Source organism: Saccoglossus kowalevskii, chromosome 12, assembly GCF_978046115.1.
Source record: "Saccoglossus kowalevskii chromosome 12, keSacKowa6.1, whole genome shotgun sequence".
In the NCBI taxonomy this organism is placed as follows: domain Eukaryota; kingdom Metazoa; phylum Hemichordata; class Enteropneusta; family Harrimaniidae; genus Saccoglossus; species Saccoglossus kowalevskii.
This window is the reverse complement of record NC_140652.1, coordinates 15,133,699-15,205,787: the sequence shown is the minus strand read 5'-3', so window position 1 is coordinate 15,205,787 and position 72,089 is coordinate 15,133,699. Positions and strand designations below refer to the sequence as shown.

The 72,089-nt window shown below is 36.0% G+C and overlaps 3 protein-coding genes across 3 annotated transcripts; 2 read left to right on the top strand and 1 right to left on the bottom strand.

The window, feature by feature from the left end:
• Positions 1 to 762: 762 nt before the first annotated feature.
• Positions 763 to 3,082, top strand: LOC146735558 (uncharacterized). Its single transcript, XM_085505918.1, has 5 exons — positions 763 to 776; positions 951 to 1,116; positions 2,095 to 2,274; positions 2,390 to 2,500; positions 2,906 to 3,082. The coding sequence occupies exons 1-5, from the start codon at positions 763 to 765 to the stop codon at positions 3,080 to 3,082; spliced, it is 648 nt and encodes a 215-aa protein (XP_085362044.1).
• A 24,458-nt stretch (positions 3,083 to 27,540) lies between these two features.
• LOC144357725 (uncharacterized) lies at positions 27,541 to 41,652 on the top strand. The gene is made up of 17 exons (XM_085505917.1): positions 27,541 to 27,775; positions 27,931 to 28,072; positions 28,396 to 28,512; positions 28,771 to 28,893; positions 30,121 to 30,228; positions 32,785 to 32,907; positions 36,964 to 37,119; positions 37,364 to 37,664; positions 37,751 to 37,863; positions 38,168 to 38,331; positions 38,423 to 38,512; positions 39,017 to 39,122; positions 39,304 to 39,376; positions 39,513 to 39,570; positions 39,704 to 39,774; positions 40,920 to 40,995; positions 41,383 to 41,652. Exons 1-17 carry the CDS (start codon positions 27,548 to 27,550, stop codon positions 41,524 to 41,526), a joined length of 2,193 nt encoding a protein of 730 aa, XP_085362043.1. The 5' UTR covers positions 27,541 to 27,547; the 3' UTR covers positions 41,527 to 41,652.
• Positions 41,653 to 43,973: 2,321 nt separating this feature from the next.
• LOC102801553 (receptor-type tyrosine-protein phosphatase beta-like) lies at positions 43,974 to 58,568 on the bottom strand. Its single transcript, XM_085505916.1, has 22 exons — positions 58,563 to 58,568; positions 56,974 to 57,250; positions 56,376 to 56,651; positions 54,880 to 55,140; positions 54,394 to 54,675; positions 53,222 to 53,497; positions 52,631 to 52,909; positions 52,274 to 52,404; positions 51,908 to 52,021; positions 51,403 to 51,634; positions 50,314 to 50,533; positions 49,908 to 49,978; positions 49,211 to 49,298; positions 48,132 to 48,950; positions 47,112 to 47,193; positions 46,664 to 46,754; positions 46,445 to 46,533; positions 45,847 to 45,981; positions 45,586 to 45,708; positions 45,281 to 45,429; positions 44,987 to 45,128; positions 43,974 to 44,869 (listed from the first exon to the last, which is right to left on the bottom strand). Exons 1-22 carry the CDS (start codon positions 58,566 to 58,568, stop codon positions 44,780 to 44,782), a joined length of 4,233 nt encoding a protein of 1,410 aa, XP_085362042.1. The 3' UTR covers positions 43,974 to 44,779.
• Between the last annotated feature and the right edge of the window lie 13,521 nt (positions 58,569 to 72,089).

Genomic DNA, 72,089 nt, shown 5'->3' with positions numbered 1-72,089 from the left:
AAAGACATCGATCATCGGCATCGGCATCCGGAGTTTTGGTTCATACGATTCGCATATCATTAAAACATTTTAATGTGCTTATCATCAGTGAAAATACTGGTCCTTCACGTGCGCTATCTCTATTTTCGAGTAGTAATTCTGATACCATTGCCTCTTGTCTGTAAAAGAGAAGGCCGATATAATAAAAAAAAAAATTCATTATGAATACCAAAATCACAGAATGTTGAAGGATAATTATTATAAGTGTCACACCTTCAACCCATGCTCTAAAGAAGATCTTAATTCGATTTTGGTTTGGCACTAGGCAACCAACAATACCCAGAGAAAACGTTTTATTTCAGTTCTATTGGCCGATCATGCATACCAAATTCAAGACATACTGTCAATCACGTGATGTCTGCAAACACACCTTAGTCGAGTATGAAATGTTCTCTGAAATCCTGTCTTGTCAGACATCCCATGTTATTGTGTGCATATTCCTGGTGCAACTAAAATTTCCCTAAACTACGTTTTGCATATAAGTTGTTATGCATTATGGTGCTACAGTACCCTATTGCGTTATATTAGCCCACATATTAGGTGAATGGCAAAGCAACGTACATATGTGTATGTTTAACTGACCATATCTATGTAGTTATGCCAGTGTCTTTATGTAATTAACCCCTACTTAATCCTAGATTATTTGGAATGTATGACATATTTATTCATATTTCAATCAATATCATACCTACAAAAATGTTTGTGCGTCACCCATTGTGCAAAATGTCATTGGTCAAGTAAGGCTATATTTGAGTTGATTATTTTGTATTTGACATACTAACTCACTTATTTTGTATCAGGCTGTGTATAAAATTAGCAAAATGTGTATCGTTCTTATGAGAATTTGTTCGTTTATTTTCCCTGCAAATTCAATTATATTGAAATATTTGAATTGATTTATACACATGCAGATCTGACGTATTCCAATCTACCAGAGAATCGTTTCGTTATCACCCAACCATTGAAAGTGAAATTCTATTGGCTGAGTTTAAGAACGCTAATAAATCGCTGTTCAATGACATGACAGATCTGTTCAAGCGTTCATTGAAGCCGTTGGCGTTAGCCCTAAACGTTGATGTAAGTTGATAATGTCTCTGATAATTGATATGGAATCAACTAGCTTATTCAATCTATTTATGGTTTAATTGAATCTTGGGTGACTAAAGTAACAAAGGTTCATGATTATACATACTTCATATGAAAAAATCTGATTAATTTTTTTTAATAATCCTTGCTGTGCACGTTTTTAGCTTAGGAGTTAAATGAAAAGTACTGGAAAATCAATTTTTAGGCTCATTTAGTTTATCTTTTTGGACTGAGCAGACCTCAAAACCTGATATTACATGAAATAACATAAATAATCAATCAAGTTTTTATGCGTGACTATTGTTCCTTTCCGGAAACCAACAGAATATTTGCTATTATACTTAACTAAGGAGCTCGGCATAAAACACAAAGTGTACTGGTAGGATTTAGATTGAGGATTGGAAGAGTTGTAGGCAGAAATTGTCATATTATTGTAAACAACGACACGCTATGGTCGCGTGCCGCATTCGTTGGAGATGATTGCTTGATGTTAATTATTTCACACCACGAGCACCTTCTACGTGACCAACTGCTTACTAGTAATGAGTAAAAAGTATTCATTTGCTGCCTGGAAGACCCTCTATAGCGTACACAAAAGTAACTATTTAATAACAAAAAATAATAATACACTGTGTCATACAAAATAATAGCATGACGTGGTGTTAACAGAAGCGACAAAAGAAACACGTTGCTTGTCATAAAACTGTCAATTTAACAAAAGTTGTAAAATGGTCGTGACGATACGCCTAGTAATTCAGTATATATTATTTATGTACAACATATTATTTTTAATGCGAATACTAACTGTAGTGTATCTGTGATAAAGCATAAAACTGGGGTTCATAACACATACTCGGGTTGTTGACAAATTTTAATTAGAATCAGTTTCATGTGCTTTAGTTATAGTTCTACGAAATTATGGTGAGTAAAACAATTGAATGTCATCAAAAAACATTTTCTCATTAAAAGAAAAGGATCTTACTGAGAAATTCAAAGACCGTGGGAAAATCTGAGAATCACACCCAATTGTTGCATAATTGGTATCCAACATCAGACAAGAAAGATGATAATGATCCTGTGAACTTAGGGGTTCACTATGATTCCGGTATGATCACATTTCTCGTTACCTCAGATGAGCCAGGTTTGCAGGTATGGAGTGAATGTACACATCTATTAAAACTTTAAACACTTTTAGTTTTCAAAATTGACGTAATTTTCAAATATACATAGTGAATTACAAACTTTTAATTTTTTACATCACAAGTTCCAAGATAAATCCGGTGAGTGGGTGGATGTGCCACCTACAAAAGACGGTATAATAATGATAATTGGAAAGCAAATGGAAATGTGGTCAGAGGATAGATTGAAAGCCGCGGTAAGTAAACATTGTGTTCAGAGGTCATGTATTTATAATTTCGGTTATAGTTCGTATACTATACCGCTATTTCAAATGAAAGACATCCGCTATATAATATCAAAGGAACTATTTGTTTGTTTGGTTGAGCGTTGACTATAGAAGTATTGGTAGTAAGTAGTCATAGTAAGTATTCAGAGGGATACAAATGAAAAGGGTGTCCTATGCTTATCTTCATTAACCCGATTTGTGAAAATGGATATAGAATACTTTAAGTTGCAAGTATGAATCGTATATTATATTATATATAATAAATTGTTAACAATTTGTATATCTCCAGGTGATTTTACAAAAGTAATATTGTATTGTAAAGTATAATACATGTTCAAAGTAGTCAATGTTTTTTTTTTTAAATTAATTTGACAGATACACCGCGTGGTTCTACCTGCAAACCAACCGACCCACCGTCAGTCATGTGGCTTCTTCGTTTATGCTGACAGTAATGAGATCATACAAGGTATCTATGGAGGTGACAAGTACACGCCTTTTTGCAGTACCCAACTCCGCCTAGACGTAGCAAAGGCACGCTACAAAATCGCGTAAAAATTCATTGCGCTGTATAACAATCACTGGCTGGTGGTGTATTGATTACAAAACAAATAATTGCTATAGTGGAGATCGGTTTTCGGTTTTAATGACCCAAAGATACAATTATTGGCCAAGGTTCAGCAATGCAATGCAATGCAATGCAATGCAATGCAATGCAATGCAATGCAATGCAATGCAATGCAATGCAATGCAATGCAATGCAATGCAATGCAATGCAATGCAATGCAATGCAATGCAATGCAATGCAATGCAATGCAATGCAATGCAATGCAATGCAATGCAATGCAATGCAATGCAATGCAATGCAATGCAATGCAATGCAATGCAATGCAATGCAATGCAATGCAATGCAATGCAATGCAATGCAATGCAATGCAATGCAATGCAATGCAATGCAATGCAATGCAATGCAATGCAATGCAATGCAATGCAATGCAATGCAATGCAATGCAATGCAATGCAATGCAATGCAATGCAATGCAATGCAATGCAATGCAATGCAATGCAATGCAATGCAATGCAATGCAATGCAATGCAATGCAATGCAATGCAATGCAATGCAATGCAATGCAATGCAATGCAATGCAATGCAATGCAATGCAATGCAATGCAATGCAATGCAATGCAATGCAATGCAATGCAATGCAATGCAATGCAATGCAATGCAATGCAATGCAATGCAATGCAATGCAATGCAATGCAATGCAATGCAATGCAATGCAATGCAATGCAATGCAATGCAATGCAATGCAATGCAATGCAATGCAATGCAATGCAATGCAATGCAATGCAATGCAATGCAATGCAATGCAATGCAATGCAATGCAATGCAATGCAATGCAATGCAATGCAATGCAATGCAATGCAATGCAATGCAATGCAATGCAATGCAATGCAATGCAATGCAATGCAATGCAATGCAATGCAATGCAATGCAATGCAATGCAATGCAATGCAATGCAATGCAATGCAATGCAATGCAATGCAATGCAATGCAATGCAATGCAATGCAATGCAATGCAATGCAATGCAATGCAATGCAATGCAATGCAATGCAATGCAATGCAATGCAATGCAATGCAATGCAATGCAATGCAATGCAATGCAATGCAATGCAATGCAATGCAATGCAATGCAATGCAATGCAATGCAATGCAATGCAATGCAATGCAATGCAATGCAATGCAATGCAATGCAATGCAATGCAATGCAATGCAATGCAATGCAATGCAATGCAATGCAATGCAATGCAATGCAATGCAATGCAATGCAATGCAATGCAATGCAATGCAATGCAATGCAATGCAATGCAATGCAATGCAATGCAATGCAATGCAATGCAATGCAATGCAATGCAATGCAATGCAATGCAATGCAATGCAATGCAATGCAATGCAATGCAATGCAATGCAATGCAATGCAATGCAATGCAATGCAATGCAATGCAATGCAATGCAATGCAATGCAATGCAATGCAATGCAATGCAATGCAATGCAATGCAATGCAATGCAATGCAATGCAATGCAATGCAATGCAATGCAATGCAATGCAATGCAATGCAATGCAATGCAATGCAATGCAATGCAATGCAATGCAATGCAATGCAATGCAATGCAATGCAATGCAATGCAATGCAATGCAATGCAATGCAATGCAATGCAATGCAATGCAATGCAATGCAATGCAATGCAATGCAATGCAATGCAATGCAATGCAATGCAATGCAATGCAATGCAATGCAATGCAATGCAATGCAATGCAATGCAATGCAATGCAATGCAATGCAATGCAATGCAATGCAATGCAATGCAATGCAATGCAATGCAATGCAATGCAATGCAATGCAATGCAATGCAATGCAATGCAATGCAATGCAATGCAATGCAATGCAATGCAATGCAATGCAATGCAATGCAATGCAATGCAATGCAATGCAATGCAATGCAATGCAATGCAATGCAATGCAATGCAATGCAATGCAATGCAATGCAATGCAATGCAATGCAATGCAATGCAATGCAATGCAATGCAATGCAATGCAATGCAATGCAATGCAATGCAATGCAATGCAATGCAATGCAATGCAATGCAATGCAATGCAATGCAATGCAATGCAATGCAATGCAATGCAATGCAATGCAATGCAATGCAATGCAATGCAATGCAATGCAATGCAATGCAATGCAATGCAATGCAATGCAATGCAATGCAATGCAATGCAATGCAATGCAATGCAATGCAATGCAATGCAATGCAATGCAATGCAATGCAATGCAATGCAATGCAATGCAATGCAATGCAATGCAATGCAATGCAATGCAATGCAATGCAATGCAATGCAATGCAATGCAATGCAATGCAATGCAATGCAATGCAATGCAATGCAATGCAATGCAATGCAATGCAATGCAATGCAATGCAATGCAATGCAATGCAATGCAATGCAATGCAATGCAATGCAATGCAATGCAATGCAATGCAATGCAATGCAATGCAATGCAATGCAATGCAATGCAATGCAATGCAATGCAATGCAATGCAATGCAATGCAATGCAATGCAATGCAATGCAATGCAATGCAATGCAATGCAATGCAATGCAATGCAATGCAATGCAATGCAATGCAATGCAATGCAATGCAATGCAATGCAATGCAATGCAATGCAATGCAATGCAATGCAATGCAATGCAATGCAATGCAATGCAATGCAATGCAATGCAATGCAATGCAATGCAATGCAATGCAATGCAATGCAATGCAATGCAATGCAATGCAATGCAATGCAATGCAATGCAATGCAATGCAATGCAATGCAATGCAATGCAATGCAATGCAATGCAATGCAATGCAATGCAATGCAATGCAATGCAATGCAATGCAATGCAATGCAATGCAATGCAATGCAATGCAATGCAATGCAATGCAATGCAATGCAATGCAATGCAATGCAATGCAATGCAATGCAATGCAATGCAATGCAATGCAATGCAATGCAATGCAATGCAATGCAATGCAATGCAATGCAATGCAATGCAATGCAATGCAATGCAATGCAATGCAATGCAATGCAATGCAATGCAATGCAATGCAATGCAATGCAATGCAATGCAATGCAATGCAATGCAATGCAATGCAATGCAATGCAATGCAATGCAATGCAATGCAATGCAATGCAATGCAATGCAATGCAATGCAATGCAATGCAATGCAATGCAATGCAATGCAATGCAATGCAATGCAATGCAATGCAATGCAATGCAATGCAATGCAATGCAATGCAATGCAATGCAATGCAATGCAATGCAATGCAATGCAATGCAATGCAATGCAATGCAATGCAATGCAATGCAATGCAATGCAATGCAATGCAATGCAATGCAATGCAATGCAATGCAATGCAATGCAATGCAATGCAATGCAATGCAATGCAATGCAATGCAATGCAATGCAATGCAATGCAATGCAATGCAATGCAATGCAATGCAATGCAATGCAATGCAATGCAATGCAATGCAATGCAATGCAATGCAATGCAATGCAATGCAATGCAATGCAATGCAATGCAATGCAATGCAATGCAATGCAATGCAATGCAATGCAATGCAATGCAATGCAATGCAATGCAATGCAATGCAATGCAATGCAATGCAATGCAATGCAATGCAATGCAATGCAATGCAATGCAATGCAATGCAATGCAATGCAATGCAATGCAATGCAATGCAATGCAATGCAATGCAATGCAATGCAATGCAATGCAATGCAATGCAATGCAATGCAATGCAATGCAATGCAATGCAATGCAATGCAATGCAATGCAATGCAATGCAATGCAATGCAATGCAATGCAATGCAATGCAATGCAATGCAATCCAATCCAATCCAATCCAATCCAATGCAATGCAATGCAATCCAATCCAATGCAATCCAATCCAATGCAATGCAATGCAATGCAATGCAATGCAATGCAATGCAATCCAATGCAATCCAATGCAATCCAATGCAATCCAATGCAATCCAATGCAATGCAATGCAATCCAATGCAATGCAATGCAATGCAATGCAATGCAATGCAATGCAATGCAATGCAATGCAATGCAATGCAATGCAATGCAATGCAATGCAATGCAATGCAATGCAATGCAATGCAATGCAATGCAATGCAATGCAATGCAATGCAATGCAATGCAATGCAATGCAATGCAATGCAATGCAATGCAATGCAATGCAATGCAATGCAATGCAATGCAATGCAATGCAATGCAATGCAATGCAATGCAATGCAATGCAATGCAATGCAATGCAATGCAATGCAATGCAATGCAATGCAATGCAATGCAATGCAATGCAATGCAATGCAATGCAATGCAATGCAATGCAATGCAATGCAATGCAATGCAATGCAATGCAATGCAATGCAATGCAATGCAATGCAATGCAATGCAATGCAATGCAATGCAATGCAATGCAATGCAATGCAATGCAATGCAATGCAATGCAATGCAATGCAATGCAATGCAATGCAATGCAATGCAATGCAATGCAATGCAATGCAATGCAATGCAATGCAATGCAATGCAATGCAATGCAATGCAATGCAATGCAATGCAATGCAATGCAATGCAATGCAATGCAATGCAATCCAATGCAATCCAATGCAATCCAATGCAATCCAATGCAATCCAATGCAATCCAATGCAATCCAATGCAATCCAATGCAATCCAATGCAATCCAATGCAATCCAATGCAATCCAATGCAATCCAATGCAATCCAATGCAATCCAATGCAATCCAATGCAATCCAATGCAATCCAATGCAATCCAATGCAATCCAATGCAATCCAATGCAATCCAATGCAATCCAATGCAATCCAATGCAATCCAATCCAATCCAATCCAATCCAATCCAATCCAATCCAATCCAATCCAATCCAATCCAATCCAATCCAATCCAATCCAATCCAATCCAATGCAATCCAATCCAATCCAATCCAATCCAATCCAATCCAATCCAATCCAATCCAATCCAATCCAATCCAATCCAATCCAATCCAATCCAATCCAATCCAATCCAATCCAATCCAATCCAATCCAATCCAATCCAATCCAATCCAATCCAATCCAATCCAATCCAATCCAATCCAATCCAATCCAATCCAATCCAATCCAATCCAATCCAATCCAATCCAATCCAATCCAATCCAATCCAATCCAATCCAATCCAATCCAATCCAATCCAATCCAATCCAATCCAATCCAATCCAATCCAATCCAATCCAATCCAATCCAATCCAATCCAATCCAATCCAATCCAATCCAATCCAATCCAATCCAATCCAATCCAATCCAATCCAATCCAATCCAATCCAATCCAATCCAATCCAATCCAATCCAATCCAATCCAATCCAATCCAATCCAATCCAATCCAATCCAATCCAATCCAATCCAATCCAATCCAATCCAATCCAATCCAATCCAATCCAATCCAATCCAATCCAATCCAATCCAATCCAATCCAATCCAATCCAATCCAATCCAATCCAATCCAATCCAATCCAATCCAATCCAATCCAATCCAATCCAATCCAATCCAATCCAATCCAATCCAATCCAATCCAATCCAATCCAATCCAATCCAATCCAATCCAATCCAATCCAATCCAATCCAATCCAATCCAATCCAATCCAATCCAATCCAATCCAATCCAATCCAATCCAATCCAATCCAATCCAATCCAATCCAATCCAATCCAATCCAATCCAATCCAATCCAATCCAATCCAATCCAATCCAATCCAATCCAATCCAATCCAATCCAATCCAATCCAATCCAATCCAATCCAATCCAATCCAATCCAATCCAATCCAATCCAATCCAATCCAATCCAATCCAATCCAATCCAATCCAATCCAATCCAATCCAATCCAATCCAATCCAATCCAATCCAATCCAATCCAATCCAATCCAATCCAATCCAATCCAATCCAATCCAATCCAATCCAATCCAATCCAATCCAATCCAATCCAATCCAATCCAATCCAATCCAATCCAATCCAATCCAATCCAATCCAATCCAATCCAATCCAATCCAATCCAATCCAATCCAATCCAATCCAATCCAATCCAATCCAATCCAATCCAATCCAATCCAATCCAATCCAATCCAATCCAATCCAATCCAATCCAATCCAATCCAATCCAATCCAATCCAATCCAATCCAATCCAATCCAATCCAATCCAATCCAATCCAATCCAATCCAATCCAATCCAATCCAATCCAATCCAATCCAATCCAATCCAATCCAATCCAATCCAATCCAATCCAATCCAATCCAATCCAATCCAATCCAATCCAATCCAATCCAATCCAATCCAATCCAATCCAATCCAATCCAATCCAATCCAATCCAATCCAATCCAATCCAATCCAATCCAATCCAATCCAATCCAATCCAATCCAATCCAATCCAATCCAATCCAATCCAATCCAATCCAATCCAATCCAATCCAATCCAATCCAATCCAATCCAATCCAATCCAATCCAATCCAATCCAATCCAATCCAATCCAATCCAATCCAATCCAATCCAATCCAATCCAATCCAATCCAATCCAATCCAATCCAATCCAATCCAATCCAATCCAATCCAATCCAATCCAATCCAATCCAATCCAATCCAATCCAATCCAATCCAATCCAATCCATCCAATCCAATCCAATCCAATCCAATCCAATCCAATCCAATCCAATCCAATCCAATCCAATCCAATCCAATCCAATCCAATCCAATCCATCCAATCCAATCCAATCCAATCCAATCCAATCCAATCCAATCCAATCCAATCCAATCCAATCCAATCCAATCCAATCAATCCAATCCAATCCAATCCAATCCAATCCAATCCAATCCAATCCAATCCAATCCAATCCAATCCAATCCAATCCAATCCAATCCAATCCAATCCAATCCAATCCAATCCAATCCAATCCAATCCAATCCAATCCAATCCAATCCAATCCAATCCAATCCAATCCAATCCAATCCAATCCAATCCAATCCAATCCAATCCAATCCAATCCAATCCAATCCAATCCAATCCAATCCAATCCAATCCAATCAATCCAATCCAATCCAATCCAATCCAATCCAATCCAATCCAATCCAATCCAATCCAATCCAATCCAATCCAATCCAATCCAATCCAATCCAATCCAATCCAATCCAATCCAATCCAATCCAATCCAATCCAATCCAATCCAATCCAATCCAATCCAATCCAATCCAATCCAATCCAATCCAATCCAATCCAATCCAATCCAATCCAATCCAATCCAATCCAATCCAATCCAATCCAATCCAATCAATCCAATCCAATCCAATCCAATCCAATCCAATCCAATCCAATCCAATCCAATCCAATCCAATCCAATCCAATCCAATCAATCCAATCCAATCCAATCCAATCCAATCCAACATCCAATCCAATCCAATCCAATCCAATCCAATCAATCCAATCCAATCCAATCCAATCCAATCCAATCCAATCCAATCCAATCCAATCCAATCCAATCCAATCCAATCCAATCCAATCCAATCCAATCCAATCCAATCCAATCCAATCCAATCCAATCCAATCCAATCCAATCCAATCCAATCCAATCCAATCCAATCCAATCCAATCCAATCCAATCCAATCCAATCCAATCCAATCCAATCCAATCCAATCCAATCCAATCCAATCCAATCCAATCCAATCCAATCCAATCCAATCCAATCCAATCCAATCCAATCCAATCCAATCCAATCCAATCCAATCCAATCCAATCCAATCCAATCCAATCCAATCCAATCCAATCCAATCCAATCCAATCCAATCCAATCCAATCCAATCCAATCCAATCCAATCCAATCCAATCCAATCCAATCCAATCCAATCCAATCCAATCCAATCCAATCCAATCCAATCCAATCCAATCCAATCCAATCCAATCCAATCCAATCCAATCCAATCCAATCCAATCCAATCCAATCCAATCCAATCCAATCCAATCCAATCCAATCCAATCCAATCCAATCCAATCCAATCCAATCCAATCCAATCCAATCCAATCCAATCCAATCCAATCCAATCCAATCCAATCCAATCCAATCCAATCCAATCCAATCCAATCCAATCCAATCCAATCCAATCCAATCCAATCCAATCCAATCCAATCCAATCCAATCCAATCCAATCCAATCCAATCCAATCCAATCCAATCCAATCGGGTGAACGCGGTGCTTTTCAGCGCTCCCCGATTTTCTGCCTGCTTTGCGTTCGTTGTGCGCCCGTGTTTTTACTCAGTTGTATATAGTGTGTCTACCCTTTACGTGAGTAATTTATATTTGTTGTTTTTTGTTATTATTGTGGTTTTTGGAGGCTTTTTCTGCCTCGTCGGTGGTAAGATTCCGGCGACCAATATGGCGGCCGCTGAGAAGAGGCCTTCATCGTCACCAAATGTAAAACTCACCAGGAACCATGCCATAAGGTGTGAGAATATTGACGGCATTCCTGTTGAAACATATGTAGAAGCCGTTTGTGATATTGTTGGGGCAAATAACATCATAGCGGCATCCAGGATGAACCGTTCTGTTGTTGTTTTTCTTACACACGTTACATGGGTTGAAACGGTTGTTATTTCGGGTCTCGATATTGGTGACTTACACATTTCAGTTGAACCACTTGTACGCCCCTCCACTAAAATTGTTTTGTCAAATGTCCCCCAATTTTTACCTGATGAGTGTATTACTTCTATTCTTTCAAGTTATGGACGTGTGACGAGTGCGGTACGAGCGATTCCGCTGGGATGTAAGAGACCGTCTCTGAAACACGTCAAATCATTTCGACGTCAGGTTTATGTTCACTTGAAAGATGTCAGTATAAATGGTTTACTTCCAATCACTTATCAGGGTCAGATATTTAATATTTATGTTTCAACTGATGAACTGGTTTGTTTTGAGTGTAAAATGAAAGGACATACACGAAAATCATGTCCAAATTCTCAAAGCATTGTTACGCAAATGGTGATGGGGGAAAACAATGAAGGCTCCCAAAGAATTTCTACAGGTGTTCAAGGTGTTAATGAAACTCATAAAGTGAATGGTACAACTGACCCCTCTTTGCAAACAGATCTCACCGATAAACAAAATGTGACCAGTGTTGAAGTTGATAAAAACAATAGTGATCAAATTGTTAATACAAGTAATGAAAACCACATAGATACTGATGAAAATGATATAACAGATAATGTTGAAATGGTTAATCTTTCAACCAAAAAACGTGCGCGATCAAAATCCCCAGTGATTCGAGAAGGTCATAACAATGACATCTCAACAGATAGCAATATAATCAAACCAAATATTAAAAAACGAAGTGATGGTACGCTAAGCAATATAGTATGTGACATTGAACAACAACCAAACGATGAAGAGAGGGTACGATCCCCTCCTTCAACTGCCAATGAACACCCATCCACTTCATCCCCCTCACCGCTGCCATCCACTCAACCCCCACATGTGTATGCAGAGGTGACTGTACTCAAACCAGTACCCCAGCCAGAAAGTACTGATTTGTCTTCTTTCCCACCAACGCCCTCCCTTGATTTTACAGACAACTCCCCTAGTTATTCACCATTGTCAGAAATGCCAGTAGACATCAGTGATGTGAATGAACAATCCCAAGAACTTTTTGATTCTCAAAGTACATCGAGAGAAAATAATGATGATTGCCAAACTTCCAGTGATGAAAGTGACAGTGAATCTGTCATTTCAAATGTGTCTATTGGTATCATGAGTAGTGAGGAGAGTATATCAAATGCAAAATTAAATGATTTTTTATTGTCGACACGACATTCCCGCAAGTTTATTGACAGATGTTTTGAGTTCTGTCCAAATCTCAAAGTGTTGGTGTGGCATTTTATCAATTATCGTAACACTCAAAAACTAAACGCTTCTGAGAAAATACGCATGAACAGGCTTATTAAAAAGGTTAAAAAACAAATAAGGACTGGCAAATTTATAGCTGATTTTTAAACCAAAACCATATAATGGAGGGTTCAATTTCTGGGGCAACATACAATGTTAATGGATGTCGCGACTCACTTAAAAGATTCAGTGTTTTCAACTATATTAAGCGTGATCACCCCTGCAATTTTTACTTATTACAAGAAACACATACTCTTGCGTCCGACGAAAACATATGGAAGCTAGTATGGCGCGGAACGGGCATTTTTTCTCATGGCACTGCTAACCGCGCGGGTGTGGCTATATTGTTTCCTTCAACAACAGTTGTACACATTTTATCACAATGTGAAATCATGCCAGGCTATGTCCTGCACACACACGTAGAATTAAACAATAATCCTGTACACATTATAAATGTATATGCACCCATAAATGGCGCGGAACGAATGGAATGCTTTAATAAAATAAAACAATTTATCCCTACTTTAAATAACGACCCACTGATTATGGGAGGAGATTTTAATTGTACAACCGATCCTGACATGGATCGCAATAGGGGACGGGAGCCTGACATGCGTTCTGCTAACCTCCTCACTTCAGTTATTCGTCGTCACAAACTAATTGATACGTGGCGTCACCACCAAGGGAATGCTGTTAATTTTACTTGGGGGCGTAGTGGTACACTTGTTCGCCTGGACAGAATGTACATTAGCAAGAGTATGCGTGGGAAAATCAAGTCTGTTGAAATTAGTAACGGGGCGTTGGCTTATTCTGATCACTCTCTTGTTAGTATATCAATAACAATTAACAATGGTAAAAATAAAAGCCCTGTATGGTGTATGAACACACAAATTTTACAGGATGATGAATATGTTAAAGAAATTACGGATTTCTGGCTGGAATGGCAACTTTGTCGTGAAAACTATTCACATATTCAAACTTGGTGGGACGTGGGAAAGAATAAAATAAAATTAATTACTCAACAGTATTGCGCATTCAAGCAATATAAACACAAACAAGCAAAACAAACATTGGAAAGGGACATCCGAGCTATGGAGCGCGATATCACCCAGAATTCGCCGCCCACAAAATCATACATAGAAAAAAAGAGACTCCTTTCAAACATGGTTCAACATGAGAATAAAGGTCTCATCACACGAGCGCGGCACCATTTTCTAAATGAAAATGATGTGTGTAATACTTTCTTTTTCCAAATAGAGAAAAAGAATGGAAACAAAAAAGCTATTTTTCAGCTCAGGCGTCATGACAACAGTCTCACGCAAAATCAAGCTGAAATCCGCAAAATAGTACGCAACTTTTACACTAAGTTGTATACTACAGATAATATTGATATAGATGCACAGAATACCATCCTTGCGGGCCTGCCAAAGCTGAGTAATACCGACCGCGATGACCTTGATGAGCCTATTACGTATGGCGAACTTACTAACACCGTAAAGCAACTTGCGCATGGGCGAACTCCCGGCATTGACGGGATTCCGAACGAGTTTTATCAAAAATTTTGGAATCTTATTGGGAAAGACCTCTGTGACGTGTTCAGTAAAGCCACTGAAGAAAATGTGTTTCCACTTTCTTGCTCTAGAGCAGTTGTTACCCTACTCCCAAAGAAAGGTGATATTACACAACTAAAACACTGGCGACCTGTGAGTCTTCTTTGCAGTGATTATAAGATCTTCACTAAAACACTAGCAATACGTCTGCGCGGGATCATTGGTTCCATAATTCACCCAGATCAAACTTGTAGTATTCCAAACAGGCATATCCATGACAACATCAGTCTATTACGTGACAGCATTGACTGTGCTAATATGACTAACTCTCCCCTCGGCATCGTGGCTCTAGATCAAGAAAAAGCATTTGACAGAGTAAATCACGCTTATCTTTTCAACACACTTCATGCTTTTGGGTTTGGTGACAAGTTTATTTCTTACATTCATCTTATATATTCAAATGCTCAGTCCCTTATCCGTATAAATAGTGCTCTCACCCCTCCCGTCATGCTGTCATGTGGTATTAGGCAAGGTTGCTCATTGTCCACAGCCCTTTATGTTATTGCCATTGAGCCACTGCTCCATAAAATCAGAAATGATGGAAATATTAAAGGTTTAACAATACCGCATCTCAATAATGAACACTGTAAACTTACAGCTTATGCTGATGATATAGAATTTTTTATAACACATAAACAAGAATTCGCATCACTTGCTGCATGGTTGCGTATTTATGAACGCGCGTCAAATGCGAAAATCAACCTCGAAAAGTCGGAAGGTTTATGGGTTGGTAGCTGGCGCAACAACACGTTTTCTCCTCTCAATATTAAGTGGAACAACACCGGGTTAAAATTGTTGGGCGTTTTTCTCGGGAATGATAAAATGTATACCAAACAGAACTGGACTGAGTTGGTTTCAAAGATAAATAGAAAAATTGAATTCTGGAACCACTTTGTTCACAGTATGTCCTATAGGGGGCGCTCTATGGTAATTAACAACATTATGTCATCCCAACTACTATACCGCTTTACTAGCCTAGTGCCACCCACTGATGTTGTTTTGAATATACAAAGGTCGTTACTTGACTTCTTTTGGCAAGGTCGCCATTGGGTTGCTGCTAAAACACTTTATCTTCCTCTGGAAAAGGGGGGACAAAATGTTACCCATCTCCCCACACGTATCAGCGCCACGCGACTTAATTATATTCAAAGATATCTTTATGGCAATACTGATCACTTTTGCTTTAAGTTCACTGACTACTTCTTCATCCAAGCAAGCAAAATGTCTTATACTAGGCAGCTGTTGTGCACCACGAATAGCCTTCCTTTAAAACTGAAGAGCATACCACCATTCTATCGTGAACTCCTTCAATGCTGGAAGTCTGTAGATAAGGTGCGTAAATTTAATGACAATAATCCGATTGATATTTTTAATGAACCACTTTTTCACAATGCATTTATTAATCATCCTATTAGAAAGGAACCTTTTGCACTCCGTCACTTTGTGGACGCTGGTATAACCAAAGTCTGTGATCTGGTCCATGAAACAAATCGAACGTGGCTGGAAGCTTCAAACATCTCAGATAGAGTAAATATACATTCTGAACGCATTCTGCAGCTCAGTCTCAAGGTTATTCATGATTCCATGCCTACCAAATGGAAGGATACTGTGAACAATTATTTCAAACAAAAAAACAAGCGTGCTCATGCTCTCTCTCATCTCAGTTTTCAGCTACACTTTTCTGATGAGCTAAATCTAGCGCTTTATAAACTTGAAAAAGGCGCAATATATAAATATTTAATTGAAGTTCTCAGTACTAGTGGTCGTCAACAACAACCAAGAAACGTATGGTGTGACATACTTAGTCTGCCTGAAACAACTAAACCAAATTTTCAGGACTGTTATGCAGCACCAATTACGACGTATGACGGAGATATGCAGTGGCGCATATCCCATGGCGCCTTTGCAACTGGTAGTTTCCTTTTCAAAGCTCGGTTATCAAGCTCGGATAAGTGTATTTTTTGTGGCGAGGTGGATACACTTGAACACATCTTTATATAATGCCCATCTAATAACGAGCTATTACATACTTTCAGAATAATCACATCTGGTCTGCTTCAAACAGGCTTTCGTATGCCAATCTAGTGGTTTTTAATTCTGCCACCGCGTCGTTCTAAGGGTTTTCTTTCCCGACAGGCACAACAAATGTTTTGCCTATTAACGAGCATGGTGAAAGCTGCAATTCACACCAGTCGTCGAAACAAGAGGCAACAAAAAGGTGTCAGTGATTCTCTAGAAATTTTCAAAACGAGACTTATTTTGAGGATCAAAACGGAATATGAATACCACCGTTTTAAAAATCAGCTACCTAAATTTGAAACATTTTGGGCAGTGGACGGTGTGTTATGTGATATTCAGAATGATGCACTTCAAATTCATCTGCAAACCTAGGTTTTACTTGTCCACTTCGCTGTTTAGGGCTTTTGCCCTATTGAGTCATATCTAGTCTTCTTTTATCCGCTTTGGTAATTGTTGTGGTACTCCCTGGTTTCGTGACATTAGTCGTGTCAGAGGATTTTGTTCTCTTGGTGGATATCAGTCTACACACACAAACACTGATTTGCCACCCTCTTGGCTTGTCATTTTCCTCAACACACTGATCGCGCGGGTGAACGCGGTGCTTTTCAGCGCTCCCGGTTTGTTACAGGTTTGGCCTCATGGCTTAGTAGTGTCGGTTTTCAGCTTTAAAACATATTTTTTATGTCCTGGGTACGACGTTAAAATTGCATCCGGTTGCGGAGTTTTTGTACTCGGGAGAATGAGGTTACCCTTTGCCGCAACTACCTCCAGGTCACCCTTGGGCAAGGTGTAGCACCTGTGAGCCTTGGGTGCCAACTTCCCACATAACAAGTTCGGTTGACGTCAGTAAGGGCATACGGTCGTAAAACTCCTGCACAAATAGATCCGCACAGGTGGACAATTTTTCATGTAAATATGTAGATATTAGTTTCAGTTGTACTTAGCATTTGGCAGGGGGGATCGTAACCTCTTGTGGTGAGAACCAGTGTGACTGGCCTGCCAACGGGGTGCTAAGGATTTCATTGGAAAAGTTATCAGTTACATCCGTTAATGTAATTTCGTTTTACATACCCGTAAATCAAAAATCACAAGACAAGACAAGACAAGACAAGACAAGACAAGACAAGACAAGACAAGACAAGACAAGACAAGACAAGACAAGACAAGACAAGACAAGACAAGACAAGACAAGACAAGACAAGACAAGACAAGACAAGACAAGACAAGACAAGACAAGACAAGACAAGACAAGACAAGACAAGACAAGACAAGACAAGACAAGACAAGACAAGACAAGACAAGACAAGACAAGACAAGACAAGACAAGACAAGATAGGATAGGATAAGATAAGATAATCCTTAATTACAACCATATTAAAATAAATTCAATTTAGGTGAATACGAATGTAAGGTATAACAAACTATTCTAAAACTATACTTATCATAAAGATACAGTAAAGAAATATTGCTGATACTTGAAGGTAGAAACTAAAATATTACATTTCTATGAGTTTTTGTTTAACATTGATAGTATTGTTTTCTTGTCGTATATGCTGTTTATATGTATTTAATTAGTTCTTTTATCAATGGTCTGTTCTCAGCATTTAAAATGTGAACAAGTTTTTCTGTATTATATTATATATATTGCATGAATAGATTAGTATTTGCTTGGCAATATGTGTATTAATGGACATGCTTAATAATTATCATATTTGAATAAATAATTCTTATGCACGTACATGGTTTCTCCATTTGTTTGCTGTGTTTATTCCCCTGAAATGCATGATGGTGATTTAATAATATGCTTTGTTAATCTAAACGTAGAATTGAATTGAATGAATTGAATTTATCCAGTGCTAGATTGTTTGCTGTACTCAACAGCAACCAATAGCTTCGCAGATTCTCCTTAGTATTGTCGATATTCATTAACGGGTGCATTGTAGGCGAGAAATGTAAAAGCCGAGTTATACATTGGTTATTAATATGACAACTGATCGAGCAACGCACGAGGCAACGCGAAGCTTGCATACGGTATTATTATTTACACGAGGCAACTGAAAGCGCGACTCGTCGCCTGAACCACCCCTGTTGTGCATGTTTCCCATTCCTTGTGTTGTCAGTTGCCAAACTCCAGGCGCATATTGACTCTTAGTTTTATAATAACAGTAATTAAGTTATTCTGATGAGCGTTTCAACTGATTTCAAATGAATTACTACAAAATAAAGTCTATATTTTTCGAATAATACAGCTGTGAAATTTTCAGGATGTCTTCTTATTTAGAAAAAGGTGAATGAATTCAATATGACGCTGTGGGGGAACATTATTGAAACTTCAATTCTGGTATTGGTGATTTAGAACGCTCAAATAACGAAATGGTGTTCTATGCACAATTTTAACTGTGTCCCGTGTTCCGACGACAGTATTTTTTCTTGTCTGGATCTGTATGATCCGTCACGACAAGAAACTATAAGAGTTTTTTATACCAGTGATCAGTAGCATTTAGATATCTAACAAGATATTCCCAGAGTAACCCAGCATGCAGTCAGCCCTAAAAAAAACAGTCAATGAACATATAGATCACTGTAACCTGGTTGATGCCTATCATCTTGAAGAAGGATAAAATGATAATTGACAGTTAATAGATTCTTGGAATGTCCTATTTGCGCGGAACATATCAGTGAGCAGGTCACCAACTTGCATGCAATTAGTCAAAGACAGACTGGGTGGTTGGCTATAGGTAACTTACCAAGTAAATAAGGCTGGGAAAAATACCTTGGAAACTAAAAAAGGGTTAAAAACGAAAGAGCATTTAAAGAAAATAAGAAAGGTAATCTTGTGAGTTAATGAACTTTCATTGTTTAAAAAAAATCGTTTGTAAATTGGGTATTTAATAAATGATATGGCTTTAACTTTACGTAAAATAAGCATTCAAAAAATAATTAAAGGTTTGGTTTTCGTTGGGGAGCTATCAACATGCACTATTTTACTTTCTTTCATAGCAGAGTCCGTTTGATTTTTTGCGCTGCCAATGGCCAGGCTTCCGCGCCATTTTTTGTATTTGTATTGCCTATTGTTTTTTGTCGCTTGTCACTAATCGTTTTTATGTAACATGTCATTTTCTTTGTTTCGAGTTTTTTCAGTAGCTGTACGTATTCGTCAACAAAAATATCTACTATGGCTTGGGATTTCAAAATAGTATCAGTGAATGTGCCAGGTCTAATGGACTCTGTTAAAAGAAGAGACGTATTTGATTGGCTGAGGGTTAAAAATGTGTCGGTTATTTGTTTACAGGAGACCCATTGCACTGACCAGGATGTTTCCAGGTGGCGGTTGGAATGGGGGCTCCTGCTTTCTTTTGTATGGGTTCCAGTAACAGCAAAGGTGTTACCAATTTATTCAATAATGATTTTCAATATATTCTACATAAACAAAAGTTGTCATATGATGGCAGATATGTTTCACTCGGTCGTACGATTCATGAGAAGCGCTTCACATTGGTTTGTTTTTACGGGACAAATGCAGACTATTTCCACAATATAAAAATGGACGTGTTAGATTTTGGTGATGACTCAAATAATTGGGTTGGTGATTGGAAAACAGTCATGAATTTCAATTTACATACTGGTTGGTGTATTGATATTTGGCGTACGCTTCACAATCAAGGGGGGGGGGAAATACGTGGTTTAGACATCGTCCTTTATTTTCTTGTTACATCTGATCTGGCTGATATGACTGTAGCTGCAGACATCAGTGCTGGATATAAGACTGATCACTCCCTAATTTCATTAAACTCCAAATTTCTCAATTCTGTCCGAGGTAAAGCTTTCTGGAAATTCAATGTATCTCTTTTGAAAGACGAACAATATACCAGCCTTGTTAAAAGAATTATTTACGAAACCATTTTTGAGTATAAAATCGACACCCCAGCTGCCACTAATACGTTCAGTATTTCTCATCAGCTGTTTTGGGAGACTATAAAAATGACAATTCACGGTGCCACAATTTCTTATTCGGTATTATGGTAATGAAAATTGAAAATTTAGAAAAAGTCTATAGGTTAGCCCCTTCTGTTGATGAATGAACTGAAGAAAAGTAAACGTAGATTAGCTGAGATCAGAGAAAGATATATGGAGGGAGCGAGAATTCGTTCTCGTTCTCGCTGGTCGGCGGAAGGTGAACAACCGTGAAAGTACTTAGACTTAATAAAACAATAGGTAAATTAAATAACAATGGTTCAGTTATAACCAATACAATTTTACACAAACAAAAGCAGTTTTATGCGAATCTATACAGCGTTTACTGTTTATTATCTCCTGACAGCACTCAGCCAAAGCTTACTTATACTCAACGTTTAACAATGGGAGGGTTGATAACAATGACCGAGTGTGCAGCAGTGCTTACAAATATGGAAAATAATAAAAGTCCGGGGTTGGACGGTTTTAGTGCCGAGTTTTATAAGTTTTTTTGTCTGACTTTAGGCAGTTTGTTTTAAATTCATTAAACGAAGCATGTACTTCGGGGTCATTGTCAGAAACACAAGGCCGTGGTATAGTTACTTGCATCCCAAAATCTGATAAAGATATATATTTCTTAAACAACTGGCGCCCTATCTCACTGTTAAATACAGAGTATAAAATTGCATCGGGTGTTTTGGCAGGTAGAATGAGGAAAGTGTTGCCTAGTATTGTTCATAGTGATCAAAAGGGTTTTCTAAAAGGTCGGAACAGTGGTGAAAATACGCGTTTAGTTTTCGATGCATTGCGTGTGCTCATTGTAAAAGACATTCCGGGCATGCTTTTTCGGCTTGATTTTACAATAGTGTTGATACGCTTTCTTGAAATTTTATTGACAAAACGCTAGATTTTCTAAACTTTTGGGAACCATTCATAAAGTGGGTCGAAATATTTTATTCCAGTGCCTCAAATTGCGTAATTAACAATGGTCAAAAAAGAAAAAAAAAGTGTTACATTCCTCTCAATTTAGTGAATCATGCTTATTTGAATCCGTAACATAATAGGCCAATTATATCACTCCTTGATAAATTAAAACAGTCATCCATTATGAGAGAAAACATGATTCCCAACAAATGCTAGAAGGCGTTATATAGCCATACATTTATGTTATTTTACAATACTGAAACTGATATATATATATTACTTGTTTTTGATAACCAACAACTGTGTGGCTCACAAAGGCCCGTATTTGTTTTGGAGCACTGATCTTTACTACTATGTGAAAAGAATTGCTTTTTGATTTCTGTTCATTGTTGTATGGTCAAAATGGTTTCACGTTCTGACTTACATAATTCACTTTAATTAACAATGTTTTATGAAATTTCAGTCAGCATCCTTTATGTTATGTTTTTGTCATATTACCTCAAAGCTTGCAAATGGAAGTGTTCAAAGTATCATGGAAAGACACGGTGTGCATTGTGATAACTGTCATAAAGGTGATTGACAGGTCATACTTCTTTTCAGGTCTGGAAGGTCAGTTGTAATCTGCCAGGTGTGCTGTTATTTGAATAACTAAGAATGTTTATGATCAACTGAGTTGCCTACGTGACACAGCTGCTAGCAAGATCACATTATGATTGGATCATGTGGACACTGAATCAGGCCTATAATTTGGTCAGACTCAGGACAGTTGGGGTCCATCATTTCAACTTGGTATCCGGTGTTTGCTGCTACGATATTGTGTGACAAGTAATACAGGCTGCAACCATCATTCTGTGCGACTTGTATGAACTGCTCTGCGATCTCCTGCTTCCAACAGTGCCCTCCAGAATACCAGCATTCCTCTGCAAGTAAGACTCCTGTATTTCTTCGTTGTTGTGTGAAGGAACCATTGGCTGTCGTTAATTAATACATCCTGGAACTGTGAGTTATCACCAATGCACACTTCCCTAAGCAATCCCCTATTTTAGTGACTTTATTCATTGTATTTTTTTGTGCTGTATTCCTTGTACTTATTTAAGAGGTATTAAAGCTAGGAGCTTTAACTCGATATTTTGGTGTGTTTGTATTTCATTTCCAGTACTATCGTCTTGTCTACCCCATTCTAGCAGTGAAAGAACCCCCTGTCCAATGTGAGTTCTGTGGGTGGCCCTCTCAGTTGCAATAAGCAGGCCTTACATTGTGACACACTTTATGTATACGATAAGATTTTTATTCTATGATTTATTTACTAAATGTTCTTCTTGATTGTGTACGTTTTATTATTGTTATTTTGATTATGGATTTAAATCTAGCTTCTTCTGTATCACCAAATAGCGTTGTACTAACAATTGAATATTAACTCCTAATCATACAGTCTGATTAATAGAATTACCACTACAAACATGTTTTTAAAAATACGTAATATAGTGTATGTTTCCTCAGTGCGTCACGATCTTGAATTGACCCTTGACGATAATTGTAATATTTCGGTAAATTGTTCATCAAAAGATGTCATCTTGGGATTAAATGTACATGATTCTAATGGAAATTCAGACTACATACTTTGTTTAAATTACCTTTTACTGCTGATGAAAAAATATATTTTCAATTGTAGGTACAAGAATGTAAAGCCATCTTTTGTAAATTTATGTAATTATTTAGCATACCAAAAGAAAATAGATATGTACAAAATAAGGATATACAATGTAAAATCAAAGTCTTTCAGATTATATTGGAGTTTATTAGATCAGCTATTGTGAACATATGTTTTTTGTTTTGTTTTTTTCCCATTATTTTTTCTGTGTGTCTTGTATTTTTTATTATTTGGTGAACTAATAATAAATAAATAAAAACAAACAAAAAAAACTCCTAATTATGTGGAAGGGCTTCTCGACGGTCAGTCGGAGATTTGCGTTGTATATATAATTTTGGGTGATCATACATGAAAATATAATAACACACCAGAGATTGCAATTGTGGATTGATGAACCGATTCTACGTTGCTGATCTTTATTTCTCCTTCGAACCCCTAGGAACACACAAAAGATGGCAGGTGGGGTTTTTAAAATACATATCATTCATATCAAAACAAGAAAAAGTATTTGGCAACACGGCAGCCTGTACATAGCAATGGGACGATCATCAAATTTTTTTATCGATCTCAAAAGGTACAATAGAATGATCAAAAAGTTCCATAAATTACATGTCAACAACGAGTAACACATTATCGACTCATAAAAGTAGTTCAATATGTGGGATGTAACGGATTACCATCTTGATAAAACTTGATAAGGATGACAAAAATCACTCACCTAGGAACACACAAAAGATGGCAGGTGGGGTTAAAGGTCAGCACAGAGGAACCCACATGTTATAAAATGCGCCATCACAGGTGATATTGGTAAAACGTTTGTTTTTGTTAAGTACAATAATTCAAACTCGATAACAAGATTCTGTGAGCCCTTGTCACACCAGAGGTTAAAGGAACATTAAAATAATCAAACTAATGTGTTCCATGAACACTGGTCACAATTATAAAAATCAAAATTACAAATATGCGCATTAAATCACCAATGTAAAATCATTATTTGATAAATTGGAAGACATTCTGCTATGAGCAACTGTTTGAAATTTGTCTAAAACAATTTCACAGCCCGGTAGCTACACACTAATACTAATATTAAATATCGTTACAATCTAATGAGACTGAAATCTGAAATCACAATTGAAATAAAAAATAATGATAAACTGAATTGACATTTTAGTAGGAAGTTGCAATAAATTGCAGTTAGTCTTAATAGTAGACACACGAGACTAGGAACAATCAGCTATAAACGTGGATAAAAAAAATGAACTGTCTATGCTGTCATTCACAAAGGGTTGGTTCCCAATCTGAATAAAATCTGATGTAGGTATGAGACTCCAATTTTTTTTATATTTTTTTTATAACCCTTCATTTTTACAAACAATTCATATTTTAGGGAGCTGTTTCTGAGGAATAAGATTTTGCACTACGTGTTCTTGTATGAGCTACACATAGTACAACTGAATTATTCTTACGGCAAAGACCAAGTACAAGGACATGTAGTGCAACGTACATTTCATCACAAACAATACCATGGCATTAACGTGCAAATTTCAGAACCTTTGATATGGGAGAATCGGTTTTTGTGAGAAATGTTTGAAAGAGAGTCAAATGGATTACTTGATAAAAAAAGTGGCCAGTGTCTCATAAAATGATGTCAGTTTCAGTAAGAGAAAAAAGATCCCCAACAACAACAACAAAAACTGAAAGATTAACATTTTGAATGAACATTTTGGCTTGTTTATTATTCGGGCTAAGTATACCATGATTTAGGAAATCGTGTGAAATAAAATTAGAATTACAGTATATATCTATATATATATATCCATTACAATACTTGTAATACTTGTATTTTGTATATTTTACGATTGTCAATAATTCGTGTAAATGTGTGTATAGACAAATAATATACAATTTTACATATTATAACAAATATTATTAGCCAACCTCATTTTTATTGGTACCATTTTCTCAGATTAGTCAATTAAAAAATGTATTGCTAAAAAATTAAGAGGAGAGAGAGTATGCGTCCTGTGTGTACTGTAATGAAGCAGCATTATATTCACTCATGCTTTCCCAGTCTCCTTTTTCGAGAAAAAGATGAATATTATGTGTTATTTTGAATTATTGTAACGTTAATATTTTTTTTAACATTGTGTTCTATTGAGTTTCCGTAAAATTAGCAATTTGGTGTTATTATTTGTCAAATTATCTCAAAGTATAGCAGTATTTTAATAAACAAAATACCGTTAACAGTTTACTCTAACGCCATATTTGTACTTAGTAATTGAAATGAGCACTGTAATGTAGCTTAACTAACTTTCTATAGCAATGAGTGGGTTCTACTTTGTAGGAATATTGACAAATAAGGACGGAGGCAATATGTTTTCTAGATCACTTTGGACAACAATACTGGTTAGCTAGCAATAATCGTTTGCGTTTGTGTTTGCAATGACTAGTTTATGGAGGTTAGATAAAAATAGAAACATACATTGACGGGTTGTTAATTAACACTGATATACTCGCCAATCTTAAACTCGAAATCAGCACTGTGATGTAATGTCAATTGTACATTTTTTACTGAAATTCACATTGTTACATGTTATAACACAAACACTAAATTAGATGTTGCTGATTGACATGAGGGATTCACCTCAATAATCCGTAAGTGTTGATGCTTACAAAGCGCAATATAATATCAAATTTGTGTCAGATTATTTTAAAAATAGAAAGCTATCACCCATAAATTTGCATAAATATATAATTCCCTCACACGGATTACATTCAGACTCAGGTCATTTGGCATAGTTTTGCAAAGTAACCGGAACACTTGTTTTGAAAGCTAACGGTATGTATGTATTCCCTTTCTTTTGTACTAGTTACATTAATAACTGGTTATATGCATTATTAGTTACTGTAAATATACCCAGTCCACCTTTACAGTTCGGTCTTCGTGTTTTAATCTCTGTGTATAATTCATGTGATAAAATTGAAATACACCACATGCAATTCTTACGTAGGATAGATATATTATGACATTATGTAGAAAGCTATCATCCATGCATTTGCATGAATATATAATTCCCTCACAAAAATTATATTCAGACTCAGGGCGTAGTTTTGCAAAGTAACCTGAACACTTGTTTGGAAAGCCAACTGTATTTATATATGTATGTCCTTTGTTTTATGCTAATTTCATTGATAACTGGTTATAGGCATTACTAGTTACTGTAAATATTCTCATTCCCCCTTTACAGTTCGGTCTTCGTGTTTTAATCTCTGTGTATAATTCATGTGATAACATTGGTACACACCACATATATTATTCTTTTCTAATGTACAAGTGTCAAATGACGGTTAGTAAATACTAACGAGTGTCGTGTCAGCCTTTAACAAAATTCCAGTTGTAGTAAAAATACATTCGTTAGGATGAAATTAAGATAATACATTAAGATAATCACTGTCAAATCCATACCATGTTTAGGATTTTGATATTTATTTATATATATACATCATATCATAAACTTTTCTACAGGGCAATCATCCAGCAGTAAAATTACCTTTCCTTTTTGTATGACTCAGCACGTATTTATACAGAAATACAACATAAAATCCAATAGTACTGTATTTTCTCATCACTGCGAGGTTATTTATTAACTTGCAATTGTTTTCTACAATGAATGTTTATATTGCCAGCAGGAATTATTACAATGCAGTTTTACAAATTGATAAGCTGGAAGTATAGAAAAACTATTAGGACACTTATTCTAACATAACATTACCTGAAGTTCATGATAAATTGCTTTTCGATAAAAGGTATTCAAATCTGACCAAAACTAACTTATGCACAGTGTTACCTAACGTTTATTCAGGTAATTTTGGCATAACTCATAATTTTAAGACCAATAGTGCATTTCTATTAAAGACACTGACTTTATGTAATATGAAAACATCCTTCATCGGAATATAATTCACATTATTTGGTTAGGGTAAAAGAATAAGCCTGTGTGCTCGCGAGCCCCAAATTATATAAATCGTACATTGACGTGACCTAAGGATGTAACCAAGGTAACCATAGTCTGAATTCCGCGACAATAAAAACTGTTAAATATACATATGATGCTTGATGAATGAGTGTTGCTTAACGTAAATCATGACAGTGTTGACAACAACAACTTTAAAAACTAAACGTCATTTATTTATGCCGCCATCTATAATGGACAAATCCGCCGGGTTAATGTTGGCATGATAAGAAGTTGCTCGTGAATAGGTGTGCGTAGAGAGAGACTGTACGCATAGAAAATGCTTTCAATACTTCATTAGCAGAAACTACGAAGAATGGACTCAATGAACGATGTTAAAGATGCTGACAGAAAATCTCAATCGAGTATTGTTCACAACTTCATGTCAAGTACCACAGCCCATGGTCTACCAAGAGCCTTTGAAGGAAGAAGTTTATGGCTAAGTCTATTCTGGGTATTACTATTTTGTTCTGCTATTGCGGTTTCCATATGGCAAATAGGCTTGCTGGTGAAACATTTCATTGCACGTGATGTTTCTGTAAAGGTAAGTTTGTAAGGATATGTTCTGAACACAGTGATATCCTCGTACCTGGCGTACTGTCATATTACCAATACACTTTTTTTATATTGATCTAATCTGTCTAATTGTACATCCATGACGACAATCTGTCGATTATATTAAACATGTTTTGTGAACAGACTGAAATTGTGACTGCTCCACAAATGCCATTTCCAAGTGTCTCTATATGCAATACAAACAAACTACGAAAGTCTGCTGTGTCTGAGTCCGCATACAGTGAGCTTCTGACGGTTGATACTGGCATCGCTGAGCCATATTTTGGTGAGAACACATATTTTATTGTTGTATGATATTTCTGCATTTTTTGAAATGAATTATACAATTTTGCCGAAATTAATTAAAAATTAATTTTAAATGTGACGTGTCTACACTATATATGGTCCGAGAATCAGCTGCTAAACATTTTCGTCTTCGTGTATTATACCATTTTATACATTTTGGTAATAGTTTTGGAAAACAGTACAGTAACAACACATCTGCATCCCACACAATAGGTTTTTGATTGAGAATTATTTTATAGAATCTTTATAGTGCGATCATTGTTTATTATATGTGCTCTATTTTTGTTGTTGGTATCTTTTCAGGTGACTGTTTAGAGGGAGATTTTCAGTGCACAAATGGTGGTTGTGTTAAGACATATCTCAAATGTGATGGAATTGATAATTGTGGGGATAAGAGTGACGAGTCTGGCTGCGTTTATGGTACTTAGTAATTGTGTATCTATTTGACTTGTACGCTAATATATTTCCGACGTCTGTCATTGGAGTCATCATCTCCAGTGATATGTGCAATAACTAGATTATGCTGGTGTTGTTATTCTTTGGAATGTTATGTTTCATTTTATGTGTTGAATAATATTAAATTTTAAAATAACTAACAGGTGTGGCAATATCATGAATAACCTCGCAACTTTATGACGCAACGTTTTTCTGATGTTAATTGAATTGTTTTCTTTACAGGGGACTGCGATGCTGGAAAAATAAAATGCGTTTCTGGAAGCCCCACAGGCGCATGTATTGACGAAAAATTTAAATGTGATCGTGAATTCAATTGTTATGAAGGCGAAGACGAGAACGATTGTGGTATGTTGTTTTAAATACCAATTAACTGCCCGGATATTACTGGGAAATTTGTGAAAATACTCTTTTTCAATGTATCTGGTCAGTAGAACTATGATACGAAAAAGAATAATTATAGAATTACTTGGGATAATCGGAACCAATGAGACAGTGTGTGTACTAAGCTATTAATAGGTTTAACTTAGTATATTTTAGTTTGGAGACTATTTTTACAGTTAACATTATCGAATTAGATTATCGAAAACCAAAAAAAAGCTATGTTTTAATTTACTTAAGGATGCTGACAGGTATTGGCCAAATATTAATCCTGCAAGAGGAACACTATGATAAAGACTGTGTTTGTGGGTGACAATACAGTATTTTAATCTAGTAAAATACTATTTGATAAATAATATTTTTTTTATACATGAGTTACGTATTTTGTAATATGGTGCTTTCAGCTGCAATTCAAAAAAAAGAAAGAAACAAAATTCAAATTTTCAAATGCGACTTCAATTTACACATTATTTTCCACCCTATGTAACTATACTACATGCTAAATTGAAGTTACCAACATTATCCATTAAGCATTTGTTTGGCTGAACACCTATAATATTAAGAATAAGTCTGGATGACTCCCCGAGATTGTTTTTTTTTGTGGTTTGTGGATTTTTAAATGACAAATTACGACTTTTGTGTAACGTAGTATGTTATCTCCATTTTACCAAAAAGATATTTTAAAATACTATATTAAAAAATACATTCGTCTCATATTAATGTAGGAAAAATATTTTAAATTTAATTTAATTCAATTTAATTAGAATTTATTTTTCTACAATAATTGCTGAGAACAAATAAATGACGATATAATACAATGTGTTTAAAATAAACATTATAAATAGCAAATTCCAATAATTCTAATAATATGAGGGCAGCCTCATACAGTTATTGTACATATTATTAAATATTACAATTAAAATACAGTTATTGTATTTCTCCATTATTGTCTCATATATCTACAATGAAGGGGAGTTACAGTTTTCGAAATCAAGAGATATATGACAAAATATTTATATTAATCATGGGGCGATTATGCAGACATTCATGATTGTGATTATGCTAGAACACCACTTATTCGAGGGTATGCATGTACTTAAAATTGAAAAGGTTGAGTGCTTATTATATTTTCCCCGTTAATTATAATAAATATTACACAAACGTCCACTAATTTAAATAATTTTTATATCACAGTGTGCAAGAGAAAAGAATTCAAGTGTGGCGACACTGGGCGTTGTATTGATGGTACATTGCAATGTGATGAATCCATAGACTGTAATGATGGCAGTGACGAAGAGGAATGTAAGTATGTCACATTAGGATGCATGTTTTGACGAGCATATAGTCTGTAATAATACATGTGTTGTTTAAGTTCAAACGCTATAGTCTTGTGCATTTCAGTGATACGCTAATACTCACACTTTCAATTTTAAAAGGGATATCGTCTTGACATGTTTGTTTGCTGCCATGCGACTCATAAAACATATCGCTTATAAACACTTAACATGCACAATGTTGTACTGTTTCACTGGTGGCGCACTATTATTATTTTATTGCTTTGGTTATTCTAAAATTCTAAAAACACAACGCCATAATATATTGATACGACCACGAAAATCTTCAACACCATATTCGTAGTTTGAAGTGCGGCAGTCGTCGCGCTGCGCATGTGCAACATTTGTGTTGATGATCATTGATTTACCCACAATCCAATGTGCTCTTCTAATGTGTATGTTGTCTGAACTGGGTGCGCCTTGCACTAATTATCGCCGGTGACTCCTTCGATACCTTCCAATCACATAAAAATACCTAATTAAAGATTGACAACGTCTCATTTTGTACCCGTTGACCTGCGCAACAATCAAAGTCGCCATCTTTGTTTATATGAGACACATATATCTCGTGCACGCGGATATTATTTTCTACCTCGCATACAATGACATACTAGTAATATGAAGTTATTACCATATTATTATACATCTTTTCCTTTCAAGGATACATCATGGGAATGCCGAAATCCAAAACGGTCAAACCCTGTTTTTATTATTAGAGAACGCTTACGCGCGTAATCATTCCATATTTGGAATTCGCATTTACTTATATGGTAGGATGGAAATACCTCGTAAAAGACCACACAATTGCGGTACTCTACAACTTATGGCGTTACGGTGACAGATGTATAATAATATGTTGTAAATTCATGAAACCTATAATCTGGCGTTATGTTGATATTAGTGGTTTAGTATTAGCTTGTGACAGTACAGAAAACTAAAGATAACACCAATTGCCGTAAAGTATAACACAAAATGTTAAAATTATTTCGACCTTCATTGGTATCTACTGGACACTGTTTCACATATTATAATATCCGTAGGTGGCGCTGAATGTCCATCCGATCATTTAGAATGTAATGGTTTGTGCATCCCTCCAGAATGGCTATGTGATAATTTGCAAGATTGTCCGGATGGGACTGATGAAGAGGACTGCGGTGACCCAGGTGATACATAGACTATACTTTTTTTTATACGTGTGTATACTACCACACAGTACTAAATGATGTAGCCATTGTTTCCCTGCAAATAATGGGTAGCCGTGCATCACACATTCGGGCTTAGACCACGTGGCCGTATTTGATACTGTTTTTTTTTACTAATTATTAATAACAAGTAGAGTAATATAATCTAAGCACGTGACATATGAATGGTTATATAAAAGCTTCATCGAATTTAGATCAAGTTAGATATCTTCTGTCACAAATGCAGGCTCATCTACACATGCTTACTAACATTATTATGTAAATGATTCTTGACTGATGAGCAATTATGTCATGACAGAAGTCATTATACATTCACCAAATGTTCCCAGACAATGACGAGACACTTTACAATTAAATATTTGGCACTGACATTGACAGCTTCATAAAAATAGCAAGTATACATTTACAAGCTTATTTGCTAAGTACTACATTGCGTTTTTGTGCAGTTCTCGTTTTCTTAAATGTTGTTTATTTTGTGTTTTCAATCTTTTAAATCTCCCTATACGACTTTTGAATAACTATAGGCGTGTTATCCATTATTGTCAAATATGCAATCACCAGGTTGAACTAATATGACATTGAACGTAAAAACAGAACAGACAATGGTCATAGCGTTGCGGCTTTGTCAAGGCATCGTGTTCGATTCGACAAACGTGAAAGTCATATCCCCCCTAGACAGATCGGCATTTGGCATTGAGGTCCAAAAAAATTGGAATTAAAGTTCAATATCAAATCATTCACTTTCGCCACGTCTATCACTTTAAGCGAGATCTCACAGTGAACGGGACAACTCATCCATTGTATTTACTGTTACAGAGATACAGATTTGTTCTCCTTTTGAATTTGCGTGTGACCTTTATCAGTGTATTCCAATATACTGGGAATGTGATGGTGTGCCGGACTGTATCAATGGAAAAGATGAGGACAACTGTCCACTACAGGCAGCACCACAGTCTTTTGGTGAGTATACTGATATTATTCATTCAAATATATATTCAAATTAAAGAAATGTTAAAATGTGAACATTTTAAATTATAATATGAACATTGTAATTTTAAATTAACGTTGAATATTTATCACGCTTTATTTTTTTTTAAATATGCAAAAAACCACCCAGGGAATGATAAAATGCACCCTAATATTGGTAATAGACTAGATTAAACGACTTTGTTGCCAATATCCGGCGGATACCGGATCGGGTTTTAGAGATTCAAAATAACAAGGCCCTTGGAAAAAACTGTGAAGTATTTACAAATTAGTACCATTCTCTTCTCATTGAACTATCATGTTCATTTGATCTGTGGATTGTTCTGTGATTTTAGCCCTTGGGAACAATACTTCAAACTTGCTAGGGCAAACTCTACAACACAGTCTAAATTCGATACCAGTATTATCATACGTTATTTTGCTTTTTCCGGAATATATTATAGAACTTGAATGTACAGGTAATTGCATCAGGTAATTGACTTATTTAACGATGACTATATATATACAACATAAGAGGTAGTCACTAAACCATGTACTTTCACACTCAAGCAAGAGAATAGGCATGTTGGTGAACTAGCCTTGCACTGTGAATGTTTTATTGTTTACACTCTGTAAAATACCAGTTTTTTCACAAATAAAAAAATTAAAAAAAAGGAACTAAAAACCTCACTTATTTATATTTTTGAGTGGGCCAGCCAAGTTGCCACATACAAAAATATACATAATATTTCTATTTAATTTGTTTTATTTTATAATATAATATTTCCACTGAATTCTTTAAAATAAATTTAACATTTACAAATTAATGTGTTGGACACTATATAATCTTAATATTTTACAATCCATATCGTTATATTTGAATCTGTTTCAAGACATTTGAAAAACATTTTTTAGAAGCATAACAATACAACGACTTGATTTGGTGTCACAGTTTGCTCCCAATTCATACTGGAAAGTTGCCAGCAATAATTTATAAATCTTGTTCAGAAAACTATTTATTCCCGATATCATATGCAATGGCTAGTTCCCATGATCTACAACAGTAAATAAATAAACAGAAATCATTTTGATGCCATGTTTTTAGACGACACTGTCATATCGCACATATATTCTACACCGCCATATCGAATTTGGATTTGGACCATATCATTTCAAGCTGCAGGGTGTCTAAACAATGACTCAACAAACAATAAACACATCTTCCACCCACCACTCAAATGTTAGCCATAATTGAACAACCAAGAAAGCAACAAATATCAGGCTGCATCCTGAAAACAACGAGATACCGCATTACAACCAGTCATTACAAACATGAAATCCTCCACCCCTCCCAGTACACCCTACAGCATTAATGGTTCCTATACTCATTTGCATCTATGTACAGCAAGCTTAGCCAATAGAAGCACCTGACTCATCAAACTTTTGACCAACCACCCATTCTAAATATCGTTGACTGAGGGTGTTGATTGGGTTAAATGCAACTATCAAAACAATGGTAGTAATGTAATAAGAACTGAATCTTTAGAAAAACATTACGCAAAACAGCTTGTGTGTCAGCTTGAATTATGACTAAAACAGCTGAATCATAAGCCAATGTCCACTTACAACTTTTCAAAGGAGGATTTAGATTATAACACGATCTAAATTCTACTTTAATCCAATAAACTTTTATTTGTGTTTAGTGCTTAGCTATATTGTCCAGAAAGCAAACCGCCGACACACCTTTACAAGAAAAACGTGAAACCTTTACGAGTAATTTAAGTTATTACACGTAATTAGTTTTCGAGGGCTGCTGATTCGAAGAAATTACATGTACTTGACTAAAAATCACACATTAGAGACATACATATGCTGAATTTGATGTGCAAATACTTACTCTTTTTTTAAACATTGGCTGTTTATTATATAGATTTGGCTTTTGAGCTAACTGATAATAGACTGTTAACATTAATAACATTCTTTATTAGGATCGGCAATTCACAATTCCGATCCATATCAAAATTATACAAACTACTGCCTAAAACGATTTTCACAGCTTATATATGTATTTGTAGGCTGGCTACATAGGGTTATACAACCAGCAGGTTTTAGATGATGTCCTTCACAGTACCCTGTTAGTTAGACTAGCGCAGTCGGGACGATTAATTTGTTTTTGTTGTTTAAATAAACTAACAAAATTCGCGAAATGGAGGTGTTAGCGCGACATCACCCGACTGGTTGATTCTGCAGGAAATTCATTGCTATTAAATATGCATATATATTCATATATAATGAGGTGGGCGCGGAAATACGTTCATAATGAGGTCAACATGGTAAAGGTCACACTGCAGACACGTTGAAATTCGAGTTTGTCTTAGTCGTCGTTTCTAATTCATCACAATGAGTAAAAAAATAACTCGTACTAGTCGTAGAAATAAAAAAAAAATCGGCTGCTACAATCAGCCGACGTCTTCTCGGTCAGAGGTCGGTTGAAGAGACGTTGTGATTGGCTTACATGATTGTCAATTAGAACACTCATAAACATATTTAACCGTTGAAAAATCGACGGATTTCTGCAGTGTTGATAGAGGGCCATGCAGAATAAACCAGTCGGGTTGATTTGGCAGTTACAGGGGATTTCGCGCTAACACATCCACTTCGCGAATTTTTTTATTTTATTTAAACTACATAAACAAATTAGTCGCCCCGACTGAGCCAGTCTACCTGTTAGTTCACATGTGTATCTATAATAAATCTCTGGGAACTATATTTTCAAGCAATTACATAACCAGTTTCTATACTGCTGCACTAAGGCAGCATCAATCAGTTTCACACTCATCTTGGATATTAATAATACATCGTGCATCTGTCAAGACTAATTTAAATTGCTTTTACATAAGAATTTTATAGGATTAGGATTATTCAATCATAAACATATGCACGGAAATATTATGTAATGGAGGAACAGTCGAATTTAAAGTTACAAATATCTCATACGATATTCGAAACCAAGACCATCATAACGAACTTTATCACAAATACCAGTGTTTTCTTAGTGGGGTAGATTGCCTTGTATAAGAGTTCGCATTTGCGTTTTTAAACTGAGGTTCGTTGCATCTAACTTCTCACTAGACATGTTTGATTATTTTACTTAAAATGTCATGAATGAATGGCCAATGTATTGAAATATCAAAATGAATGAGGAAGGGACAAACACCACATGTTATCAAACCACACCAAAGTCACAGCGACATGGCCCATCAGCATCACTGCATTGCCATACTCAACCATTAACATAAAATATGCTAATACCGTGAGTTAATGAACATGCGTAGTGTATTCGAAACGTACACATACACACACCTTTCCACAATACAATCCAACTTTTTTTATAAATATTTATTGCAATTAATTAGAACATCTAATAGTAACACATAATACCTGGACTTTGTGACAGATACAACCAATCATCGCGTTGCTGTGGTTGCTGTGGTTGCTGTTGGTGTATATATAATATAACAAGTAGAACAAAAACAATATTTTTTAATACTACTAGCGCTGAGCCAAATGATCAATCGGCACAACGTTTTCAAACTGCAATAGCAAATATAAGAGTTATAATACTAGTGTTTCTGATGAAAAGGATTTTTTTAATTATAGTGCAAAGGGTCACGTGACCCTCTATAGTTATATTTGTGATATTGGTAGAACATATACCAATGATGCTAAAAGACCACCGAACGTAGGTCAAATAAACCACTTCCGGATTTGACTCAATCCATCATGGCCCCGAACCAAGTGACCAATCACAATTTTGAAAATCAGGCGCGCTAGTTCATTACTTCCTGATATGACCGCATTCCGCTTCCTGTTCTCTCATTCATGGTAACGAAAAAACGGCGGAAGAATAGGAATACAATAACATAGGAGAAACAATGACAACGATACAACCCGTTATATAATTGGCCTCCTAATAGTATAACAATGTTTCAGTAGTTTACATCACTCAGTAATGCATTATCGCCAAATTGTTTACAGTTATGTTGGCGAGAAACAATTTTGTATTATTATCAATAGAATCAACTTGTTATTATAACACGTTTTTTTCAGGAATGTAAACCTGCTCTATAATATGAGATTATTACGAGGATACCTAAAAGTATGCACAAAGACACAGTACAGCGAAAGTATCGATGCGACGGTGTACTGTCTGAGTGCTTACTTTGAGTTATCCTCGTAATAATCTTATTATTATACATCTCATCTTTATACATCATGGGAATGCCGAAATCCAACAAGTTTAGAACAGAATTAGCGAACTTCTTTGTGTGGAGTCCGGTCAAAACCTGGTGGCTGCCATCAGTTTTTATCATTCGAGGTCGCTTATGCGCGTAATCATTCCCTATTTGGAATTCGCATTTCCTTATATGGTAGAATGAAAATACCCCGTAAAATAACGCGCGCTGTAGCTAATGGCGATACGGTGACAGATGTGTATTAATCTAATATAATGCAATATATTGTCTTATATGTAGGATTTGTGACTTGTTCAGAAGACGAATATCAATGCGATTTATTTACCTGTATACCGTTAAACCAGAAATGTAATGGTATAGTAGACTGTGCGTTAGAGGGTGACGAGGATGACTGCCCAGAAATGACTGGATGGATGACCACCCAGGGTTCGAATAGTGAGCATCATTGTTCAATTATTCAGATTGAATACAATTCATTTCACATATTTAATCTGATTTGATAACGAGCATCTGGTTGGCTCACATCAGTCTCAGAACAGTGAACATACTACTGTGTATGAAATTACACTTGATAATTCAGTGAGTAATTGTGATTGAATATTCTACTCTGTCATTGCCTAAATCTACAAGGGTCTTTACCAGATAAGTACTGAATGGGGAATGTTACCCTTCTCGACAGAAACTGCAACATATCAACCTGTCGCGAAAGACCTCCTGAAAATATACACTGCATTATCATACGACATTACATTGTATGAAGACTTTGTTGATAACCACTACCACGATCACCAATTTGGACGCGTTAAAAGCGAAGACCCTCCGGATTGGCCTGGTTTTATCACATACAGCTCTACTCCTGATTACAGTGACCTAGAAAACGTGCTGAAACTCAGAGCAGATGAAATAGCGGAGCTAGGACATCAGCTGGAAGACTTTGTATTAGAATGTTCATACGATGAACGCATCTGTGATTTAAACATGTTGAGTTTTACATCACTATATTTTAACTTTTCGTGACATTTTAGTTTTGATGTAAACTGATTTGAAGTGTTTCATGTATTTTCAGGGACTTTCGGATATTTCAAGATGAAACATATGGAAACTGTTTCCAGTTCAATCCCGTTCACAATAATTCGGAGGGTAACATTCTGTATTCTACGAAAACTGGCGCTAAATATGGTATAAATACACATTTATAACGGGGAAATCGTCACCTGCGCATGCGTCAGATGGCCATAGCTTGTCATTGTTTATAAACAAGCGTCTACCCATGAGCCTTTTCGTTTTTAACATGTGTTGTCATCGTCGCTTGGGAATCAATTCCTGCGCATGCGCAGGTGACGACCCTCCCGCTTCAATAATAATACAAATAATAATAATACAATGTTATGGCGTCCATGATTCGATTGATCAAACGACTATAAATCATGCCATATTATGAAAAAATATCCAATTATTCTTTAATAATTCTTTGTGTACACAGGACTGAAAATGACCATTTTCACTGAGCAAGATGAATACATCAGTGTATATGGTCGCGATTCCGGTGCCAGAGTGGTAATTCATCCACCACATGTGCCTGTTATCCCACAATCAGAAGGATTAACCGTGGCTCCTGGAAAGAAGTTTTCTCTTGGTATAAAAGAGGTATTAAGTTCACTTATCTGGACATTGTTACAAAGTCGGTGACGTAAAATGTATTTATGATTCCTTCACTCATATTTTTTGTTTGTTGTAGAATCGTATCAAAAGGGAACCACATCCCTATGGCAACTGCTCTACAATACGTGAATACAAGTCCATATATGGGGACTATTACACAATAACGGTAATGTATTACCTATTACTTGGTATACGAATATTACTTCACATGAAACATATGCATCATTAGGCTTCATGAGGGCACACCGCGCGACGCCACACAACACACCGTCGCGGCGCTCCATGCAACGCCATGCCATACGACACCACACCTTCCGCGGTGCTCCGTGCAATGCTATTATATAACATACCGAGCAGAACCTCGCCGTGGTGGTTCATGCCATACCATTCCACACCACACACACCGATCACATCGTGAGCTTTCATTCATATATCTGGGTTTTCAAACGCGTTGAAGAATACTATCTTAATCTCGTGTAATTTAGAACCCTTGAACGAAATCGCTAAATATACGATGTTCATGCCTCCCGGTGGCGTAGTTACTATGGCTGCCAGGAGATTGACGTTGAATTAGCAGTTTTGGGGAGATATTTTACTGTACCACTCTGTATTTTAGAAGTGCGCCCACTAGTGCAAAAAAATCAATGATAAGTTGAACTGTTTTTTATAGGCATGTGAAGAAACATGTCTGCAAGAAAAAATGTTCGAACACTGTGGCTGTGTTGATACAATGTTTGGCAATGGCACTAGGTGCATGCAGCTGAATCGGACACAGGGTAAGTATGCCAGTACGCGTTTTCGTCACATAAGGACACATACACAGACACAGAATCAACTAACTGACATTACGACCCTCCGGATCCAATAACAAAACTTTATCTATTCCAATTAACTGTAACAATACAATCTACATTTCATTCCAGTAATTTATTTCTAATTCTTCATATGTTATTTCAGATGTATGTAGACAGCTTATCCGATACTTTGGACGGAAAGAAACAATAGGCTGTAGCTGCAAACAGCCATGCGAGTGAGCATATTTCAGAAACGGACACACTTTTCGAATGATTTCAGTAATTAACATGTTTTCTCAGTGTAAACATGCGCATACTTTGTTATATACATATATAACTTATTATGACCTACTATATACGTTTTATTCACAGGGAAACTTGGTATGACACTACTGTATCTCAATCTATTTGGCCTTCAAACACATATTTGGTAAGTATTATATATGATGGGTTCAAATAATCTCAAACTTATACAAGTATATTGGTGTGGCATTATGTATTAGAGCATACCATTAAGGTCACTGTATAGCAACGTATAGTAATTCATATCTCCTATTCTACAGGGACACTTGCTGAAACAAATTCACAGCAGCAATAACAAAACTGGAAGAATTAATGGTCTGGACCAAGTGAGGTATTTAACATGTATTGTATTATTGCGGGAGGGATTTAGTATATGCAGTCATTACGGTACAGCAGTTATTATTCCAGATTAATAGTTAGATGATAGAAAGTGTCAGTCATGGCAATACATGATGTTTTAACAAGACATTAAGAAGACATTTACCCCTAGTTACTTCTTACTCTTCAATAGCAAACGAGGACGCGAGATGTTTAATTTTTTGAACGGAACCCACGTGTTTCTATATGATTAAATTGCCCCATGGAGTTGAGTTAGTTATGAAAATAGCCAACAAATCGGGGGATATGGTGGTCGTGTCTTTCGCTTGAATATGTTAAAATGGGAGCATTTGGAAGTACTTGTATACTCAAAGGTAGTCTTTGAAGAGACGACCGACCGAATGCCATGTAGACATTATAGACATGGCATTTTCCTTGTCTTCAATTTTCCTTGACTTCCTGTGGTATTAATGCGAGTGTCATACGTTCAACATCGGCGATGGTTTTTCTGGTTACACTTAGCACAAAACACATTCAACGTGAATCAATACTTCACTGGCGGGATTTTGTCTAGAAAACGTTGTGCCGAAAAACTTAATGCATACACAAACCTATATATAATTATGTACACTACTATTCCTAGGCGCCCGAATTTCATGGACACGTGTCTTGATTTCCAATTGCGCTGCCTCGAGTGTATGTTCTTCTCCGACTGTCTTCCCAGATTGATAACTATCGTAGCAGCTCAATCTTATCCGGCAAAAGACGGAAATTAACTTAAAATTTGCGCGCCAATGAGGTGAACACGTCGGAATTCGACACTCGAATGTCCTGGTAAGGAAAGATGACATTGGCCGCTGAGTGCAGTTTGCGTAGTTTGAGTGATATTGGATTTACGGCAAGGATAAACTCCTCAGAAATATACACGCCGGTTCTGTATTTAACTGCTGTTGTATCATGGCGCATTCTTGTCGATTGTGACTTCCCACTCACTACTTGCAAACAACATTAACGCTTTAAGGGCCCACGTATGAAAGGTTTAATACTATTATCACTTATTTGAAAAAAACATGATCAATACTGGTGGCGTTACTCGTGCACCATGAAGCAATAATCACAATATACGTCACATGTATCAAAACTATCTTTATTTCATAGTCAAAACTTTTTACGATTGGAAGTATATTTTGAAGAACTAAACTATCAAGTTATAACCGAGTCACCTGCAATTACGGTAACGTATTGCATTTTGTGTGTGTGTTAAGATTGGTGTAAACTTTTAAATGTGTATAAGCGTATAGGCAATTATTTGGTATAGTGTATTCGAAAAAAAGCTACACAGGAAACGAATGTGTGTGTGTGTACGTAATATAATGGCGTTTCATAGACATGAAGTACGATACTAGCAGATTATTATTTTGCATTGCTGAAAAGAAAAATTATATATGTGGCGATTATGAATATTCTGCATTATAATGAGATACTAGTATATATGTCGACGATATTGCATCATCCGTGTTAGTAAAATAGATATTTAAAAATAATACAGTGTATTATGAATAAATATGTGTGCGGATCTAATAACTAAGATGTTGAAAAAATTACAACTTTGTACTTTCAGGAGGAAGTGTTGCTCGGTTCTATTGGAGGTACTATGGGACTGTATTGTGGATTCTCCTTTATAACTATTGTGGAATTCCTGCAACTATTTATCGAACTTTTAAGATTCCAATATGTAAAATATATTAGAAATCAACATCTTTAAATCATGGGTTTAAACCACACACATGCGTATACATTATGTACGTGTGTTTACGCAATGATTTTTACGAATATCAAAATTTGTAAATTGTGTATAGCTACCAAATAAAATGGGATGTATTTGGGTAAAGTCGACTCTGTTGTAAGGATGGAAAGTGTGATATATAACAATCAAATATATGTGTCATATATGAAACTATTCAAGTGAAAAGTGGTTACTGATACATTGTCTCGCAAATGTTCACACTAGTTATCGAATGGATGGTTCGTAGACATGCCACTCCGTGTTCACTATGATGTATTGACTAAGTTTACATAAATGTACATAAATATACCAAATAAGTTATATGAAATGCAAAACTGGTTTCATCTGGTAATTTAATCAAAAACAAGTAAGAATAGTTATTCGAAGGAAACACTAATAAGTAGCTAAACCGCATGGACACTATTTTCCAAGAAATCCATCAATGAGTTTATGACGGTTAATTTTCTGAAGCTTAATTCTGACAGATCAAGCTAATCTGCTTTTAGTCCTTTCAATTCCTGTGTTCGGGATCTATGATCTGTAGCTAATTTTCTGTTGAGTCATAATAAGTTTCCCAAATAAAATTAGTTTTTGTAATTTTTCTGTTATGCCGAATAAGGTAAATGGTTAACCAACGGGTGGTCGAGAATGGCCCACCACCATTAAGCTACCCCAAATTCGTCAAGCATACGTAAACCTTGTATTGTGGTTGCTTTCTGGAGGATGCATCTGCGAACAACTGAGGTCGCTGAATGGGTCTCAGCCATAGTTTGCATATGACAGCAGCCCAATGTGGTTAAGCGACGGACTGGACTACCTATAAGGCCGACAAAAATGTTTTGTTGCCCTCAGCGACCGACCGAAAAATATGAAATATCGGGTCGCGTTTTTTTTCATATACCTCGGCTCTTTACGATACACAAAAAAGGAATCCGACCGACTGATCCAATTTTTCAATTTTCCGACTTGAGGGCAACATAATTGTTTTTGGCCTAAAAGCAATTTACACACTGTATTTTTGATGCAATACGCAGCCTCTTTGCAATGCAAAGCAAATAAACATTGTCTATCTAATAAATACTTTCAATAGATGAACTAATCGAACTTATTCATACACACTATATACCGGATAGTAGTGACAATTAGGTTTCATCTTAAAAGGCAGTGAAAAGAAAGGTATGTTATTGATAAATATTCAAAAATTGGTTGCATGCTGTCCTCTATGTGTTACCAGTGTTCATGTTGTGTACATTCGTTTTCATCGTGTGGGTCAAACCTATAAATTACAGGGAATACATTCGAGTAATCACATAGTTTTCATTCTGATAGTTAGCATTGGTGTGCTGAATAATGGCTGGATATAATGTGAGGCTAGACGAAATTGCAATTTTAAGCAACGGCTGGCTTGGCGTATTGGTACATTTTATCAGAATAAATTGAGCATCGAAACATTGCGGTTTCTCATGTAGAGATGTTTTGTTCCCAATAATTAGTTTTCACTGGGAGAGTGCTAGCTTACAAAAGATTTCCAAACAATGCTTGTATGCAGGAAAGAACTTGTATTTATAATTTTCAGTCAGGTCCCATTTTATAATGTTTAGGGCTATTGTAGTTTTTTGTATGTGATTGTATAAACAATTGTATACTGTAAACATGTTCTTTTCGCGAATTTTGCAAGAGAACTGATTGGCTAATTCAAGATGTCGCTAATGATTTTATTATCAATTCAAAATGACCGCCAAACAAAGAAATAAACAATGACAAGAGAGATTCGCTAAATCAACATTTCGCTATTACGTCATTTTACCAGAATTCACCAACATTGCATGTCGCTTTTTCAACATGTTTTACAGTATACTGCATATTTCAGTTGACCTTTCCCAATTTAAATTCTGAGATAATTGTGCTGTACTGTGTCTTAATTGGAACATGTTAATTTGGTAATGTCATGTTATTCAGACAGTACTTTGAAAGTTTAGCTTGTTATAACACCATTTGTTTACGTCAGTCGGCTGTGAATGTGGGGGTCGTTGACCTACATATGTGATAGTCTAAATGTAATCCGGAAATGGAAAATACGACTGGCAATAGGTTAGACGAAAAGCTTTGAGCCGACAATGATAATGCTATTTTTTATTGATTTATTATTAGGCATTATGTTCTGCTTGTAGTAATAATTATGGACGATAACACCCTAATATGTCCCAGATACGACATTTTTAGAGACGGTAAATTTAATATTTACTAGTATAATATAATGCGTTAATGTTCTCCCTGTAATAGTACATTGATTCATTGGGGGCTATATTTATAGTTTTATTCACGGATAACTGGCTTTCCCCTGGCTGGTAATACAGACTGTAATGTTGTCTTACTAACTAACATGCATGCATGTGTGTCACAAGTATAAAATACACAACAGTACATACCTTTTATTAGTTTAATTATATAATCAGTTAAAGTAAAGTGGCATTAACGTAGATTACTTACTTATTACAAAAACATGGTTCAAAATTATGTGCGTGCTATTATCGTACATCATAACGATTAATTGATGCATTAACAAATATATCACTAGATATGAATATGCATATGCATGTTTATTACAATTCAATACAAATATTAAGCATTAAATACATTTTTCTTAAATATGTGATATTAACTTTAATCATACTAGAAACAAAATAGTATTGGTAGGTTTGTTCAGTTACGTAAGAGTCAAACTGACAATATTAACAACTTGACTGTTTTACCACTAACGATAGCCGAGATGAAAATATTCCTTTTCAATTCACTTCTCCGTATTTCATAAACTTTCGCTGCTACTTAGTTCTATAATCAATTCGTGATTAGTTCATCATCGTATCGTATCAATTGTAGTTGTCAATCGTCTGGCATTATTTGATAAGCTGTTCAAATGCCGTGATTACGTTATTATATTTTATTTTATTCAAGTAAAAAAAATAATAAATCGTGTCCTAAGTTTATATAATTAAATGTAAATAATTATAACTCTACGGATGTGCTTAATATAAAAAGACACTTTGCTATTGTACCGATAACAACTACGACACAACCTTGTGTGTACGAGCACTCACTCACTCACTCACTCACTAAATTTGCTGGCAACATATATAATCGACACATGCTAGTTTACTTATTTACAAATGGGCTCGACATTTTTCAAGAACCATATGACGATATAGTAGAAGGTAATATCAAGGTATATTGCTCACAGGGATGGGGTCAACAACCAATTACTATCGCTGACACGACCTTCTAGTACATCCAGTACAGCTTTGTGGATGAACACGTACTGAGCCTGTAAACAATAAGAAATTATTACTCTGATGTTGCACAATTGTTGGAACACTATGTTTACTGAAATGCCGGGGGTGACAAACGCCTATAAATGAATTGATCGCTCTTCAAATCTCACCTCTGTCTGCACCATGTAACATCTCTGCTGTCTCATCCTCGCTACTACACCAAATATGTCAATGAATTTATTCTCCTTCCTAGCAAGGTGTTGAAGGACGAAATCGAAAGCCACGAACGTACCGGAACGTCCAACACCAGCACTTGAAATAGAACATTAGAACTGTTTCATCACAAATGCAACTGCACATGACAAAGAATGCGAGTAAGAATACATGTTGTTTGAACAGGTATAACATTATTTACTTAAGAAGATAATTGGATTAAGATCAGCATTTAAATTACATGGGCTCACCTGCAATGAACGATGGTCGGACCAGCATTTCTCGGTATCTGACCACGCACAGTACGAACGAATCTGAGCAATAAATCTGTTCTACCTAGGGCACCGTGATCAGGCCAGGCAGTGAACTGGAAGTGTCGAAGTGACCTTACTTCACGTTTCTGTGAATACATACACCAACACTTATTATTTTAGTATATTGATTGTTGCGTTTTTCCTACTTAATATACCCTATTAATTGGGCCATTCGATTGTATTGTCATCACTTAAGTCGATATTGTATCACATCCGTTAATATGCATATTGAAATTTCTCACCAGCTCTAGAGTAAAATCTCGTACAGTCCATTCTGGTAAAACAGATTCTGAAGCCATGGTAATCGTAATGTCCCCATATTCAGTCGGATCGGAATCAAATGGCCAATAATGATCACATCTCACCTGCAGATATATACCTAACCATGTTCATTATTTGTTATAAAAATACAAATTCACACGTATACATAAATTACAGTGCATTTTGAATACCAACAAAGATATCAACTACGACGAAGGGTATTATTCATGCTGTCTCCTCACCTTTCCTTTCTCAACACACCGGGTAATCATAACTATAGTCTGCGTATTCTGTTCCCAGATCATTCTCCAGAAATCGTCTTTTGTTGTCGGTAGAGGCCCTTGGGTTGCTATGTACTCTCTTGGTGAGGTATATCCCTGTGTGTGATAGCATACAAACATTACATACATTACATTACATACATACACTAATGATGAGTTATTATTATCAGCATACACAGTTTATATTTTACTTTCGATATAAGTCTTTGTTACAATCCATGCAAAGTTGTTTAATGCCGATGTGAATAATTAACCAACAAAGAAAAGTTTTAGAAACAACGTCCTTAACAAAAATAGTCCAAAACACGAAGAGGGCAATTTTTTCACCAGCGCAAATCCGAGAGTGTCTAGTGTTCTGAATTGGGCGAGTAAAACAGCAATGTAAAACCTTGATATGAAAATTAAGTTGATAATTGATTTCGTTGAACGTTTAAAAATTAACGAAACATTTTCAGACTGCCACAGGGTGTTTACGATACTTTTCTATGACTGTATTAACGGTTTTCCATATCACCCTAACAATTGGTGTGGTCATAATTACACGTGTTCACATACGTACTGAAATATAATTTGCGTTAATGTAGGTTGATCCAATGTCTTCCTCGTCATCTTCGTTCATTTCTATCAGCTTAACTCTTGTGTGATCATCTGATGGAAGAGTAAATATATTCAAAGTTGAGTGACATCATATGAGCTTAGCTAAGTCGTATCTATGTGTCAAGCGGCGTGACAGTGGGTATATGCTGTCACGAGAATGCATTGAAAAGTTAATACTTACACGGAAGTATATTTGTGTATCTGTTCTTCAGCCGATTTTCAGCACGTTCGCCAATCAGCGACGAGTAGTTTGTGCCAATCGAACGTAAATCCTGAAAAGTAATAAATGAGTGTATGGAAAAATACACACACCAATCAACACCTGACCATCATATTTCGAATAAATAAAAACAACAGTAACTGTGTTTCGCTCGTTGATGGCACATAAAAAATAAATGCTGCAAACTTACCTACTTAAATAGAAACTGTATCTACATTAGCAAGACAACGTATCGTCATTGCACGTCGACGTCGACAAATGTGGCTCTATTCATCAATGCACTTTGACTAAATTCTCGTTACGTTTTTTTTTTATTTGGTGATGAAAAATGTGTATGCTAACGGTTTGAATGTGTTTTTGTGTATTTCAGGTAATAAACGAATTGGGTAAAATAAGACGGATTACTCACATCATATTCTTCCTGAAATCGATACTCAGAATCAGCTGCCAATTGTCTATAATGCTCCGCGAACGCTTCAATTAGAACAGGTCTAATAAAACAAAAGAAGAATTACTGAATTGTATTAGATTAATATGTTTTAACAACTGTTGATACAATCATTAAGCATGTTAAAGGAAAGTCAATGCTAACAACATAATACTCCTAGATAAAAGAGCTCGGCAAATGTAAGAACATGCAATTTACAATTATTTTTTTTATACCACTCTTCATTCTCTAGATATTCAACTTGTCATCAATTTATGCAGTCCTCTATCTAATTTGTATTCTCCTACATTTGTAGAGCTTTTTCTTGAGGGTTCATTATGTTATTCGGTTTGATGATTCCTTTAATGCGGGGAAGTCGTCACCTACGCATGCGTCAGGTAGCCATAGCGTGTAATTGTTTACAAACAAAAGTCTACCCATGAGCCTTTGCGTTCTTACCGTATGTTGTTTTCATCGCTTGGGACTCAATTCCCGCGCGTGCACATGTGTCGACCCTCCCGCTTTAACGTAACGACACATTTTTATCGTTTACGTTATTACTTGTTCAAAGAATATTTGACAATAATACATTTGTATTTAGGCAGTACCCATCGCCGAAGACGTACTGCACAATTCACCACATAAGTGTACAAAGCCGTGTTAGTATCATTTAACCTTAGTGTATAGTAACAAAAACAGTGCAGAAATGCTCAAAATAGAAGTAAACAAAATTTAGCTGTAACGTCGCGTTCCGTACCTAAATGAGCACTGGAACTATCACCTAAATCATATAGGGTACGACGGACTGCAGTGTAAATTATGATATGTCGTTTTTAAAATTTATTTCGTTGGTGTGAAATAGATAAGCTCGGCGTCATCATAGTAAGCTTATTTGTGAAAATATCAATTGATGAACAGCACCGTATGGTTCAATACATTTTACAGACTCAGTAAATTTGTTGACGGCTGTGATGCTCGCTTGAGTGCAAAAGACAGTCTCACCTTGATAGTTTGTGTGATATAGGGTACGTATTAAAAATCCTTCTCTGTGGTGTTTTCTCGGTGACAATAACTTTCTGATTAGAGGAACGTGGTCGCGGATGCCGGAACAAATATATTGGCTCCTTTCGCTTAACAATCGCTTCTCTTCTCACGTGCGTGTTGTTCGACTTTTGTATGTATTGCGAATCATCTACCGTTTGTATATAGCGTGTTGGTTGTGGTACAACTACGATTTTTTGGCTGCTTCCCGTGGAAATGGTTGATGGGTCGCGATTTACTATTTCTTCGTCACGAACGTAAATGCGGTTATCGGTTTTGTAATCACCATAATAAGTTGTCTCACTTTGTTCCGACGGCGATGGCGCTATTTCAAGGACAATGTCATCGCGTCTCTGGGGAGAGATGCTTTCCTGTGAAACGTACGTTTGTTGACCGCGCTCATTAACTTCTCCTTCACGCAAATATACACCATCTTCTCTGCTTATGTATCGAGAATCGTCCGCTGAATGTACGTAATGTGATGATGTCGAACGCCCAGATCTTGGTTTGTACACTCTATCCTCAAATTTAGGACGATGGTGATGAACGCTTTCCTCAGCTCTCACGTATGCCCGATTTGTAACACCGTTTGTATCTTCGTAGACCCTTGTCATTTCTCTCGGTCTCGACGACGCTGTTGTGACTAACACATTCTCGTTTGTCAGACGGGTAACACCATTACGCATTTGGTAAGACGGTTTGTCGCGCATATAAACAGGATTGTCATGCTGCTGTTTGTTTGTGTCATCTTGCGAAGTTTGTTGCGATTCTGCGCACCAGCTGTCGAATAGAGAACAAAAAGTAAATAAGTATACAATATTACGTTGGTTAAGGAGTGTTTACAGGTGTGACCCCCCACCTGTGGCTTAATTGTGAAAAAGTCCAAATTCTTTTCAATTATTGCAGTTTGACTTCGTTGCAAATTGCGATGAATATACATTCCACATAAGAATGGTATTTATAGTGATTCTTTATTTAAATTGTAAGATACACACGAATACAATATTTTTTGTGATAAAATATTCATGATAAAAACTCACCATCTCCAGCAAACAATGACCATAAGAACTATTATACCAAGCGCCACAATACCAATAACCGCATACCCATACCACCATGGATCGTAAGCTTTCGAGTAATAACAAAATAACATGATATATCTCATTCTAATGTAAAGCGACCCACGAATGCACAGAGTACAAATAAAATAAATATATGTATAAATCTTCTATTCACATTTAACACTACGATAAACAAATTCCCTTTACGACACTGTGAAATTCTTTCGTTTTTATGCAGACAAATATAGTTTTCTTAACAAACAAAATCAAATTATTAAAGTTTTTATACATGTGCTTTTGAACACACTACATAGTCATAATTCAAGACAATTCAAATTAAAATGCAAAAATATAGAGAATATAGCGAAATATCTTTTCTTGTAATATTTTTGTTTTACTCGGTAATTATGAATTATGAATACATTTCGTTATTAATTATTCCTAATATATTTCTGTTTTTTTAGTCAAAATCTGTTGTTTTCCTCCAAAAGAAAAGATTAACGGAAAGTCGTTATCGACATTGTGTACAGAACTAAACCTAGATTTCAATTTGTTAGAGGAATGTCTGTGTTCTATCTGTTATATCATAGTCCAGCGTTGATATTATCAATAGTTTTCCGAAACAAACAGAAAGGTACATTGTGTCGTTAATTTATTCGCTATATAGATTACTCACCTGTCATCATTGGCATTGACCATTCAGTATCAGTGTATCGTCCATCATATATAAAAGCTCTTACCTTAACTCTGTAATAAATAAGTATTGCATACACAATGCACATTTTAATACATGATGTTGACCAATGCGAGATGTAGCTGCACCATAAAATTATATGTAATTCCAATAATATTGTCATCAAATCATTCGTTCTGTGAAAACCAATTGTTAACTATTCGCTATTTTGGACGATATTCTATGTAAGGATTTAGGTAGCTACGTCGCTGTGGGTGAAGATTTCAAATTCATTTGAATTTGCTGGAAGTTTGGACTAATTTTAAAAATATACTAGACTGTTCCATGCACTGTCTAAGGCACTATTCTACAATGTATTGCAAATCCACATAATTTCCATGCTACTTACATGTATTGAGTGAGTGGTTGTAATGGTCCATTGCAGTATTTATCAGTATCCATGCTACAATCCTCGGATCCAATCACGTATACATCCGGCGAGGCGGTGCCGGCGAGATCGTTTTTCACAAACAGATTGAATTGTTCATTTGTCTGCCAGATTTGCCGTGGTGTTTGATCTTTGACCTCTCTCCAACCTTGTGGAACCCCTGGTGCCACTCTAGTCGTGACTATGAAAAAGAAATGAGAACGGTTACAAAATTACATACTTGCCAGTTGAACAATAGTTATAAAACATTTCTCTCTATTCTAGACACTTGTAGATAGACTAAATCACATACATCTGAATAATTACAATAAACAAAACACCATAAGTACATGTCTGAACAAGGGCGTTAGGCAAACGTGTCTGATCAGTGATACATTCTGTTTTGAAAGATTTAAAAAAATAATATTCGTATTAAATACATACACAAACTAGATACTGTGCCTTTATATCTATATTTAATTTCCTTACCGATTTAACACACAATAGATAAATTGAAAAAGTCGTAATCAATAGCGACGTACATGAGTTGAAACAAATATTTAACAGCGCCGCCATCGATAAATGATAAATTCCGCTAAACTATAAAATAGACGGGGTGTGACACAGCGCATTTCATTTTAGGACACACCACGTACCAGACTTCTCGTTCGCGAACATTATTTGTGGTGTTCGTAGCAGACGGCCCAGTGCCAAATAACCACATCATCATTATTTTAGTGTGAAATGGGACGTAACTTAATGTATTTGGGATCACTTCAAAATGACATATTTAGCTTCCCATTGTATTTGAAATGCATGAAATGCACAAAGTATGCCTCACTCCAGCACTCCAAAAGTAACGTACATTCAATTAGGGGTATTACGTATCATATGGCTAACTTAATTGAATCGGATTTTGATGCAACTTAGCCCAGTTTTTAACCCCGATAATGAAATAACATATATGGGAAATTACTTTTCAAATACGAAATAACTTACTGGAAAACGCTTTTGTATCTCGGTATTGTGTTTGTATAGAAAGAGCTTTTGATACAAGATAATACAACTTACCACCGATCTCGGCAACCAGTATAGTGTATGACACGATAGGTCCGTTGCTCTCATCGAAAAGATCATACCATACATTCAATGTGATTGATGTATGCGTGGAACTCTTGAACAATTGATGACGCAATGTGTGTGGACTAACACCAGGTACAAGTGGTGGGTATACTGGCATTGTTAGACTATGTGGTGTCGATGATGTAGCGTTACTTCGTCCTTGAATATTTTCAGCCTGGATCTATAGATAGAGGATTTCAAAAAAAAATCAAGGTTTAACTGATTTTTTGTTTGCTCAAACATTATTATTCAGATCGATTTGCGTTCGATATATTTAGAATACATGCTTCCAGCCTTTGTTGTGTTATTAACCACTTGCATTCGAGCTCGTCGCCCCATGTTAAGAAATAACCCGTAAAAGGTAATCGACAATCATGGACGTATATAGGTATTACGAATTTTACATTATTTATCTTACAACAATACGACTAAAAACGGTGGGGTCTTGACTTACTGAGAATGTATACGTATAGCCAGGTTTAAAACCGGTTATTTTTTGATCCGTGTATACATCTTTGGAAGCGTCTGCAATTATTAATGTCGTGTCTGGGGAGTGAGTTATGGCATTCTAAAAGAAAAAAAAACACTATTAACATAATATGTCAAATCGATCTACTGACAGTTAATATCGTTTCAACAATGATGTGTTAATTGCATTAGTACAGACGTGGGGCTAAAAGTGTATTGATATTTCTTGTCCAGTACTCTTATATATTCGAACTATAAAATATATTGTCACTCCTTGTATAAAGTATGTTGCGAAGATTCAACAATAAGTCAATAATGACATTAGGAAGTTTCTTTTTCAAAATTATATTACCTCAATTATTCCTAAAAACGTTACGATGTACGTTTCCAGAACACCATTAGGTTCCACAGGTGATCTGAATGATGCAACTACAGTGAAGGGATGCTGATAGGAAACCTCGAAGTGACGAACCGGACCAGGAACTGTTGTATAAATTATTTAACATACTATTGAGTAGTAATAGTTAGCATTGTGAAAAATGTATGAGCACAGTGCGAGTAAGCAAAGTGTTCGTAGAATAAATACATTTCTGCCTTGACTGGAATACAGTGCCCTTCAAATAGTGAAGATTGTTTCCATGACACCATCATTGTGGGAAAGTCAATGAGTGTTATTTACCCGAAGCAAATAGTTTGAATATATACTCACTGTCGCCAAATGTTCTCTGCTCAAACGTAGAAGCGAGACTTTTAAGATCGCTTTTGATTGAGCAAACAGTTATGAGATATTTTACAAATATTTGCAAGTTCGTGAACGTATATGTACTGCTATCTGATATCGTATCGGTGAAAGTTCTTGCACCAACATCATCATATTCTCGAATGCTAACTTCATAGATCTCCGTTCCAGTTAGTCCTTCCGACCAAATCACGGTTATTTCTGTCCTGGTCACCTCAACCACACGGATTTGACCAGGTCCATATGGTCCTACATGTGCATATGATAAAAAATATATCAACATAAGTTTATTGCCTAGTAGATTAACGTTAGTATCATGCACATCTATCACCAAGAGTGGTAGTTCACGGTTCCTCTAGATAGAAAATAATTCACTTCATCTAAGTGGGTTGACTAATACTAGTAAAATTATTTTGTTTGTCCGTCAATATACCGCTTCATTTATTCCAGTGATTTAGAGTTATTGATTCAATTTTTATTTTCAGTTTGTTGAATTGTTAAATTATCACCTTACGTATATATTATTAATATAATTTGTTATTTGACAATTGTATATCTTACTTAAATTCACTGCCATTGACGTAACTGGTGTACTTTGTAGACCTCCACTGTACGCCATGATAGTAAATGTATACGTTGGTTCATTCATCAAACCAACAATATCTTTAGACGTTTCTAATGGCGACGCCGATATCCAAGGCTCCGAAGCCGTTGTGTACGGACGGTACGTGATGACGTACTCATCCACATCGCCTGTAGATGGTTGCCATGACACCTTTGCATAGGTAGGACCAATGTCATCGAGGTCGACTGTGATACTCTGTGGTGGTGTTGGAACTGGGAAGCGAGCATATATATTCTTTTATTAGATAATTGTCGATTATTGATGACAATTTGTATCTAAAAATCAACAAATCTATGCATTCCAACCAATATTTTGTTGAGAATAAGTGTCTATAGATTAAAACGGGGGTGTCGTCACCTGCGCATGAGTCAGATGGCCATAGCGTTTACAAACAAACGTCTACCCATGAGCCTTTGCGTTTTTAGCGTGTGTTGTTTTCGCCGCTTGGGACTCAATTCCCGCGCCTGCGCAGGTAACGACCCTCCCTCTTTAATTAGTTCAATAACATTAGTGGGTAGAAGCCTAGTCATAATTTCTGACAAAATTGGTCATAAATCGCATGACAATGTCATAGTTTAATATGTACAATCGTGAAGCTAATGTCCCATGGTACAGTGAAATAGCATTATTTTGTGTGTTACAGTTAAGCTTTTTGAGAAACGTGTCCTAATATTTCTTGAAAATTACTATTTTTAGAACAATTCCATAGAACACAATGTTAAAGAAAAATTGCATTTTTTGACACTTTTTAAAACCCTGATTTTTTAAATAATTCGGAACAACAAAATGTACTCCATCATTAACAATATATGATTTTTTCAGCCTATGTCACCAGGCTAGATTTTGAGATATTGCATAATATCTCTGCCATAGGAACCTGTGGTAAAAGTGTTATAATAGTGTCAAAATGGCGACTTTAATTTCCACTAAAATACAACCATCAATTTCTCGAAAAAAAGGCTGGTGACCCCCAACTTTTTTTAGGTAAATCTATTTCAAAATGAATAAATTCTGTGTTTTTTTAATTTATGAGTAGGCTTCTACCTTAAATAACATCATATGCTACATATATACATATAGCTGATCTATACGAAACAAGATCACTCACTCGTTCGCTGTACAACAGTTGTAGGAACACTATTAATCTCCCTGTCTCTAGCCAGCACAACAGTTTTCAGATCAATGTCATACTCTCTGCCAGGTCTGAGATCTCTGAGAGTGTAAGCTAAATCGGTGTTGCCGACATCAAATTCGGCAACTCCATCATCACGTGGAGGATCTAAAGTAACTATATACCGGTCAATGTTCACACTAACTGGTTGCAACCAAGACAAATCTATAGAGGTCGTATCATAGTCTGTGATTAGAACATCCCTTGGAGGTGGTGCCACTGTGGTTGAGAAATAATTGAAATCAATAATCAGATACATTTATACAATCATGCACATTAAAAAGGGTACTTGGGACGGGTATACCGTTGCATGCCTGTGTTGCATTTTACATTTGTTGAATCACCTGTAGAACCAAGAAAATATTTCGATATTTTTTTCTACCATAAACCTTCATGCTTTATGATTAGAGAATCAGAACTTACTAGTGTACACGTTTGTTTGTCGAGCTTCACTGAGCAGTTGACCGGCAGTCGTTTTAATGGCGATGCTATACTCAGTGACGGGTGTCAGACCAGTAAGTGTGTATTCAGTTCCCAATACATAGGTCGGTGAGTTGTCGATTCCGTTATCGGGAATGTAAGTGATTTCATAGAGATCAGCAATACCAGCTGCTTCAGACCACGAGATATAAATTCGATTAACGGTGACGGAGGTGATGACGATCGGGCCGGGTCGTTCGGGTTCTATAAAAAAACAATTAAAAGAAAAATGGAGCTGTCAATAAGAGATCGTTTCTGAAGCGTATTTTCTAGACTGTTATGTGAATTAATGTTTTAAGATTTAAGATTTGAATTAAGATTTGTGCTAATTTGAATACAAATGTACTTAAATCTTTAGTTTCCAATGTCGATCGTTTCAACTTTCATTTGATTGTTTTCATGAAAAGACATGGTTTTATACATACAAGGAAATGTCTGTATCACCACACACATCCTTTTGGATTCATATGTATTTTTAACTTGGCTAACGGTGGTATTCAAATAATGAACGATCAGAACATGTAGATATTTCGTTTACATGCCTTGCATACGTCGCATATGAAAAATGAAGCAACACGACGAGCACCAGCCTGTATTATGAATCAGCGCCTGCATATTGCACTTGTAGTTTGAATTTATTAGTATCGCGTATTTCTAGTTGATATCACACTGAAAGTTTTTTATTTTAATTCACGGCCCACATTTGTCACATACAACTGAAATTAAGGCAGTGGATCCCATTCACTCACAAATATTGGCAGAAAGTCACGTCGCAGAGAGTCACGTTTTTCAATTTTAAACATTCAGTAAGTGTTGAAAAATACGTTAAAAGTGTTCCACGTTATTATAAAGGATGGTTTAGTAAAATGAGGCTAGAAGACTAGCAAAAACAATGTTGTTTGAAACTGTTAAAAACACGTCAAAAATAAAATGAGCCCAACTTTCAAGAAAATTCAAAATCGCCATATTAAACGAATATGAATAATACGTGTTTTCACAGAAAGTTAGTTATTATTTTTTCTGTACACATGTGTTGGGTAAGTTGCGAATTTTACATTAAGTGAACGGATTGTTCATTTGCAAATCACAGATAATTACGTTCCAGTAAGCTGGCTTTTATTTGGTGGGTACTGACTACAACGGCATTTCTATTCGTAATGCAGTTCCAAAATACGCGCGACACCAGAGCAGAGACGGCTTTACGGGGGGTTGTTCTCCTCACCATCCGCATGGCGGCGGCGAGGGGGGCAGAGATCGCCCTCTCGAAAACTATTGGAAGGGGTCGTCGCCCCTCGAAAATCAAGCTGAAATCCTTCCTGTCAGCAAAAGTTGCCCCTAAAAATGCAGGAAATAGCGTTTCACAGGGTATATATTTCCACATTTTTAAGGTGGGCATTCCCCGGTCGAAGTAGATAATTATAGAAAGTAAAATCACTTACTAGTTCTCTGAGTCACTGAACCTACCGCATCGTCAGTAATTATAGCACCACTCGCGGTTTTCACCGTGATCACATACTCCTGACCAGACGTTAGTTCAGAAAAGGTCTGCGATGTTTTCGTCAAAGCTACTGTCGTCGGAGGTACAGGCAAACCATCCTCCGGTGTTCTGGATATATGATAATGTGAGAATTCACCGGTAGGTGTGGTCCACTGGATTCGGATAGTATCTTCAGTGACTTCATTTACTACAACTTCAAATGAGTGTGGGACATCAGCTGAGACAACAAATAAGATACAATCACTTACATTAAATGGTAAGTCAGTAATTCCAATCAGGTTGTCGAAATACGCGACGAAAGATTGCAGATAAGAAAATTAAAACGTTCAAGTTCAAGCCAAATTATTTGCATTCTCTAACTGAATATGTAAAATAGGCGTCACTAATATTTTGTTATTTTTTGTCCGTAACTAAAACTAAATGTTTGTTGGTTGTTGCTATTGTTTCTTTCATCCGTGATAGCTACGTCACACAAGCGTTCGCCATGTTGAACGCAATAAAGAATTAATGTTTTGTTTTTAATTACAGAACACAATTACCTGCAACACCCAGAGTTCTTGCTTTTACCTCCACCGATTGAGCACATGTTATATTTGTACTTTGACAGCTAATCTTGAACGTGTAAGCTGTTTCCGGTTTCAGGTCCGTAATTACAATATCGGTCGTGTCGGTGACCAACTGTGTCGTCATATCCGGAGACAAAATTAGTATCCGATACTGATAGTCGGCACTTCCGTCTGCTGGATCCCAGCGTAATCTGATGGAGGTTGTTGTTTCGTCCGATGCTATGAGGTTCGCTACACTCTGACCACTCGCCTAGTACAATCATACATATTATTGATGGCAAATATTTTGCATATGTATAGGGTCGGGTAAACCTTCATAGCCGCCATGACGCGTTGTCCTCGATATGGTCATACCATGTAACGTCACGTATGCAAATCTCATATATTAACATACAATTCAAATGCTTGCTATACTGTAAAACACTTTTACAATTTCTAGAGTATTTTCCTTTCATTATAGTGCATTGGAGTTATAATTAAGAATATAGATATGAATTATCTTGCGCCTTTTACGATTAAAATGTGTCAAAGTACATAACAGAAACAAAAACATTCATAAACAGAGATGACTAAATATCAAATCACGTCACAGTCACAGTCCTGATGGGTGATCGATTAATTTTCATGAAATATTTGTTGCGTACACGTATTTAATACGAATATGGTGGTTATCGACCCTTGAAATAAAAAATGTATTATATTGACGGACAAAATAAAGACTTATTGGCAACAATGTGATTTGAAAATACATGTTTTAATGGTAAGTTGAAAACAATGCACTCTCGCGAGAACTCGCGTAACCTCGTAGACATCGAGTGTCTCGTTACTTAGAGGCTATTTTTTTGAATAGAGCCCTCTTAAATAAATGAATACTTTTTTACATGTGCCATACGTGCAGTTGAGCAGAATACTATGTAAATGTATTTCTTAAAGCATATGACATGCTACTAATAAACTAATAACTACAGTACTACTGCGCACCATTATGCGCACGCCGCTAAAGTAAACCTGAGTGTGAGATATATTTGTACCAGAATATAACTTCGGCCGCAAACATGCTGTACGTGCTGTTGGAATGTTTTGATGTAGGTACGTACTTATGAGGTGACTGTCCCCCACAATCAAACAAAGCAGTACTAAATATACCAGCTTACAGTATAGGCATTTATGAATGGTCGTGTTTTAAAAGCTTTGTAATGAGAGTTTCAAAAGACAATTGTAGTTGTTGAATTGTACGTTTGAATAGAACATTAGAATAACGCTGACCCGTTGATTGTAGGACACTTCGAGTGTTCAATATGAATGAAAACGTCAAAAAGCGACCGAAGTCATGTTTTCACGTCAATTTTCTTTTAAAATATGTCACAGATTGCTAATATGTCATATCGATCGGCACCCGAGCATCGTAACGAGCCCTCGCTACAAGTAAACTAAAATCATATATCGGTCTAAAATCGAATTGAACTGATATTTCTGTATTTGCTAGTGCTGCCCTAGACGTTTAAGAAAGAGAAAAACAAGTATTTGGAGTATAGTATAACAAAATATACGTTGTTTCTTACCGTCATGCTTGAACACAAGACAAGTACCAAGAGCAATAGAGTATATCCCATGCTGGTAGTCATTGTAATATCAGAGTTTGAGGTGTAGATATTCCACGTAGAACCAATATTATGAGATGCGAGACTATGTGAGCGACGTCTTAAGCATGTAAAACGAACTCAGCACAATTACGAACATTAGTACTAACATCAGGTACAAATTGAAATGAATAAAAGTAAACCACCCAAACCTCCGAAACTTAATCTTCAGCTACACTCACTAGACTATTAAGTATTGTAATATACTGTTTACTTTATTCTCTTGTGTTTACGCCCAACGATGGTGATTACTGTTGTATTGCTGATCAATGCACCGGTATTGTTCAATTTATTCACAAGGGTGTGGTGCAGCCAGGTCATTGTAAGGCCGATCATCTCGCTTCACAGTGTGATAAACCAGTCATATACAACTCCACACCGTGAACCCAGTCACGTGACAGCAGTGCCATGCACATACTGCTATATGGCTAATTACAATAATTAGTAGTTACCTGAAAAAAACGGTTATTCGATATATTTGGATATATATATATATAGAGAGAGAGAGGAAGATAATTTTGAACGGTAAATGTTTCATCGAATCAAGTGCAGTGAGTATCGATCATAACATAGAATGATGATTGAGGGCGTCTATACATAATGCGACTATAACAATTGTTGTTTATTTTTTGCTCAGTGCGAAAAGTGCATGTAATACGCGAGTTGTTAAGTCAATTTTAAAACTTATTAAACGTACGTAAGGCAGATATTTTTCACCCGACAAATAAATGTACTTGTTGAGATTTAGCTATGTTTGTGCCAGTTGTTTATAAATAAAAGCGTCTGCTTTATAATTATATTTCCTGCATTTGGAATTTAATGAAAGCAGTAGAAATCTCGCAAAACAAAAAAAACAGTAGAGGAAAATCTAATTGCTCATAACTATCGAGAATAATTAAACATTACATTATAGCATTATCAATGGATTTTATGACGTCATTGCACAGATTATTCGCGATAATGTTTCCTATTGTTGAGTATCAATGCCCCGTACCATGGATATAAATACAATGTTGTTTTTGAAAACGATTAGTGGAGAAATTATTTAAAAAAAAATAGAAATTGTTAGATAATAATTATCTAATACTAAACAATAACAGCGGATTATAATATCGAAATCAGACAATTTTGATATGGCATCGTCGTCTGCTCTGTACTCTAAAGCGCGCTCGGTCGAAGATTTCCATCTAGTACGCGCGCTTCTAAGATTCCGCAACTGATTTGTTGACCCGGTGGTCTCCCGACTAGATCTCCCTATCGTGTCGATGAAGTAGGGTTAACCGAGGGTTTATCCAAGCAAATAACACAGTTGGAATATGTCTAGAATGCGAGTACAGTTCTGTTTTTAAAGAGTATTGACGAGAAGTACACTATTTGCGAAACGCGATTGACGAAAGACCGACTTCTCGGTAAATGTCACAGTCCGGGGCACAATTTGCATAAACAGATAAAAGTATCTGTGTTCTCAGGCGTGTTCTTCATTTATACAGTTAGATTAAATTAATTGTTGGTTATCCTTCTAGGATGACTAACACCCACTAGCTTTCCAGTCATGTTCGTTCGCTCGCTAAGCCTGTAAGTTTCGTTTGACTTCAAAGCTTTCGTCAAATCGACTGCCTCCCATATAATTTGAAAATAACTATTACATAGACAGGACAGTTGCCAATAACATCTACCCTGATGGTCCAGCCGGTTCACAGCGGCGATCTAGCTAGTGTAGTTGGAGGAGGGGATATAGAACTTGCCTAATGGGAACGTGCCCCTGAAATTATTCTCGCTTTTTGGATTATAGGTATAAGTATCGGTTTTATTTCTGGTCAAGATAGGTATAAATATCGGTAAAATATTAACGATTTGGTATTTAGGTGCTTATTTGAGCGAATATCTCTACCTCAGATTCCAGCCTCAGAATCATATATACATCAACCCAGAAATTAAACAAATCAATCAACATTTAAACAGAAATTTAACAAAAAGAGAGGCGCACATTCCTCAGTGATTTGGCTTACATGTGCTTACATTGGGAATGCTCCTGTAATAGAGCAAATACGGTAACTGTTTTATTTGGAATAAACAGCGATGACGGAAATGATACTTTGATATAAAGATGGGTAATGATTTTGCCACTATCGAGGTATAAAAATGGTCACACTTTTGAGCACCCAGTGGTACCTTCATACTCGATCACTACAATGCTACTCCACACTACACATTCGTCACCGGTCTACTCAATAGATTAATGCTTGATGGAATAAAACTAGTTCCATTCCTAGTTCGCCATATTAGATTGTGGTTAAAATTTCCAGAAAAACATTTTAAATTATTCAGGTTCGCGGGCCAGTGACTGTGAAACCCTTCCGCTCACTGTGGAGTTTTTTTTACAAATTGTCCGCTTTTTAATGAACTTCCCACAACCCATAATGGAATCAAGCACACTTTGTGCTCCATATATATACTCGGCTCACTCCTCACACATGTATGTCGCACATAGTGTGCTTAATTCCAATATGGGTTGGCGGGTCGGGTTGTTTATTATTATTCAAATAATCTGCGCCTATCATTGGCGTAAGAACACATTGTACGACACATGAGGGCGCTTGAGTCAATTATAGATTTGCTGTGGATTTGTTACTACTACTGTTTTTGCGTAGCGTTGTAAGTCACTTGGGGAAAGGTTTACAGTGTCACTGAATCTGGAATCTGTTGAATTTAAATCGCCAATCATAAGAATCATTTTCATCATTATTAAAACCTCTTTTTTTTCTTTTTTTACACACTCTTCTTTATTCGAATTGACATTGTATTCATATGCATGCATTAATGCTCAATAATCAGTTGCATTATAATCTACCGCGATGACGTCATACATTGCACTGTTAGTAATAATGCTATTATTATTATATATTATATATTTTCTTCATTCAACTGGAGAAATACGTGTAACGTAAGAGCTATATCACTACCCCCAGCTGAACGAAAAACTACTCGGGAATAATGACACCACAGCTACAGATTATCCGAATTTTAGGCTGACGTACAGATGAAACCCTTCAAATTTGTGCCAACCAGGAATATTTGCGTGATTTGATCGTGGTTGTGGTTTAAAAGTGTCAACAATATACAACACACACCTGTTTCATATGATGCCTTCTCTTGGCACCTTCCCGGCCGATTTTTGCTAAAATAGCGCTCCGCCGCCTTTTTACACTATACAAATGTTCACCCCAACAGAGGTGGACAATGAGCTCTTCGGGTCGCTAAAACTGTGTGTGCACCTCTTGGGGTGAACATTTGTATTGTTTTACGGAAATTGTGGCACTTAATCATGGAAATCTTCCAGGTCATTCTCATTGAGCTGGAGGCATGTATGCACACAGATATACAAGTTGAAAGGGTTCATCAGTGATTGAATTATACAGCTATTTGAATTTTAAATTCATGGTTGTATTGATAAACCCAATTTCAGCAGCATCAACCTGGCAAAAAATTGATATTTACAAACACATCCGGCGCCATCCTGTGCGCAGCTATATGCTATACAGTGCTCCAGTTTGCATTGGAACACTGAAACGAGCTGCGCACAGAGCTGTGCACTGCTTGAGCTTAGGTTCAACACCATTCTTGTTCAACAAATACACTGTACATAATATGTGATATACAGTCAAAACCCGTAAAATATATAACAAAATCAAACAAAACGGTGCCGTCACAAGTAAATCCACAACTCAGGATTTCTAGGTAGACGAACTGCGCAATCGCAGATCGAATTACAAAAAGCGCGTAGCTGAGCGCGCTGGCAAAACGAACGGCAATCGCGACTAAAAATTGCTACAAAATCCTAGTTTTCTTGTCAATAAGGTAGTCAAATAATGAACGCAAACCTGACAAACTAGTCAGTTCATATATATTGCCGCGTATCGTGTTCACTTGAAAAGTTATTGTCGTAAATCAGATAAATTCAGGAGAAGGTACCCGGATGGATGTAGACATACGAATATGGTAGCTGGGAGTATGGAATATGGAGTGCGTTCGCGTCGTTGCCTTGGGTGACCTGGGGTGCATCACGCCTGCCCAGTTTTCGTTCGACTGCTATGTGAGGTAACAACTGTGGCAACTCGGAACGGTTTTTACCGCCCCTGCATCCAGAGCCGGAGAAGTTTGGGGAAAAGATAGCGAACGACGAAATCGATAGATAAAAAGGTGTTTAGATAATTTTCTCAAGCATAAAATGCAACTGGGCGTGATTTTAAAATAAAATGTTATAAGTGACGTCGACAAAACGAGCAAGTTTAAAGTTTAACATTATTATGACGTGTGCAGTTAAAATGATATTCTCCCGCAATTAAAATTTGCTAAAAACCGTATTACAGAAACAGGTGAAAAGCAAAAAAAAAAAAACAAACAAAAAAAACAAAAAAAAAACGCTATAACATGATGTTAAAAATCATAATTAGACGAATACTCGACTGACAAAGATTCAGGAAATATTGATAAATTTAGTATTTTGGTACACGATTGCAAGACAAATATGTTGTGTATAAAATTTGAGAGTCCCAGAAGGCATTTGTTACTCGGGATTAAGGAGACAAATAACACAAAGTACTTGTAATGAAAAAATATATTGATTTAATGAAAGAAAGAATATGTTGAGAACAACATGTTTTGAAAATATATATTTCGAAGGTATAATTAACCTGAACTAGTTTGTGCTATATCGCTAACGTATTCTCGCGAGAACACACATTCAGCAAGTATGGACATGTAGTATTAGGTCAGTGTTCTTCACAGTGAAACAAAACAGTATTATACGTGTTTATGAATAGGCGGGTTTTAAAACCATTGTAATATGATTTTCCAAAGCCTATTGTGTCAGCTGAATTGGAACGTTTGACTTGAACATTAGAAAAACGTTGACTCGTTGTGGATTGGGCGATTCGAGTGTTCGAAAATAATACAAACCATAATGAGCAATGAAATACATGGTTTCATAATAATTTATATTCAAAATGTCACAGATATGTATTTTATTTCCTCGGTCAGACACAGGTCGGACAGTACCACAATCTATTAGGAAGTTGAGGTTCCTGTACTCTTCTTATGATTATATATTTTTATCTGAAACGAGAACGTTTCATTTATATTTCTGTTCTTCCATGTTAACAGTTTGATCACTGCACTCATATTATCATTATATTTCGTATTAAAATAAGGTGTTTCTCGTAACTGTTTTGATGATTCCCAAGAGATAATACATCGATATAATATCACCTGTAAATTCGATCCCTTTGTATAGGCTATATTACATCCACGCGGCGATTAATGTAATTGTTTTAACACGCAGGTGTTATAGTTATGATACGTGTATCGAATTAAAGGGGGGGGGGTTGTCACCTGCGTACGCGTCAGATGGCCATACCGTGTCACTGTTCACAAACAAGCGTCTACCCGTGAGCCTTTGAATTTTTATCGTATGTTGTTACCGTCGCTTGGGGGGGGGGGTTCAATCCCCGCGCGTGCGCAGTGACACCCTACTGCTTCTACAGTGGGAACAATTAGTTTACACAGTGACTGCGTTGTTGGCGCAAGCACATGCAATCAAACTACAATCACTAAATATATATTCGTTTATGTACAATACCAGCCGTTCTGTTGTAATTATTATGAAAAAAGGGTAGGAGGTAAATCCGAGGTAAATAAGTCCACGATTTGAGACACAGGCGCAGCCTTTGGCATGGTCTCGGAGTCACAGGCACGACAATAATGAACGAACGAACGTAATACAACAAACATCACAATTAGTCGAATCAAAACGAATGCCAGTGCCGACGATTATGTTTCGTTATGATAACCACATACGTTGTAGAAAGCATAACGCCTAGTCTATTGCGCTGAAAATGGCTACTCCACGTAAAATAAATAGGTGAAGCTAAATGATGTATTGAGTGTTTTTTTTTTTTTAGTTTTGATCGATATTTATATTTCTTAGACGATGATACTGTGAATAAATGCCGGGTATTCCTCTATCAGAAAAAATGTTTTTATTTAAATATATTGTCTTATGGAATATATATATTTTTATGCACCCACAACATAATCACACCGTACAGCGCACACTCGTTACGAATACGTACATATTTCAAACTACATTGTCCATAAATAATAAATACTAACAAAATGTTAAAATTCATACAATAAGCTTTCCGAAAATATATAGTTTTGTGGACAAGGGAGGTCATCTTGGTTTCCTAATTAACTAATTAAAATACCTGTCCGGTAAACTGAATCTCTACCTTAAATGTTATTTAGAATGTATAAGTGATTGAACAAAAAGTACTAGCATATGTATATAAGCAATACTATATTACAGCCAATACCATGGATTTAGCTGAGGAAAAATCTACGACTGCGATAAATATCAAAGAATTGGGCAATAATACGAATGAAAATCACGAATAATTAACAAACTAGTCCGGTGAACTCAGTTTAATTGACAATAAAATTCTTCAGCATAATGTGGTACATACATACATATAGTAACTACGTCAAGTGTATCGTCACATTGATGTCAGGGTATTGTTATGTAAGCAGTGTATCCTTCTGATACCCTAACTAAATAGTGGCTTAGGTCACTCCTTGTTTTTTGATAGTACCAATCCCCTGTTACGATAAGTCACCTAACGAAATCGAAATGAGATTATTGTGACTTAACACAACCCCAAACAGCCTGTTGGTAGCCTGTACCAGTCTCAAATTCAGCCATGTAAGCATGTAGAAAAAAAGGAGCATGTCGTTTGTTCGTCAACCGTTTGTCTTCTGTACCTGGATTTATACATTAGTTATGATTATAAGGCAACCAGACGCCATTCATCCAATAGCTAGCGTGTTCCAAATGACTCCTAACGTCAGCGAAGTGAAAATTTAAATGTAAAAAATATTGATTTCCCAACAACTGGATATAATAATAACCCATGCATATAGCTTATGCTTAAAAACAGAAAATGTTTTCAAATTAAATATCCCATCTTTTTTTAACACTTTACGACCATGGTTACATGTTGTCTATGTCTGTAAATAAATTTAATTTTAACTGTTTTCTATATGGAATATGGATATAATAACAAATATAAATGCTAGCAGCATTGTAGGTGTTGCAAGAGAAGCATGTTGCCTTACGAGTGTTCATTTATATTTGTGTCTTTCGGTTTGGAAGAATTAAAATGAGGCCATCAACCACCAGAACTCTTTTTATTCATTCAAATTTTAAATTAACTTGGGAATAAGATGTTTGCATCTTAAATACAGTTACAGCTACATAGTGTTCACTCTAGCTAAGGATAGCACAACCAACATAATTAAGTTTGCATGTATGTATGTAATAGTTATGTGAGAAACCGTTCGATAAAAACATTCAGTTTTCAACATGGTGAAATTTATTTATATGCAAGTAGCAGGAAAATACCAATACCTTTGTGTAAGTGATAATATTTGATGTGTATTTTCTGTTGAACAGTCATGGTACTGAATATATATACTGCAAAAAAGTTCAACTGACACTAACACTGGTTCAACGGAAGATGATATATATGAATACACACTTTTGTTTCTTGTATTTAAGCTTTTGTGTATTGAAAACTTTCTGTATGTGCACAATGCTCTTTGGTCCATGAATTCAAACTTTCACTACTAATATCCCCGGTTTGGCCACATAACTATATGCTGCCACCCAAACTCCTCCTCAACATAAGCTGTGTATGTTTGCTTATGTTAATTGAATCTGTTCAATAAACTAAATAGGACATACATAAATAGCTATTTTACCTGGGAAATTAACTCATTTTCACACAGACCACACATATATTTGGACTAAAGATTTTAACTATCACTATCTTCATACTGAACCCTTCATGCTCAGCATCATGTCGTTCAAAGAAACATACTTCCTAGGTCACTGACCATGACCTTGGCTGCAGGTGTGCGAGCCAAAAGAAGCACTTGTTCCACTTTCCTGATTTTCTTTAATTTTCCTCAAATTGCTTGTTTTTGTATATGTACTTCAATACTGTATTTACAACATGTGTGGTAGTGATTTTTTTAGTTGGGGTCAGTGGTGTCATGAACCATTTCAATAATATAATGGGCCTGATGACAATTTTGGATCATTTAGACATCCTCTTCTTCCAGCTTCCAGTCAAGAACTGTTTATTTTGACCAATCAATTGTTGTTGTACCTCATCAATCAATGCAAAATTCAGTGTCACGCTGCACACATCCTATATCATCATTACAAAATGTTTTGATCTTGGTCAATGAAAATGGTTTTGTCCTACTCTTCTGTATGGTCACGTATTGCTTAGAATTATAAAATCACAAATGTAACATTACAGATTCAAATTTAATTTGCCAGAAACAAGTAAATATTCAAAGTTTGCTAATTTACACATATTTAGAGTCAAGGATTTGACAAAGAAATTTGGTGTTCAACAGTATCCCAACATTAAATATCACATCAATAAGGACATACAGATACTCTCTGCAACTTTCAAAAGTTTTGGCTAATATTTTTCAAGTCTTCCTTTTAGTCAGATTTTCGATGTTATATATTCTATATTCTTCACGTGAAATATGGAATAATGGATATCTTATCTTGATACATTAGGATGTATTACAACTGTAAATGAAGTAATTATATGAAACAATAATGAAGTAATAATTATGCATAATGTATAATGTATAATAATAATAATAATAATAATAATAATAATAATTTAATGTGTTTCACTGTAACTCATATCAGTGATAGAGATGTGTGGGCTTTGTGTGTCTACTCATACTCTGATTGTCAGCAGAGTAAAATAAATGGCGAGTATAAATGTCGTACTATTTGTGAATTTGCCCAATAAATATTGAACAACATTCAAAAATTATTCATTCCATTAAAATAGACATTCATAGTAAATAACTGAATGTCCTTATGCATTGTTGTACTCATTATCAATATACAAAATATCTTCTGCTCTACAGACGAGAGCATCAACTGAATTATTGGTTAAGACATCGACAAAATAGACACAATAAAAAAAACATCACCTGTATCTATTTATTTTGGTTCAGAATTTTGGAACGAATTAAATGAAACCCAACCTTTTGATTTTACTCGTTTCACCTAAATCATTTGGGCTCATGTAACGTGATCCCAAATGTAACATGTGGTCCTATAATATAATATCTATGATGTAAGCTGCACACCTGATATTTTGTTGATTAGTTTCTAGCGATTTAATCAGTATTCATGAAAAGTATGTCAGCTTCAAAATCTGTCTGTCCCACAATTAGCCGCTGCAATTGTTTTAATATGATGCCGATTGTTTTCTTTTCTTTTGCCGGTGCTTTGAAAAATAATCTCAATGACGCCCCTGCCTGAAGCTTAGATCTACTAAAGTTAAGAACGGCTGTTCTATATTACTAAAAATGATATAGAATGAATTTACATACATGTAGTTGTTAACATAAAGAAAACGTTCACATTTGAGTGTAAATCAACTCACATTTCTTATTTTTATTTTATGAATAAGTTCATCCCAGTGTTGCCATTGTATGTTACGAATCAACTCATGAAGGTAGGTCATCTTTTTTTTTCGTTTAACAAGACTCTAATGTGTCATCCAACCATGAATTTAATTCGATGAAAACTGCAATGTTCTCCTGACGGAAATAATTAAAAATCTGCAAACTTTCATAAGAACACAACATTTTTGGCTGAGCTTTTCACAAAGAATATCTACATGATAGTCCCATGATAGAATTTTTCTATTACCACCCTTCAAAACTGACTGTTTTAATTATTTCACAACTAAAGTTAACTAGAAAATATTCATTATTTAGCCTTTGACGTGATCCAACGTGTATAGATTTTGATTTGCATGTGTTGATTGACATGTAATTAATAATTAACACAATGAAAACTGGCCAAACATCATCATCAATACATTACTTTGATACTTTGTCCAGACGATAACAGAAGTTGATCGTCAGCATACATAGCAGTTGATCTATTCACAAGAAATAAGTGTAGGTCATTTATAAACAGAAGAAATAATAATGGTTCTAACATTGAACCCTGTGGTACATCATGTCGAATGTTGACAGCATCCGACAATTTACCATCAAATACACAACTTCATAACCATATAAGGAGACTTTACAAATGGCATAATTTGAGAGCTTATTCAATTATACGTGTTTATCAACCATATCAAATGCTTTGATTGGGTCAAGGAAAATTAAACCACACAATAAGCCATCGTACATATTGCTAAGTAATGCATCGCATAGCTTAATCATAGCTGTATTTCAAGAATTGGATTTACGAAAACCGGATTGCGTTTTAGAAGTTTAAAACATGACTATTCATATAATGGTATTAGTGACGATGCACGTGTTATTCAAAGATTTGTTAGATTATTGTGAGCAACGAAATTGGACGATAATTACGCAAGTCATAGGACCCTCCCTTGAGTAATAAAATGAAATTTGCATGTTTTAACATGTCCGGAAAAATACCTGATGAAACACCGAGGTTGAATAAATAATCGACACTTACAATACACAAATGAAAGGAGCAGAAATACGCAAAGGGTGATGTGTTGTCAAGGCCTTAGAACTTGATATTGAGAACAGTTGGTCCATCACAAGCTGACATGAGTCTAGCGGTATAACAAATGGTCGAGTTTTGGTCAATTTGGGTATGTGTATTAGGATTATCAGGTTTTTTTTGAGCTTATTGTTAACTGAAATATGAACGTCAAAGGAGATAGGTCTACCACCACTGATCAATTTCCACATGGCAGAACTTTTCAATCTGTTGATTTTGATAAGATGAATATAATAATTTTTCTTGCATCCTTAATTAAATGAACTACCAAATTACCTTTGGCTTTTTATTGATTTAGAACAATAATATCTACCAAAATGCTCCGAAGATTGTCTCTGTTCTTAATTTTAAGCGGAATGTCCGTATTCATCCATCATGGCTGCCTTAATGTTTCCACAGGTCTACAAACAAAGGGGCATGCGAATCAAAAATGTTATTAAAAATAGAATGCTATGTTTCAAATGCCAAATTAGTATGGGTAATATTGTGCACTCAAACTAGAGGCGTGTTCAGAAAGACAGCCAAAAATGAAGACTCAACGAACACTTTGAAATTTCTATAGGAACATAAACATGGTTGTTGGATTGAGGGAAGGAGCAGAGTTTACGAATCATGAAAATAGCGAAATTCACGAATTATGAATAAGAGCTAAATTAACGTTTCCACTATAATATACCGTTTGTCTTGTGTACTTGCATTTATACATTATTTATGATTATAAGGCAACCGGAAAAGGTTACTTATGAAGTAAATTAATTATGTTTGCTTTTCTAATGTTGTAAACACGTTCATACTGTTGTCTTAATATACACAGCTACTTCGATATTAGTTTATTGACCTTATTGACACGTTTGAAAAAAGGAACATAGTCTTAGTTTCTAATTGCAAGTTTAATGTGAAATCGGTGACAATACTCACAAAATAAATTTAAAAGAAGAGAATTTCCCTTCGAATATGAATCCATAATACATTTGGAATAGTGGTTTGCAAGTAAGATACCTCCCACTCTCCGGATGATAAAATATCACCCCCTATTTGTTGGTATTTATATTTATGAATTAATTTCAATTTTGAGTTGTTATGATAGATACCACACTTTTAAGTGACTTATTTTAAGTTTGTAAATTAATATGAATAAATTATTGTGAAATTGCAGTGAAATAATACTCATAAATAATAAATGATATCGCATTGATGAGCGTCAGATTCACTGGCCTCCATTTTCAAATATTGATATAAGAGTTACAAATTTTGTAAAATTTGTTCAATTTCAATATTTCTCCACTCCTATAATCACAATTCAATATGATACTTGATTTGATTATAGAAGATTTTGACCAATTTCAATTTTTTTTATGGAAACCACATTATTAAAATTACACACTAACGCGTGATCAGCAAATGTTACAGGTTTTGTATTCATTTTATAATCTTTGGTAGCAAAATACAAAGTAACTGAATCCGCTGCTCTGGGCACAATGTATTATCAGTGCGCTGATACATACAATGTCGATCAATCTGGAGCATCAATAACATAATGGCATGTAATCAATAATAATATGTACAATTTAATAGCCGGCTGTGACTGAGTTTGAAGTGATGTTATATGTATATTTCCATCATTCATCTAGTCTGGTTAAAGAATGAAATTTATGAAACAACAGAAATTAAAATTTGAATTATGACAATAAAAACTGACACAAAACAGCTTTTAATACCATTTAAACTATTGAACCATTAAGTATTTAATGATGTTTTTCAATATTGACGTCATTCATCCACTAGCTCGCGTGTTCCAAATGACTCCTAACGTCAGCGTAGTAATGAGAAAATTTAAATGTAAAAAATATTGATTTCGCAACAACTAGATATAATAATAACCTATGCATATAGCTTAATCTTAAAAACTAAAAAAGTTTTCAAATTAAATATCCCATTTTTATTTTAACACTCGACAACCAGGGTTACATGTTGTCTATGTCTGTAAATCAATTAGAAATTTAATTTTAACTGTTTGATATATGTAATATAGATATAATAACAAATATAAATGCAAGCAGCATTGCGGGTGTTTCATTCGAAGCATGTTACCTTTTGAGTTTTCATTTATATTTGTGTCTTTCGGCTTGGAAGAATTAAAATGAGGCCATAAACAACCAGACATTTTCTTCATTCATTCAAATCTTAAATTAACTTGGGAATAAGATGTTTGCATCTTGAATAGAGTTGCAGCTACATAATATTCACTGTAGCAAAGGATAGCACATCGAACATAATTATGTTTGCATGTATGTATGTAATAGTTATGTGAGAAACCCTTCGATAAAAACATTCCGTTTTCAACATGGTGATATTTATTTATGCGCAAAATGCAGAAAAATATCAAGACCTTTGTGTAATTGGTAATATTTGATGTGTATTTTCTGTTGAACAGTCATGGTACTGAATATATATACTTCAAAAAAGTTCAACTGACACTGACACTGTTCAATGGATATGAATACACTCTTTGGTTTCTTTTATGAAAGCTTTAGTGTATTGAAAACTTTCTGTATGTGCACACAGCACTTTGGACCATGAATTCACACTTTCACTACTACTATCCCCTGTTTGGCCACATGACTATATGCTGCCACCCAAACTCCTCCCCACATAAGCTGTGTATGTTTGAGTTTTTAGTTGGGGTCAGTGGTGTCATGAACAATTTCGTTAATATAATGAGCCTGATGCCAATTTTGGATCATTGAGACATCCTCTTCTTCCAGTCAATAACTGTTTATATCAACTTTTGTTGTACC

What these genes read in the sequence shown, in the direction of transcription:
- LOC144357725 (XM_085505917.1), top strand. Translation starts at nt 27,548, where the DNA reads ATGGACTCAATGAACGATGTTAAAGATGCTGACAGAAAATCTCAATCG. An exon ending in CGAAGACGAGAACGATTGTG is followed by an intron (nt 28,894 to 30,120) that starts GTATGTTGTTTT and finishes TTTATATCACAG; the next exon opens with TGTGCAAGAGAAAAGAATTC. An exon ending in TATAGAACTTGAATGTACAG is followed by an intron (nt 32,908 to 36,963) that starts GTAATTGCATCA and finishes TCTTATATGTAG; the next exon opens with GATTTGTGACTTGTTCAGAA.
- LOC146735558 (XM_085505918.1), top strand. An exon ending in CGTTAGCCCTAAACGTTGAT is followed by an intron (nt 1,117 to 2,094) that starts GTAAGTTGATAA and finishes TCTCATTAAAAG; the next exon opens with AAAAGGATCTTACTGAGAAA. An exon ending in AGGATAGATTGAAAGCCGCG is followed by an intron (nt 2,501 to 2,905) that starts GTAAGTAAACAT and finishes TTAATTTGACAG; the next exon opens with ATACACCGCGTGGTTCTACC.
- LOC102801553 (XM_085505916.1), bottom strand. An exon ending in ATACACAAATATACTTCCGT is followed by an intron (nt 46,534 to 46,663) that starts GTAAGTATTAAC and finishes CTCTTCCATCAG; the next exon opens with ATGATCACACAAGAGTTAAG. An exon ending in CCGACCATCGTTCATTGCAG is followed by an intron (nt 45,129 to 45,280) that starts GTGAGCCCATGT and finishes TTCTATTTCAAG; the next exon opens with TGCTGGTGTTGGACGTTCCG.